General features: G+C 47.4%; 1 pseudogene across 1 annotated transcript; it reads right to left on the reverse strand.

The window, feature by feature from the left end:
* Nucleotides 1-25,140: 25,140 nt before the first annotated feature.
* On the reverse strand, nt 25,141-60,627 carry LOC311248341 (dynein regulatory complex protein 11-like; annotated as a pseudogene). Its single transcript has 12 exons — nt 60,430-60,627; nt 55,129-55,456; nt 47,738-47,860; nt 47,016-47,204; nt 46,691-46,762; nt 39,601-39,791; nt 31,719-31,803; nt 31,409-31,528; nt 30,642-30,717; nt 28,719-28,825; nt 25,251-25,314; nt 25,141-25,169 (listed from the first exon to the last, which is right to left on the reverse strand). The product of its transcript is annotated as a dynein regulatory complex protein 11-like (transcript).
* Nucleotides 60,628-62,047: the final 1,420 nt, after the last annotated feature.

Here is a 62,047-nt window from a genome sequence, read left to right on the forward strand (position 1 = left end):
ACACGTGAGGTCGCACCACGTCTCTCCGTTGTGGACCGGCAGATACCGTTCCACAGAGGGTCCAGCTGTATTCGTCTGCGGCCCGAGGTTCTGTGGGCACCGTGTCCAAGACTTTGGATTCTCCCAAGACACCGTCGGCCAGATGGGATACCGCCAGCGGCTTCTCTAACCCCCCCCCCTCCTACTGTCTTACAACCAGCGGGAACCCCCCCCCCCCTTAGTGTATCCAGCTATAATCATTTAAGTACCATCGCTATCGTTTCCTAAATATTCCAGGTTGTATACTTACTCCCTGCGCAACCAGAGATTGGACATTCAATGTTGATTTACCTACGAATACTCATTTGCCATAAAAGTGCATATTCCATATTTCAAATCATAAATGTAATTAAGTGATCGTTGTATACACCCTTTGCTGTATTAAACTTTCGATTTGGTACATTTGTGTTGGTTCGTTTCATCAGGTGGGAAAGTGTTCATCATACTTATATCTTGTACTGGGTGGCCAGAAGTTAAAGTACATGAGGTAGTGGTATTAAATATCATATCTAACAATACAGTCAGGGAATTGTACCCCTCAGTTACAGATACCATCTGATGTCAGGTAAGGTATCTATGTTATCAGTGTTAGGATAATCAGACTCGTTTTCATGAAGATATAAGCTTTTTTGTGATATGTGCTCCAGCTGTTTCACTGTAAAATCCACGAGGAAATGAAAGCAGCTATTATCCGTGCGCGCCTCAAACGTGCGTGCGTGCACGTATAGTATTGATCATCTAGCGTTTATTTGAAAATGATTCATAAATAGGCCGACAAATATCAACGTTCTGGAATATTCCAGTAAAAGGCGATTATCACAGAATGGGCTGTTTTTCACCTCAAAACGGGTGCTTTTCAAAATGCTCTCAAACGGAAATTAAGCGATAAAAAACCAATCTGCCTTGACAACACTGACTGGAAAATGATTCTTTGATAAGCGACGGGCAGATTAGACACATAGCCATCATTTAAAACATAGATTAGGCGATATTAACGTTAACATTGGCGCCGATGGTGGCATTCAAGCACTAAGTCGTGCGCCCCCTGGTGGCACTGAAAGTGTTAATTGTGCGGAAAAAAAACGTTGCGCAGTGATTGATTGATTGAAAATTTCAAGTTCTAAATGCATGAAACTGCTCTTGGTCAGTGTGTCAGATCAATATCCAAATCCAGTCCATAGCTTCATGTAAACTGAATAGAAATGGTTACTCTGGACTTTAATAAAATAATAATTAAAAGAGAATGATACAACTAAATAATATATGGTTGTAACTTAAGACTGGATTTTGTTTGCGAATTTGAAATAAGATTTGGTATTTTTCTGAGCAAAACCAAGCTATGTAGTCTACAGTATATATCATCTATCAAATCAAATCAAATGTATTTGTAAAGCCCGAAATCACAAGGCAATGCCCCTATGGGCTGGACAAGTATTCTTCAACTACAACTTGCACCTTACCCTAAGTTGTACCTCATCCCATTTCTGCATTGTACTTTATACTGTATTGTACTGTAAATTCTTTCTACTCTGTATTGTATATTGTATATATCTATATTGATGAACACTTTTGTTTACACTTGTTTACGTACTTTTGACTTTCTATTTTATACTTTATCTATTTTTATCTAGCGCACTCTCAGGAGCAAAACAGAAAAAAGCATTTCATATAAAAGTATTCTGTATTTTTGTATGACAACTAATAAAGAAACTTTAAACTTGAAACTTTAAACAAGTCAAGAAGAAACATCATAATAAGTTGTTATTAATAAAAAATGGGGGACCCTGATGTAAACAAGACGAAAGTCTTTCTCTGGTCTGCATCCACTTAACAATTGTGTGTATTGAGCCATTCTGCAATCTGCTAATACAATTTTCAATCAATCAATCAAACCAGACACCTGCCCAGAGATAAGAGTCAAGGTACTGTAGAGAGAAGGATATAGAGGTTGAATAAACCAGAGGCCTGACAACCCTGTTGTTACTTCCCCCCCCCCCCCCCCTAGAAACTGAGAAGAGACACACCCAAATCATACAGTTTCATATTAAAAATTAAATCAGCTGTGGACCTAAATGGGAAATGTAGTTTCTCACCCTTGGACCCCAGTTCATTAAAAGGTATCTTGCTACTCTCGTTGTTTGACTCCCCATCAGGAAAAGACCAAACCCCCATTGTGGGTCTTGATTGAACTCAGTTTGAGGTTCTCCTTCTCTTCATCCTTTAGGATCCTGGGCTGAAGACCTGCGTCATGGTCATGGCGTCTACACATACTCCAACAGAGACTCATATGAAGACCTGCGTCATGGTCATGGCGTCTACACAGACTCCAACAGAGACTCATATGAAGACCTGCGTCATGGTCATGGCGTCTACACATACTCCAACAGAGACTCATATGAAGACCTGCGTCATGGTCATGGCGTCTACACATACTCCAACAGAGACTCATATGAAGACCTGCGTCATGGTCATGGCGTCTACACATACTCCAACAGAGACTCATATGAAGACCTGCGTCATGGTCATGGCGTCTACACATACTCCAACAGAGACTCATATGAAGACCTGCGTCATGGTCATGGCGTCTACACATACTCCAACAGAGACTCATATGAAGACCTGCGTCATGGTCATGGCGTCTACACATACTCCAACAGAGACTCATATGAAGACCTGCGTCATGGTTGTAACTGAGGGGTACAATTCCCTGACTGTATTGATAAGTATGGTATCATTAAACCACTACCGCTTTATGTACTTTAACTACTGGCCATACAGTACACAATATCTAAATATGATGAACACTTTCCCACATATGAAATCAGGTCCACACAAATGTAACAGTCGAATATTTAATATAGCAAAAGGTATATACAATAGTTACTTATTACATTTATGATTTGAATGCACTTGTAAGGCAAATGAGTATTCGTAGGCAAATCAACACTGAATGTCCAATCTCTGGTTACGCAGGAAGCAAGTATACAACCTGGTTCTTAGGGAATTATAGCGATGGTACTTAATGATTATAGCGGGATATACTAAAGGGGTCCTGCCGGTTGTAAGTCAGTAGGGGGGGGGGGGGGTTAGGAGAGCCGTCAGCTGTATCCCATCTGGCCAACGATTTCTGGGGAGAATTCAGGTACAGAACACAGTGCCCGCAGTATCTTGATCCCTCTTGGGCCCTCTTGTAGACGGTAGCTGTAGGCTGTAGGTCCACAACGAAGGAGAAGCGAGGCGACCTCGGTCTGGGTTGAGCGCCGTCTCACCTGGGCTCCTCTCGGGGGTAATTCCAACACTCACCGGCGTTGGCTGTTATCCGCTCCACAAATCAAAGCACCCAAAGCAAATAGATATTCCATGCCGTATAGGGCTCAGCAGTCGTCCGGGTAGGTAATCCAATGTGCAGGTCCCTTCGGTCCTCGTCTAGAACTCCTCGGATGCAAGCACCACATGTGGTCTGCCCAACCTGGTTAAGCTTCTAGATAACACGAGGAGGCGATGGGGATGCTACTCACTTTAGAACTCGATACCGCACGATGCACCATACATAATAGACTATTATTAACTTAATAGAAATACGTCCCACTCGACGGTACAGTGCCAAACTATGACAATTCAGCTATTAATTTACACGAGGTCTCAATGCCTATTCTGGGGCCAAATAGACCATACTGCACCACACGCTGGTCGTGGGTGAGGCTTCACGTCTGTTACTAGGTTGGAGGGTAAAGGACTAAGGGCTAAGGGTCGTCTACATTTACTTGCGCCATATTTATATGCGCGGTGAACAAATAGTACCATTCGTATTTCGGTAGCCGTATTCCTACGCGGAACCGGGGCTTGTCACGACATGTTCGTCGGCGCTATTGAACTTGACTCAAGGGGCTTGTCTGCTGGCGCCAGGTCCTTGTCCAATGAGAGAATGAACTATTATGGGCTGTAGTAGACTAAAGGGATATTCAGTGTATATGTACAAAGAATATACAAGGGATATCGAACGATATACAAATACTATTAAATATATATCCATAAATAAATATATATATTCGGTTTAATCTGATCCTTCACAACAATGGTCATGGCGTCTACACAGACTCCAACAGAGACTCATATGATGGGGAATGGTTGAACAATGAAAGGTAACTCTGGTCTACATCCATTACATGGAATGGAAGAGTAGTTGTTACTGTGGAATGTGGATCCTAAATAAACTAAACTAAACTAAACTAAACTAAACAAACATCAGGGAATTCTATAAAGGAAGTCATCTTTACCTGTGACTGTATGTCTGTCCTTTACCTGTGACTGTATGTCTGTCCTCATCTTTACCTGTGACTGTATGTCTGTCCTCATCTTTACCTGTGACTGTATGTCTGTACTCATCTTTACCTGTGACTGTATGTCTGTCCTCATCTTTACCTGTGACTGTATGTCTGTCCTCATCTTTACCTGTGACTGTATGTCTGTCCTCATCTTTACCTGTGACTGTATGTCTGTCCTCATCTTTACCTGTGACTGTATGTCTGTCCTCATCTTTACCTGTGACTGTATGTCTGTCCTCATCTTTACCTGTGACTGTATGTCTGTCCTCATCTTTACCTGTGACTGTATGTCTGTCCTCATCTTTACCTGTGACTGTATGTCTGTCCTCATCTTTACCTGTGACTGTATGTCTGTCCTCATCTTTACCTGTGACTGTATGTCTGTCCTCATCTTTACCTGTGACTGTATGTCTGTCCTCATCTTTACCTGTGACTGTATGTCTGTCCTCATCTTTACCTGTGACTGTATGTCTGTCCTCATCTTTACCTGTGACTGTATGTCTGTCCTCATCTTTACCTGTGACTGTATGTCTGTCCTCATCTTTACCTGTGACTGTATGTCTGTCCTCATCTTTACCTGTGACTGTATGTCTGTCCTCATCTTTACCTGTGACTGTATGTCTGACTGTATGTCTGTCCTTTGCATATCCCTCTGGTGACTCTGGATAACAGTTAGCCGATCGTTGGCCTTTGTGTTAGTAAACTTTTCAATCAATCAATCAATCAATCAATCAATCAATCAATCAATCAATCAATCAATCAATCACAGGCAGCCATGCTGGAAGAAGGAGAACTACATAAACATTCGGTGCAGGCCTCTATTGACCATTCATAGATGTTGATTTGAATGGGAAGTTATGTGGTTTCAAACCATCTTCTCACTCAGTAAAGAACATAATGCTCCCACAGTGTACTTTTCCCATATGGAAGTATTTTTTGGATTATTCTTTGACATTTTGTCTATTCTTTCAAGCATAATTGAAGACATGAACTGCTTTGAGGTTCAGGAGTTTCTATATGGACAAGAAAAGACTGCCTATCAGAAACACATGTTTAGGAGGGGGGGGGGGGGGGGGGTTGTGCATACTGTACATTTAAATTGGAGAATTCAATTTGGACATTTTGTCTGCTTTAATTTAAGAAATCTTATGGGTAGGTGCTGTACAAGCATTTTCACAGGAACCGTTCTGTGGAAACGTCCCTGGTTTCCATTATGGAACCTTACTTGTAAACTTGAGTTTGTTTTAATTCATTCATAAATGTTCTAATTAACCTCACATTTACTTTATTCCCTTTATCCTTGGGGTCTGTTACACCCCGCAGTAAGGGGACACAACACAAGGCCACAGACATAGAAGGTGAGGGTGTAGTGACACAAAACCGTGAAACAGTTTTAAAATAGTATTTATTTCACAAAAACTCAACAGAGAACAAGGCACCAAACAGTGGCACCAAATCAATATTCAAAAAGGAAAAGAACAGTGTCCATAACAGGGTCATTTTTACCTCAGCAGTTTAAACCTCCAGCAAATGATCATAATCAAAACTGTACCTGAATGAAAACTTTATTTAACAGATTGCAGAATGGGTACAATACAGTACAGCTCAATACACACACTTGTTAAGGGGATGCAGACCAGAGAAAGACTTTCGTCTTGTTTACATCAGGGTCCCCCATTTTCAATTCATAGTGACATTTATGACATACACAACATACATGACATCATGACATTTATGGCATAGGGACATACATGACATACAGGTATGTCATTAGGACGATATTGATCACCCTTTGCGTCTTTTAGAGCAAAGATAATGAGAGTGCGTTGCAACGGCTGTAGTGGAAAATCTATGATTGTCTCACATAAATATAAATGATATGTATTGCATATATTCAAATGACACTTGTCTTTCATGACATAATTATGTGTATAGTGATTCATCATAATTGTGATTGCTTGTCAGGAGAACGCACACAGAGATGTTCAATGTCCTGGTTTATGTCAAAACCACCTGTTATCTGTGTGATTCAGCTTATTTATGACCACTTTCTAGAAAACACAGCAACCTGACCTTAGCAGCACTAAGATGTCAAATACCCTGCTGCAAATCAAATATGCAGGGGACATAGTCCACCACCAGTAAACACAATCATGACACCAGCCAGCTGTGTATTCAGAATATCACTGTATATAAAGTGATGACGCATTACCTAAAATGATATATATGGCTGCTTTTTTATATAGCGCTTTTATCCAAAGCGCTTTACAATTTGTTACTTACATATTACCCATTCACACACCGACGGCGGAGGCAACCATGCAAGGTGCCAACCTGCTCATCGGGAGCAATTAGGGGTTAAGTGTCTTGCTCAAGGACACATCGACACGCTGCCCAGGAGGAGCGGGAATCGAACCGGGAACCTCCGGATTGCCAGACGACTGCTCTACCTCCTGAGCCACTGTCGCCCCAGATATAGGTAATGCGTCTAAAATATTGAAAAATGTTATTTTTGCTGACGATACAAATGTCTTCTGTGAGGGAGAGAACCTCCAAATGCTTTTAAAGAATGTCACAGCTGAGCTATCCAAGCTGAAAGTGTGGTTTGATGTAAATAAATTATCATTAAATATAAAAAAAAAAAAATCATGATATTTGGTAAATGTGATATACAAGCAAATACACCGGTTGAACTAATGATTGATAGTATTAAACTGGAGAGGGTATTTGAGAATACATTTCTGGGTGTGATAATAGACCACAAACTCAACTGGAAACCTCAAGTCAAATATGTCAGGACTAAATTGGCACGGAGTGTTGGTGTTTTATGCAAGATAAGACACATTCTAAACCAGTGGAGGCTGCTGACCAAATTTTTAGGTGAAGCACAAATTATTATATTATATATTAAATTATATTTTTTAAACATCCCCAACGCTGCAACACCCCCATTCCTCCCAGGTGTCAGGCTCCTCATTCGCTTCCATTCATTTTGGGGACGTACAGTATACAGTGGCTCGGTGGCCCCTGATCAAACCAGACCATGTACAGTATACAGTGGCTCGGTGGCCCCTGATCAAACCAGACCATGTACAGTATACAGTGGCTCGGCGGCCCCTGATCAAACCAACAGACCATGTACAGTATACAGTGGCTCGGCGGCCCCTGATCAAACCAGACCATGTACAGTATACAGTGGCTCGGCGGCCCCTGATCAAACCAACAGACCATGTACAGTATACAGTGGCTCGGTGGCCCCTGATCAAACCAGACCATGTACAGTATACAGTGGCTCGGCGGCCCCTGATCAAACCAACAGACCATGTACAGTATACAGTGGCTCGGCGGCCCCTGATCAAACCAACAGACCATGTACAGTATACAGTGGCTCGGCGGCCCCTGATCAAACCAACAGACCATGTACAGTATACAGTGGCTCGGCGGCCCCTGATCAAACCAACAGACCATGTACAGTATACAGTGGCTCGGCGGCCCCTGATCAAACCAACAGACCATGTACAGTATACAGTGGCTCGGCGGCCCCTGATCAAACCAGACCATGTACAGTATACAGTGGCTCGGCGGCCCCTGATCAAACCAGACCATGTACAGTATACAGTGGCTCGGCGGCCCCTGATCAAACCAACAGACCATGTACAGTATACAGTGGCTCGGCGGCCCCTGATCAAACCAACAGACCATGTACAGTATACAGTGGCTCGGCGGCCCCTGATCAAACCAGACCATGTACAGTATACAGTGGCTCGGCGGCCCGATCAAACCAACAGACCATGTACAGTATACAGTGGCTCGGCGGCCCCTGATCAAACCAACAGACCATGTACAGTATACAGTGGCTCGGCGGCCCGATCAAACCAACAGACCATGTACAGTATACAGTGGCTCGGCGGCCCCTGATCAAACCAGACCATGTACAGTATACAGTGGCTCGGCGGCCCCTGATCAAACCAACAGACCATGTACAGTATACAGTGGCTCGGCGGCCCGATCAAACCAGACCATGTACAGTATACAGTGGCTCGGCGGCCCCTGATCAAACCAGACCATGTACAGTATACAGTGGCTCGGCGGCCCGATCAAACCAACAGACCATGTACAGTATACAGTGGCTCGGCGGCCCGATCAAACCAACAGACCATGTACAGTATACAGTGGCTCGGCGGCCCGATCAAACCAACAGACCATGTACAGTATACAGTGGCTCGGCGGCCCGATCAAACCAGACCATGTACAGTATACAGTGGCTCGGCGGCCCCTGATCAAACCAGACCATGAACAGTATACAGTGGCTCGGCGGCCCCTGATCAAACCAACAGACCATGTACAGTATACAGTGGCTCGGCGGCCCGATCAAACCAGACCATGAACAGTATACAGTGGCTCGGCGGCCCCTGATCAAACCAGACCATGTACAGTATACAGTGGCTCGGCGGCCCCTGATCAAACCAACAGACCATGAACAGTATACAGTGGCTCGGCGGCCCCTGATCAAACCAACAGACCATGAACAGTATACAGTGGCTCGGCGGCCCCTGATCAAACCAGACCATGAACAGTATACAGTGGCTCGGCGGCCCCTGATCAAACCAACAGACCATGTACAGTATACAGTGGCTCGGCGGCCCGATCAAACCAGACCATGAACAGTATACAGTGGCTCGGCGGCCCCTGATCAAACCAAGCAGACCATGTACAGTATACAGTGGCTCGGCGGCCCCTGATCAAACCAGACCATGTACAGTATACAGTGGCTCGGCGGCCCCTGATCAAACCAAGCAGACCATGAACAGTATACAGTGGCTCGGCGGCCCCTGATCAAACCAAGCAGACCATGTACAGTATACAGTGGCTCGGCGGCCCCTGATCAAACCAGACCATGAACAGTATACAGTGGCTCGGCGGCCCCTGATCAAACCAACAGACCATGTACAGTATACAGTGGCTCGGCGGCCCGATCAAACCAGACCATGTACAGTATACAGTGGCTCGGCGGCCCCTGATCAAACCAACAGACCATGTACAGTATACAGTGGCTCGGCGGCCCGATCAAACCAGACCATGAACAGTATACAGTGGCTCGGCGGCCCCTGATCAAACCAAGCAGACCATGTACAGTATACAGTGGCTCGGCGGCCCCTGATCAAACCAGACCATGTACAGTATACAGTGGCTCGGCGGCCCCTGATCAAACCAAGCAGACCATGAACAGTATACAGTGGCTCGGCGGCCCGATCAAACCAAGCAGACCATGTACAGTATACAGTGGCTCGGCGGCCCCTGATCAAACCAAGCAGACCATGTACAGTATACAGTGGCTCGGCGGCCCCTGATCAAACCAAGCAGACCATGTACAGTATACAGTGGCTCGGCGGCCCCTGATCAAACCAACAGACCATGTACAGTATACAGTGGCTCGGCGGCCCCTGATCAAACCAAGCAGACCATGTACAGTATACAGTGGCTCGGCGGCCCCTGATCAAACCAGACCATGAACAGTATACAGTGGCTCGGCGGCCCCTGATCAAACCAAGCAGACCATGTACAGTATACAGTGGCTCGGCGGCCCCTGATCAAACCAAGCAGACCATGTACAGTATACAGTGGCTCGGCGGCCCCTGATCAAACCAACAGACCATGAACAGTATACAGTGGCTCGGCGGCCCCTGATCAAACCAACAGACCATGTACAGTATACAGTGGCTCGGCGGCCCCTGATCAAACCAACAGACCATGTACAGTATACAGTGGCTCGGCGGCCCCTGATCAAACCAAGCAGACCATGTACAGTATACAGTGGCTCGGCGGCCCCTGATCAAACCAAGCAGACCATGTACAGTACACAGTGGCTCGGCGGCCCGATCTAACCAACAGACCATGTACAGTATACAGTGGCTCGGCGGCCCCTGATCAAACCAAGCAGACCATGTACAGTACACAGTGGCTCGGCGGCCCGATCTAACCAACAGACCATGTACAGTATACAGTGGCTCGGCGGCCCGATCTAACCAACAGACCATGTACAGTATGGCTCGGGCCCATCAAAAAATAACACAGTATGCTATGACTGGCCCCTGTAAATGTCCTAACACAACCCCCTCAATGTACAGTAAATGACCAAGTATGGTTGTCAATATTCCAATGTACAGTACAGTTTTGTTTGTACAGTTGTACAGTGTATGTCCCCCACCTCCAATGTACAGTCCCGTCCCGTCCCCCCCTACCCAACCTCCTCCAATGTACAGTTTCTACGTCAAATGTATATACTCCCTTTTCTGGACTATTTTTATATCACAAACAGTACTGTCTGTATGTGCAAGTCTGGTACATGTCATAATGTATAGATGTAGCAGTACTGTCTATCTGTATGTCATGTGTGTCATATATGTTATGATGAATTGAAAATGGGGGACCCTGATGTAAACAAGACGAAAGTCTTTCTCTGGTCTGCATCCCCTTAACAATTGTGTGTATTGAGCTGTACTGTGTACTGTACCCATTCTGCAATCTGTTAATAAAGTTTTCAATCAATCAATCAATCAATTCAATCAAGCGAATTGCAGTTCTGCTCAATGAATGAATCCGAGAGGAATCCGAATGTCCCCTCTAACTAGTGCTATATGCTTCATTGCGTCATTAATAAAGTTTTCAATCAATCAATCAAACAATGCCGTTTGTTTAGACATTCACAAGACTTGCATAACGTTACAACTGCACGGCGGCAGTTTCAACAACATTATGTATTGTCCCTTACCTTAGATGAGCCGCGCCTGCTGCATACATCCCACAACGTCATCTTTTCCATTCATTCATTCCAGATAGGGCATTGTTGTTATTGATATCATCTTCATTCATAAGAAAAAGGGGGACCCTGATGTAAACAAGACGAAAGTCTTTCTCTGGTCTGCATCCCCTTAACAATTGTGTGTATTGAGCTGTACTGTATTGTACCCATTCTGCAATCTGTTAATAAAGTTTTCAATCAATCAATCAATCAATCAATCAATCAATGCCATCAGCCCTGTTTAGACATTCACAAGACTTGCGTAACGTTAGCTAGCAAGCAAGCTAGTCGACAATATCTCGTTCCTCCATGTATGTCTGTCCTCATCTTTACCTGTGACTGTATGTCTGTCCTCATCTTTACCTCTGACTGTATGTCTGTCCTCATCTTTACCTGTGACTGTATGTCTGTCCTCATCTTTACCTGTGACTGTATGTCTGTCCTCATCTTTACCTGTGACTGTATGTCTGTCCTCATCTTTACCTGTGACTGTATGTCTGTCCTCATCTTTACCTCTGACTGTATGTCTGTCCTCATCTTTACCTGTGACTGTATGTCTGTCCTCATCTTTACCTGTGACTGTATGTCTGTCCTCATCTTTACCTGTGACTGTATGTCTGTCCTCATCTTTACCTCTGACTGTATGTCTGTCCTCATCTTTACCTGTGACTGTATGTCTGTCCTCATCTTTACCTGTGACTGTATGTCTGTCCTCATCTTTACCTGTGACTGTATGTCTGTCCTCATCTTTACCTGTGACTGTATGTCTGTCCTCATCTTTACCTGTGACTGTATGTCTGTCCTTTACCTGTGACTGTATGTCTGTCCTCATCTTTACCTGTGACTGTATGTCTGTCCTCATCTTTACCTGTGACTGTATGTCTGTCCTCATCTTTACCTGTGACTGTATGTCTGTCCTCATCTTTACCTGTGACTGTATGTCTGTCCTCATCTTTACCTGTGACTGACAACGCTATCTACACACTACAGTACTAGAGAATTCAAAGTGCCCGCGAGGCGATGACGTTGTTGTTGTGACGTTTATGACGTTTAGCTTTTATCGCAGGTGTATATATATATCATCAAACGATGCACAATAACTTCATGAACAATAACAAAACACTCCACCCTGGGCCTGATAGCTGCGGTGGTAGCCATTTAGCTACATTAGCTCCAACAAGTTATCTTCTTAAACTGAGATAAAAATTATTTTGAAAACAAGCTCGCTGCAGAGCCACAGTACAGCCCAAGAGAAACCATTATCTGATTGGGCCACAAGGCTGTCAATCATGCTAGCTGCAGAGCCACAGAACAGCAAAAGCTGATTGGTGGATTGAATGATTGACAGCCTTGTTATCCATTCAATGGCAAGAGTTTAACTGCACAGACCGTGCTTAGATGAAGTTAATAGCCTATTTTGATTGGCTGTTGAATGAATGAATGAATGAATTTATTCACACACACACACGATACATTTACATGCGAGTATCCTCATGTGATATCAAAGTCACAAATTGTGTGCATGTGCCAGGTCTCCCAAGAAGCTATTTAAAGCTTTTGGAGGGAGCCTGAACACAGATACAAACAGAATATAAACAACAAAACAATAACAAAAAACAAAACAAAACAATACAACGTGGGTAGGTTTACACACCTACCTACTAACTGACATATAACAGAGATACATAATACAGACAATTTTATTCCTAAGTTATAATTTTAATTAGAGATATGATTTTAGCAGTTCCTCTTTCAGTGATTTTTTAAAGGTTTTAAAGGTATTAGTCATTTTTAGATTTTCGTCAAGCTTGTTCCAGATCTGTGGACCCCTGCATGCTATGCTTAGGCTAGCACAATTGAGTCTTCTCCTCTTGCCAGATATAAGATGCTTATTTCTTGTGTTGTGGATGTGCAGTGGTTGGCAGACTGGGACAAGCTCAGACAGTCTGTGATTCATGTTGTTGACAACTTGATACATAATTGATGCGTTTTGATGAATGTTAAATTCAGCGAGCCTCAGGAGACCACAGCGATGGAAAAGAGGCTTTGAGGGCGCTCTATACCCGGACCATGACAGCACTCGTAGTACCCTCTTTTGTAGGCTTTCTAGTTTCTTGAGATGGCTGGGGTATGTGTTGCACCATATGACGTTACAGTAATTGATGAGGGGTTCAAACAGGGTTTTGTATAAAGTGAGAAGGGCAGGCAAGGGAAGAAAATTACGTATTTTGCAGAATAAGCCAACATATTTGGACAGTTTTGTTTGTAGATATTTTATGTGGCATTTGAAGTTGAGTGACTCATCGATGATGACCCCCAGGAATTTTGTGGACACCACTCTTGACAGCTCCTTTCCATTTATTTGTATGCACATGTGATGTGTGCGCATCCAATTTGAGTGGAAGACAATGAAATTTGTTTTGCTGAGATTTAGTGATAATTTGTTGCATTTGAACCAGGTGTCCACTTTTTGTAGTTCTGTATTGAGTAGATCTTGTAGCTCGAGTGGATTTTTATGTGACAGAAACAAATTAGTGTCATCAGCGAATATTACTTTGTGCAGTAGTACAGATGAGTTGACAAAGTCATCGCATACACTGGGGGCCTACAAATACATTCTTTCATGGGGCCCAGAATCTGGAGCTACACCCCTGACTGCGTCACTACGGGAGACTGCAATTCAAAACTGGCCCCTGTAAATGTCATAACCCAACCCTAATGTACAGTAAATTACCAATGTACAGTTTTGCTTGTACAGTGGTACAGTTTCCCCCACTCCGCCTACCCCAACCCCCACCCACCTAACCACCTCCAATGTACAGTCCCCCCCCCCCCACCCCACACCTCCTCCAATGTACAGTTTCTACGTCAAATGTATATACTCTCTTTTTGAAACTCTTTTTGTATCACAAACAGTACTGTATTTGCAAATCTGGTATGTCATAAATATATAGATGTAGTACTGTATCTGTATATTGTGTTGTATGTCATAATATGTTATGATGAATTGAAAATGGGGGACCCTGATGTAAACAAGATGAAAGTCTTTCTCTGGTCTGCAGCGCCTGGCCCTTAACAATTGTGTGTATTGAACTGTACTGTAGTGTACTGTACCCATTCTGCAATCTGTTAATAAAGTTTTCAATCAATCAATCAATCAATCAATCAGTTAACGTAACTTAAAAACGTACAGGTCCAGGACTCAGTGAAAGATATCGTATATCCTGCAGAGTGGGACACAATAATAGTCTTCAACAAATAATATCTCGTTGTCTGTCTGTAGTTCCGATGGTAAAGAAGAGAACAGCCGGCAGCAGGTTGCGTTCATTCACTACTGTCTCGAAATCCCGCGTCCCGTTTTATATGACGAGCGATCAGCTTCTTCAATGTAATACAATCGATTTCGAGTGGGTGGTAATAAAGCAATGTTGACATCTTTAGTTCAATTCATTCTAGTGGCGGACGGTCGCTCCCTGTAGACACGATGATGCTGCGCCCCTCATTGACGCCCAGAAACATCATGGAATAATAATAACAACAACTAAGCAACAGATGGAGCTTTACTTTTTTTTTTTTCAAGAAAAAAAAAGTTTTGCACATCAACCAATCAAGAAATATCCTATTGGAATTGGCCAAAGAAAATGGCGTGGCGTTGTAGAAAACAAACGTATAGTTTTCCAAAGTAGCGCCTTATCGTTGGATGTTGGCCACAGACAGACAGACAGACAGACAGACAGACAGGTGTTTCTCGCGGCCCGGAGGCCAGAAGCTTATAGTTGACCTGTCAGCTCACTGACCACAGTGTCGGTGTCCAGGTCTTATAGTTGACCTGTCAGCTCACTGACCACAGTGTCGGTGTCCAGGTCTTATAGTTGACCTGTCAGCTCACTGACCACAGTGTCGGTGTCCAGGTCTTATAGTTGACCTGTCAGCTCACTGACCACAGTGTCGGTGTCCAGGTCTTATAGTTGACCTGTCAGCTCACTGACCACAGTGTCGGTGTCCAGGTCTTATAGTTGACCTGTCAGCTCACTGACCACAGTGTCGGTGTCCAGGTCTTATAGTTGACCTGTCAGCTCACTGACCACAGTGTCAGTGTCCAGGTCTTATAGTTGACCTGTCAGCTCACTGACCACAGTGTCGGTGTCCAGGTCTTATAGTTGACCTGTCAGCTCACTGACCACAGTGTCGGTGTCCAGGTCTTATAGTTGACCTGTCAGCTCACTGACCACAGTGTCTGTGTCCAGGTCTTATAGTTGACCTGTCAGCTCACTGACCACAGTGTCAGTGTCCAGGTCTTATAGTTGACCTGTCAGCTCACTGACCACAGTGTCGGTGTCCAGGTCTTATAGTTGACCTGTCAGCTCACTGACCACAGTGTCAGTGTCCAGGTCTTATAGTTGACCTGTCAGCTCACTGACCACAGTGTCAGTGTCCAGGTCTTATAGTTGACCTGTCAGCTCACTGACTACAGTGTCTGTGTCCAGGTCTTATAGTTGACCTGTCAGCTCACTGACCACAGTGTCGGTGTCCAGGTCTTATAGTTGACCTGTCAGCTCATTGACCACAGTGTCGGTGTCCAGGTCTTATAGTTGACCTGTCAGCTCACTGACCACAGTGTCGGTGTCCAGGTCTTATAGTTGACCTGTCAGCTCATTGACCACAGTGTCAGTGTCCAGGTCTTATAGTTGACCTGTCAGCTCATTGACCACAGTGTCAGTGTCCAGGTCTTATAGTTGACCTGTCAGCTCACTGACCACAGTGTCAGTGTCCAGGTCTTATAGTTGACCTGTCAGCTCACTGACCACAGTGTCAGTGTCCAGGTCTTATAGTTGACCTGTCAGCTCACTGACCACAGTGTCAGTGTCCAGGTCTTATAGTTGACCTGTCAGCTCACTGACCACAGTGTCGGTGTCCAGGTCTTATAGTTGACCTGTCAGCTCACTGACCACAGTGTCGGTGTCCAGGTCTTATAGTTGACCTGTCAGCTCACTGACCACAGTGTCAGTGTCCAGGTCTTATAGTTGACCTGTCAGCTCATTGACCACAGTGTCTGTGTCCAGGTCTTATAGTTGACCTGTCAGCTCACTGACCACAGTGTCAGTGTCCAGGTCTTATAGTTGACCTGTCAGCTCATTGACCACAGTGTCAGTGTCCAGGTCTTATAGTTGACCTGTCAGCTCACTGACCACAGTGTCAGTGTCCAGGTCTTATAGTTGACCTGTCAGCTCACTGACCACAGTGTCGGTGTCCAGGTCTTATAGTTGACCTGTCAGCTCACTGACCACAGTGTCTGTGTCCAGGTCTTATAGTTGACCTGTCAGCTCACTGACCACAGTGTCGGTGTCCAGGTCTTATAGTTGACCTGTCAGCTCACTGACCACAGTGTCGGTGTCCAGGTCTTATAGTTGACCTGTCAGCTCACTGACCACAGTGTCTGTGTCCAGGTCTTATAGTTGACCTGTCAGCTCACTGACCACAGTGTCTGTGTCCAGGTCTTATAGTTGACCTGTCAGCTCACTGACCACAGTGTCGGTGTCCAGGTCTTATAGTTGACCTGTCAGCTCACTGACCACAGTGTCAGTGTCCAGGTCTTATAGTTGACCTGTCAGCTCACTGACCACAGTGTCTGTGTCCAGGTCTTATAGTTGACCTGTCAGCTCACTGACCACAGTGTCTGTGTCCAGGTCTTATAGTTGACCTGTCAGCTCACTGACCACAGTGTCAGTGTCCAGGTCTTATAGTTGACCTGTCAGCTCATTGACCACAGTGTCGGTGTCCAGGTCTTATAGTTGACCTGTCAGCTCACTGATCACAGTGTCGGTGTCCAGGTCTTATAGTTGACCTGTCAGCTCACTGACCACAGTGTCTGTGTCCAGGTCTTATAGTTGACCTGTCAGCTCACTGACCACAGTGTCAGTGTCCAGGTCTTATAGTTGACCTGTCAGCTCATTGACCACAGTGTCTGTGTCCAGGTCTTATAGTTGACCTGTCAGCTCACTGACCACAGTGTCAGTGTCCAGGTCTTATAGTTGACCTGTCAGCTCACTGACCACAGTGTCTGTGTCCAGGTCTTATAGTTGACCTGTCAGCTTACTGACCACAGTGTCAGTGTCCAGGTCTTATAGTTGACCTGTCAGCTCACTGACCACAGTGTCTGTGTCCAGGTCTTATAGTTGACCTGTCAGCTCACTGACCACAGTGTCTGTGTCCAGGTCTTATAGTTGACCTGTCAGCTCATTGACCACAGTGTCAGTGTCCAGGTCTTATAGTTGACCTGTCAGCTCACTGACCACAGTGTCAGTGTCCAGGTCTTATAGTTGACCTGTCAGCTCACTGACCACAGTGTCAGTGTCCAGGTCTTATAGTTGACCTGTCAGCTTACTGACCACAGTGTCGGTGTCCAGGTCTTATAGTTGACCTGTCAGCTCATTGACCACAGTGTCAGTGTCCAGGTCTTATAGTTGACCTGTCAGCTCACTGACCACAGTGTCAGTGTCCAGGTCTTATAGTTGACCTGTCAGCTCATTGACCACAGTGTCAGTGTCCAGGTCTTATAGTTGACCTGTCAGCTCACTGACCACAGTGTCAGTGTCCAGGTCTTATAGTTGACCTGTCAGCTCACTGACCACAGTGTCAGTGTCCAGGTCTTATAGTTGACCTGTCAGCTCACTGACCACAGTGTCGGTGTCCAGGTCTTATAGTTGACCTGTCAGCTCACTGACCAGTGTCTGTGTCCAGGTCTTATAGTTGACCTGTCAGCTCACTGACCACAGTGTCGATGTCCAGGTCTTATAGTTGACCTGTCAGCTCACTGACCACAGTGTCTGTGTCCAGGTCTTATAGTTGACCTGTCAGCTCACTGACCACAGTGTCAGTGTCCAGGTCTTATAGTTGACCTGTCAGCTCACTGACCACAGTGTCAGTGTCCAGGTCTTATAGTTGACCTGTCAGCTCACTGACCACAGTGTCGGTGTCCAGGTCTTATAGTTGACCTGTCAGCTCACTGACCACAGTGTCGGTGTCCAGGTCTTATAGTTGACCTGTCAGCTCACTGACCACAGTGTCAGTGTCCAGGTCTTATAGTTGACCTGTCAGCTCATTGACCACAGTGTCTGTGTCCAGGTCTTATAGTTGACCTGTCAGCTCACTGACCACAGTGTCAGTGTCCAGGTCTTATAGTTGACCTGTCAGCTCATTGACCACAGTGTCAGTGTCCAGGTCTTATAGTTGACCTGTCAGCTCACTGACCACAGTGTCAGTGTCCAGGTCTTATAGTTGACCTGTCAGCTCACTGACCACAGTGTCGGTGTCCAGGTCTTATAGTTGACCTGTCAGCTCACTGACCACAGTGTCTGTGTCCAGGTCTTATAGTTGACCTGTCAGCTCACTGACCACAGTGTCGGTGTCCAGGTCTTATAGTTGACCTGTCAGCTCACTGACCACAGTGTCGGTGTCCAGGTCTTATAGTTGACCTGTCAGCTCACTGACCACAGTGTCTGTGTCCAGGTCTTATAGTTGACCTGTCAGCTCACTGACCACAGTGTCTGTGTCCAGGTCTTATAGTTGACCTGTCAGCTCACTGACCACAGTGTCGGTGTCCAGGTCTTATAGTTGACCTGTCAGCTCACTGACCACAGTGTCAGTGTCCAGGTCTTATAGTTGACCTGTCAGCTCACTGACCACAGTGTCTGTGTCCAGGTCTTATAGTTGACCTGTCAGCTCACTGACCACAGTGTCTGTGTCCAGGTCTTATAGTTGACCTGTCAGCTCACTGACCACAGTGTCAGTGTCCAGGTCTTATAGTTGACCTGTCAGCTCATTGACCACAGTGTCGGTGTCCAGGTCTTATAGTTGACCTGTCAGCTCACTGATCACAGTGTCGGTGTCCAGGTCTTATAGTTGACCTGTCAGCTCACTGACCACAGTGTCTGTGTCCAGGTCTTATAGTTGACCTGTCAGCTCACTGACCACAGTGTCAGTGTCCAGGTCTTATAGTTGACCTGTCAGCTCATTGACCACAGTGTCTGTGTCCAGGTCTTATAGTTGACCTGTCAGCTCACTGACCACAGTGTCAGTGTCCAGGTCTTATAGTTGACCTGTCAGCTCACTGACCACAGTGTCTGTGTCCAGGTCTTATAGTTGACCTGTCAGCTTACTGACCACAGTGTCAGTGTCCAGGTCTTATAGTTGACCTGTCAGCTCACTGACCACAGTGTCTGTGTCCAGGTCTTATAGTTGACCTGTCAGCTCACTGACCACAGTGTCTGTGTCCAGGTCTTATAGTTGACCTGTCAGCTCATTGACCACAGTGTCAGTGTCCAGGTCTTATAGTTGACCTGTCAGCTCACTGACCACAGTGTCAGTGTCCAGGTCTTATAGTTGACCTGTCAGCTCACTGACCACAGTGTCAGTGTCCAGGTCTTATAGTTGACCTGTCAGCTTACTGACCACAGTGTCGGTGTCCAGGTCTTATAGTTGACCTGTCAGCTCATTGACCACAGTGTCAGTGTCCAGGTCTTATAGTTGACCTGTCAGCTCACTGACCACAGTGTCAGTGTCCAGGTCTTATAGTTGACCTGTCAGCTCATTGACCACAGTGTCAGTGTCCAGGTCTTATAGTTGACCTGTCAGCTCACTGACCACAGTGTCAGTGTCCAGGTCTTATAGTTGACCTGTCAGCTCACTGACCACAGTGTCAGTGTCCAGGTCTTATAGTTGACCTGTCAGCTCACTGACCACAGTGTCGGTGTCCAGGTCTTATAGTTGACCTGTCAGCTCACTGACCAGTGTCTGTGTCCAGGTCTTATAGTTGACCTGTCAGCTCACTGACCACAGTGTCGATGTCCAGGTCTTATAGTTGACCTGTCAGCTCACTGACCACAGTGTCTGTGTCCAGGTCTTATAGTTGACCTGTCAGCTCACTGACCACAGTGTCAGTGTCCAGGTCTTATAGTTGACCTGTCAGCTCACTGACCACAGTGTCAGTGTCCAGGTCTTATAGTTGACCTGTCAGCTCACTGACCACAGTGTCAGTGTCCAGGTCTTATAGTTGACCTGTCAGCTCACTGACCACAGTGTCAGTGTCCAGGTCTTATAGTTGACCTGTCAGCTCACTGACCACAGTGTCGGTGTCCAGGTCTTATAGTTGACCATCAGCTCACTGACCACAGTGTCGGTGTCCAGGTCTTATAGTTGACCATCAGCTCACTGACCACAGTGTCGGTGTCCAGGTCTTGTGACCGCGGTCTGAGCGCTGCAGAGAATGCGCACCAAGAACAGCCGTCATCATCATCATCATCATCATCATCATCATCATCATCATCATCAGACTGTTCTCCAGCCGCAGGGGGAATTGAAATGGAATAATACATATTGTAGTAGGGATTGATTGATTGATTGATTGAAAATGTTATTAACAGATTGCAGAATGGGTACAATACAGTACAGCTCAATATACACACAATTGTTAAGGGGATGCAGACCAGAGAAAGAAAGTAGTGTATTCTAAACTTCTAAAGGACTTGGAGAATATGGTAGTCCAATGTGATTACCCTTTAAAAATCATCTAGGATCCTATAATGGTGAGTGTGTACAATTAACTTTCTTTAGTTGTATTTTCCCTCACCGAATAGAAATATATAACAATTATAGTCTACTTTGCATGCATTTCTCAGTAATTTCAAGGACTCATTATTGGAAATGATTGACCATAATTCAAGATGAAGGCGGCAATATCATTCTAAAGAAAGGACGCCACCTAGTGGCGTGTCACTATATTAGTAGACTCTATGGATATATTTTAGTCTTCGTTCTATGACCGCGTCTCATTCATTCTTTCTCACTTTAGTCATAAATCAAATAAACAGACAAAGAGAAACATAAAGTAAGTTTCATATCGTTACTTTGCACAGTGTTTCCAGGATTTGACGTCGTGTACCCAACCCCCCCCCCCCCCACCCAACCTCCTCCAATGTACAGTTTCTACGTCAAATGTATATGCTCCCTTTTCCTGACTCCTTCTGTATCACAAACAGTACTGTATTTGCAAATCTGGTATGTCATAAATGTATAGATGTAGCAGTACTGACTATCTGTATGTCATGTATGTCATATATGTCCAGATGAATTGAAAATGGGGGACCCTGATGTAAACAAGACGAAAGTCTTTCTCTGGTCTGCATCCCCTTAACAATTGTGTGTATTGAGCTGTACTGTATTGTACCCATTCTGCAATCTGTTAATAACGTTTTCAATCAATCAATCAATCAATCAATCAATCAATCAATCAATCAATCTGTTTTTTCTTTGACCGCATCATACAAAGTCATCTAGATCTCATAGCCGGAAGGACGTTTCGATGGGAATATTTTTTTTTACCAAGCTGTAAAGCCGTAATTTATCATATGTTATAAACCCACCCTTTACCATAACTCTAACAACCGCCCCCACCACATACAAAATAAAAATACATGTACAAACGTCCTTCCCGAATATGGGATCTAGTCACTACCGGTCTGATCGCTAATCACTGTTACTATGGAGACGGACCAAACTCATGAGTAACGTCAGAGACGTTGGAGCATAATTTAATAAACCAACGCTAATAAACCAGTCAGTTAGTTTAGCTAACATTAGTTATGAAACTCTGAAAGCAAATGACCGGTATTTGCTTCCTATGGTTGCAGGGATATGTCGCACAGGTAACGTTACCGTCAACATAGTGTGTATATCATGTTGGTTGATTGATTGATTGATTGATTGAAAAGTTTATTAACAGATTGCAGAATGGGTACAGTACAGTACAGCTCGATACACACAATTGTTAAGGGGATGCAGACCAGAGAAAGACTTTCGTCTTGTTTCCATCAGGGTCCCCCATTTTCAATTCATCATAATTGGTTAGGGTATACCTTGTGTATACTGCACCTGTGTATACTGTATACTGTATACTGTACTTACTCATAGTATATATTTAGATTCTAGTGTTTATTGTAACCATATTTATTGTAATGTATAATATAACTGATATTCAGGTCATATTACAGACCCTCATCTGCACCTTTGATCACACTGCCTACTTGCTCATATGCTTATATTCAGAGTTAATTATATTGTTTACACTGCCTATTTGTACCTTTCTACTGTACTACAATATTTATTGCCTGTATTTATGTCTTACTATTACCATGCCGGGCAGCGTGTCTTTTACCAACAAACTTGCAGTTCCGTGTTCGGGTTCTGCGATCTGATTGGCCACTGACGTACGCTCTCTCTACGCCCAAACAGCGCGTTACGCTAGTTCTGCCTCTAACCTCTAACAGCCTGCAGCCTGCTAGCATTATCGATTTCATATCAATCGAAATAACGTATTGTTTTCATCTCTCTATATTAACATGATTCCATCAACACAACATAAATGTTCAAAACACGACAAGACAGTTTGCATCACTTCCCACGGTTCTCTGCACTTATTCTACCGGTAGTGCGGTAGTTGTTGCCACGGTATTGGGTCTTTGGGTGAATACTTCATTGGCGGGGAAGAAGAACACTGATAGCGGTGTGTGGACCGTCCTGCGAGCCCCAGACCACCGTCCTGCGAGCCCCAGACCACCGTCCTGCGAGCCCCAGGCCACCGTCCAGCGAGCCCCAGACCACCGTCCTGCGAGCCCCAGACCACCGTCCCGCGAGCCCCAGACCACCGTCCTGCGAGCCCCAGACCACCGTCCTGCGAGCCCCAGACCACCGTCCTGCGAGCCCCAGACCACCGTCCTGCGAGCCCCAGACCACCGCCCCACGAGCCCCAGACCACCGCCGCGTGAGCCCCAGACCACCGTCCCGCGAGCCCCAGACCACCGTCCTGCGAGCCCCAGACCACCGTCCTGCGAGCCCCAGACCACCGTCCTGCGAGCCCCAGGCCACCGTCCTGCGAGCCCCAGACCACCGTCCTGCGAGCCCCAGACCACCGTCCTGCGAGCCCCAGACCACCGTCCCATGAGCCCCAGACCACCGTCCTGCGAGCCCCAGACCACCGTCCTGCGAGCCCCAGACCACCGTCCTGCGAGCCCCAGACCACCGCCCTGCGAGCCCCAGGCCACCGTCCCGCGAGCCCCAGGCCACCGTCCCGCGAGCCCCAGACCACCGTCCCGCGAGCCCCAGGCCACCGTCCTGCGAGCCCCAGACCACCGTCCTGCGAGCCCCAGACCACCGTCCCGCGAGCCTCAGACCACCGTCCTGCGAGCCCCAGACCACCGCCCTGCCAGCCCCAGACCACCGTCCTGCGAGCCCCAGGCCACCGTCCTGCGAGCCCCAGACCACCGTCCTGCGAGCCCCAGGCCACCGTCCTGCGAGCCCCAGGCCACCGTCCTGCGAGCCCCAGACCACCGTCCTGCGAGCCCCAGACCACCGTCCGCGAGCCCCAGACCACCGTCCCACGAGCCCCAGACCACCGTCCCACGAGCCCCAGGCCACCGTCCAGCGAGCCCCAGGCCACCGTCCAGCGAGCCCCAGACCACCGCCCTGCCAGCCCCAGACCACCGTCCCGCGAGCCCCAGACCACCGTCCCGCGAGCCCCAGACCACCGTCCCGCGAGCCCCAGACCACCGTCCTGCGAGCCCCAGACCACCGTCCTGCGAGCCCCAGACCACCGTCCTGCGAGCCCCAGACCACCGTCCTGCGAGCCCCAGGCCACCGTCCTGCGAGCCCCAGACCACCGTCCTGCGAGCCCCAGGCCACCGTCCTGCGAGCCCCAGACCACCGTCCTGCGAGCCCCAGGCCACCGTCCTGTGAGCCCCAGACCACCGTCCTGCGAGCCCCAGGCCACCGTCCTGCGAGCCCCAGACCACCGTCCTGCGAGCCCCAGACCACCGCCCTGCGAGCCCCAGACCACCGTCCTGCGAGCCCCAGGCCACGTCCTGCGAGCCCCAGACCACCGTCCTGCCAGCCCCAGACCACCGTCCTGCGAGCCCCAGACCACCGTCCTGCGAGCCCCAGACCACCGTCCTGCGAGCCCCAGACCACCGTCCTGCGAGCCCCAGACCACCGTCCTGCGAGCCCCAGGCCACCGTCCTGCGAGCCCCAGACCACCGTCCCGCGAGCCCCAGACCACCGTCCTGCGAGCCCCAGACCACCGTCCTGCGAGCCCCAGACCACCGTCCTGCCAGCCCCAGGCCACCGTCCTGCCAGCCCCAGACCACCATCCCGCGGTAAAAGACTACACGCTGTTGGGCATGCCCATACCTGTACCCCCCCCCCTGCCCCCATACTGCTATAATGCCTAAATTCCCCCAAGGGGATCAGTAAAGGAATATCTGATCTCATCTTATCTCTTTCCAGTGCGTACAACAAGCAATGGGCAGAAGCCCAAGTGGAGCTGAGCAGTCTGCTGACTCAGGAGCTCCCTGTCGAGCCCCCTCGTCCAGAAAAGGACCGGGTGGTGTTCGTCCAGCGCGTGGCCACCCTCTACGTACGTTACATTCAAATCTTCCGGCAGCTGGAGGAGGCCTACGACCAGGTGGTCCACCCCCAGAAGAGACGCGTGATCCGGGGGGTCCTGGAGGGCGTGATGGGGAGAGTGCTGGAGCTCAAGCACGAGATGGTGGAGAAAGAGTTCTCGGAGTACCACTACCTGGATGATGTGGTCCAGGATCTGAAACTCACACCTGTGAGTCTCAGCAGTCAATAATAATAATAATACACTTTATTTGTATAGCACCTTTCATACAAGAAGTGCTTCACAGCAGTAAAACAAAGACATAGGCAAAAATGTGCACAAAATTGGCAGATCAAGAGCAATGCATGTGTGACCCGTGTGATCTCGCTCTGCATTGTGTTTCGATTCGACCCCTGTTAAGGGATCGCCCTGAGTGGGAGTTGAACCCCGGCCTCGCGCGCCGCGGGCGGCATCACAGACCACCGTACCAAGAGGTGAATTCACTTCTAAGTACTGGGTCTGGAATACATCATTACTATACATCACAAAATAAACCAACAGGAATAAAGATCTGGAGCGTTATATATATATATATAAGACGTCAAACCTCTAATGTGTTCATAATAATATACCTTGCTTCCTTTGGGTTTGCCAGACGTGACTTTATCCACAACTAGCTTCAGGTTAGCGAGCTCCTGTCTCATCAACTCATCCACCTGATGGAAACAGAGCGAACCAGTGAACACCACTGCCTGATGTTCTAATTACTCTATTTGATATCATTCTAACAACTGCTTATTCTCTCGGTTTTAAACCGCTGTTTCATTAAACCAGAATAAAGCGAAGTAAATCACGCTTTACTTGACAGTAGCAATTCTTATTCCCAAGTCTTCAATGTACAAATACAAAATGTAATCACAGGAGTTGGTGATTACATGCATAAAGCCCAGAATTTTTTATGATTAAATGGTAAAGTGCATTTATACTGTATATCTATTTTCTCCAAAGCACTTTACAATTTTGTTCCTCACATTCACCCATTCACTGACACATTCACACACCAACGGCAGAGGCGACCATGCAAGGTGCCAACCTGCTCATCGGGAGCAATTAGGGGTTAAGGGTCTTGCTCAAGGCCACTTCGACACGCTGCCCGGGAGGAGCGGGAATCGAACCGGGAACCTTCAGATTACCAGACGACCGCTCTACCTCCCGAGACACTGTCTCTAGACCACTCTACCTCCTGAGCCACTGTCTCTAGACCGCTCTACCTCCTGAGCCACTGTCTCTAGACCAGCTCTACCTCCTGAGACACTGTCTCTAGACCAGCTCTACCTCCTGAGCCACTGTCTCTAGACCAGCTCTACCTCCTGAGACACTGTCTCTAGACCAGCTCTACCTCCTGAGACACTGTCTCTAGACCGCTCTACCTCCTGAGCCACTGTCTCTAGACCGCTCTACCTCCTGAGACACTGTCTCTAGACCGCTCTACCTCCTGAGACACTGTCTCTAGACCAGCTCTACCTCCTGAGCCACTGTCTCTAGACCAGCTCTACCTCCTGAGCCACTGTCTCTAGACCAGCTCTACCTCCTGAGCCACTGTCTCTAGACCAGCTCTACCTCCTGAGACACTGTCTCTAGACCGCTCTACCTCCTGAGCCACTGTCTCTAGACCACTCTACCTCCTGAGCCACTGTCTCTAGACCGCTCTACCTCCTGAGCCACTGTCTCTAGACCGCTCTACCTCCTGAGCCACTGTCTCTAGACCGCTCTACCTCCTGAGCCACTGTCTCTAGACCGCTCTACCTCCTGAGACACTGTCTCTAGACCGCTCTACCTCCTGAGCCACTGTATCTAGACCGCTCTACCTCCTGAGACACTGTCTCTAGACCGCTCTACCTCCTGAGACACTGTCTCTAGACCGCTCTACCTCCTGAGACACTGTCTCTAGACCGCTCTACCTCCTGAGCCACTGTCTCTAGACCGCTCTACCTCCTGAGCCACTGTCTCTAGACCGCTCTACCTCCTGAGACACTGTCTCTAGACCGCTCTACCTCCTGAGCCACTGTCTCTAGACCGCTCTACCTCCTGAGACACTGTATCTAGACCGCTCTACCTCCTGAGACACTGTATCTAGACCAGCTCTACCTCCTGAGCCACTGTCTCTAGACCGCTCTACCTCCTGAGCCACTGTCTCTAGACCAGCTCTACCTCCTGAGCCACTGTCTCTAGACCAGCTCTACCTCCTGAGCCACTGTCTCTAGACCAGCTCTACCTCCTGAGCCACTGTCTCTAGACCGCTCTACCTCCTGAGCCACTGTCTCTAGACCGCTCTACCTCCTGAGCCACTGTCTCTAGACCAGCTCTACCTCCTGAGACACTGTCTCTAGACCACTCTACATCCTGAGCCACTGTCTCTAGACCAGCTCTACCTCCTGAGCCACTGTCTCTAGACCAGCTCTACCTCCTGAGCCACTGTCTCTAGACCGCTCTACCTCCTGAGCCACTGTCTCTAGACCAGCTCTACCTCCTGAGACACTGTCTCTAGACCGCTCTACCTCCTGAGCCACTGTATCTAGACCACTCTACCTCCTGAGCCACTGTCTCTAGACCAGCTCTACCTCCTGAGCCACTGTCTCTAGACCAGCTCTACCTCCTGAGCCACTGTCTCTAGACCAGCTCTACCTCCTGAGACACTGTCTCTAGACCAGCTCTACCTCCTGAGCCACTGTCTCTAGACCACTCTACCTCCTGAGCCACTGTCTCTAGACCGCTCTACCTCCTGAGCCACTGTCTCTAGACCAGCTCTACCTCCTGAGCCACTGTCTCTAGACCGCTCTACCTCCTGAGCCACTGTCTCTAGACCGCTCTACCTCCTGAGCCACTGTCTCTAGACCGCTCTACCTCCTGAGACACTGTCTCTAGACCGCTCTACCTCCTGAGCCACTGTCTCTAGACCGCTCTACCTCCTGAGCCACTGTCTCTAGACCAGCTCTACCTCTTGAGCCACTGTCTCTAGACCAGCTCTACCTCCTGAGACACTGTCTCTAGACCGCTCTACATCCTGAGCCACTGTCTCTAGACCAGCTCTACCTCCTGAGACACTGTCTCTAGACCAGCTCTATCTCCTGAGACACTGTCTCTAGACCAGCTCTACCTCCTGAGCCACTGTCTCTAGACCGCTCTACCTCCTGAGCCACTGTCTCTAGACCAGCTCTACCTCCTGAGCCACTGTCTCTAGACCGCTCTACCTCCTGAGCCACTGTATCTAGACCAGCTCTACCTCCTGAGCCACTGTCTCTAGACCGCTCTACCTCCTGAGCCACTGTCTCTAGACCGCTCTACCTCCTGAGCCACTGTCTCTAGACCGCTCTACCTCCTGAGCCACTGTCTCTAGACCGCTCTACCTCCTGAGCCACTGTCTCTAGACCACTCTACCTCCTGAGCCACTGTCTCTAGACCGCTCTACCTCCTGAGCCACTGTCTCTAGACCGCTCTACCTCCTGAGACACTGTCTCTAGACCAGCTCTACCTCCTGAGCCACTGTCTCTAGACCGCTCTACCTCCTGAGCCACTGTCTCTAGACCGCTCTACCTCCTGAGCCACTGTCTCTAGACCGCTCTACCTCCTGAGCCACTGTATCTAGACCGCTCTACCTCCTGAGCCACTGTATCTAGACCGCTCTACCTCCTGAGCCACTGTCTCTAGACCGCTCTACCTCCTGAGCCACTGTCTCTAGACCAGCTCTACCTCCTGAGCCACTGTCTCTAGACCAGCTCTACCTCCTGAGACACTGTCTCTAGACCGCTCTACCTCCTGAGACACTGTCTCTAGACCGCTCTACCTCCTGAGCCACTGTCTCTAGACCGCTCTACCTCCTGAGACACTGTCTCTAGACCGCTCTACCTCCTGAGCCACTGTCTCTAGACCGCTCTACCTCCTGAGCCACTGTATCTAGACCAGCTCTACCTCCTGAGCCACTGTCTCTAGACCGCTCTACCTCCTGAGCCACTGTCTCTAGACCAGCTCTACCTCCTGAGCCACTGTCTCTAGACCGCTCTACCTCCTGAGCCACTGTGCTGTTATCCTGTAGTCCGTGTATCCACAGGGGCAGCATTACCTGCACGCGGATCTCTGCCTCAATCTCTTTCCTTTTTTCCTCCTTGACCAGCTCGGCTTCATGCCTCTGGCTGTAGTTGCTCGACTCCTCACGGTTCTGCCACACATCTGATGATAAAAGACACGTTCAGTTGAGGTCAGGGAGGCAGCGACACAAACTCTTCACTGCCGATGCCCATTCTAACCCTAACCCTAACCTTTAAGCACCGTCAGATAGGGGGAACCATTCTACGGTAAATCCTAACCTTTGTCGTATATTCTATACATTTCTAAGGTTATTTACAGTGCATTGAGGTTGCCAACTAGAGGGAGAGAAGGAGAATGGTTCCTCTCATCTGACTTCAAATATAGCCAGTAGAGAAATAAACTGTGCAGCCAGACAATAGAGCTATAGTTAAAACTCATGATTTATTTGCCTCTGGGCTCAGAGTGAAATTAAATGTTGTTGTTTACATACAGGGATCATTTCATAGTACATCAAAACATGTTGTACAAAATTATTGATAAGGTTTGCACATCAAACCCAGTCTGTACATAAAACAGTAGTCATGTTTATCAAATGAAGAGAGAATCTACTGAGCATTTCACATGAGTAAACCTGGTCAACAGATAGGGATCTGTACATGTTACACTAAACTAAACAACAGTGGTTTTTCCATGATTTACTCACATGCAAGACAACAGCATTCTCTGGATGCTTAACAATGAGTTTTCCTTTTTATACTAAAAATGATGTCACAAGTTGACTTGATTCATAGCCAATCAGTTATATTATATATATATATATATATATATATATATATATATATGGCGTTCTGTTCCAATTGGTTCTTGATTCTAAAAACAGGCTTTCTTCTGTTTCTTGGGTTCCAATCAGGTTTGTCTTCTGGGGGCCGTCCGCCCCCTCCTTTGGGCTGTGGTCTTCTCAGTTGGACAGAGGGGTAATTCCCATAAACTTTTACAAAGTATTTCCAGTGTATATGAATTACACTCTTCCAGTATTATCACAGTTTTACTCTTTTGTTTACCTTTTGATACCAAATTGCATACTCAGGTGACATTCTAAATGACATTTAAATCCTTTTATCAAATAAGTCAGTTTAATTAATATAATCTTGTTTGTGCTGGTCTGCCCTCGTTCAGACCAGCTGTCCTCTTGACTCCTACGGGGGGTGTGAGGTACATTAACATAAAGTCAACTTGAGGTTCCCACTCTGTGCGTGGGAAGATCTAATCATTCTAGTCATATGTACTTAAGGCATTATTTGTATTTAACCATTATTACAGATATTTGCAGTTTTCAGTGATGATGTAACAGTGCGTTTTGTCTCTAATCTATAATTGTTTCATTTAGCCTGTTGCTTTTTGGTGCAACTGTCCCTGTGGAAAGGTGTTGTTTGTTCTATAGATTAGCCATTGCTTGAGTGGGGGTTGAGTGACTGTTCCTTCTGTTCTAAGTAGTTAAGTACATCTGTTTGTGTGGGGGTTTGTTGACTGTCTCCTGAATACAGTTCAACACAGCAGGGGTTTCATAGGGGCTCAAACAGTTTTACCTGTTTCCTGTCACGCTAGTATCACTCCTTATGGCACACCAGACTTTTGCATTGTGGTTTTCTAATTATACACACATATGGATTATGAAATACACAGTCAATGTTACCACACCTTTAAGCATTGTGAGATACGGGGAACCATTCTACTGTAACTCCTAACCTTTAAGCATCGTCAGATAGGGGGGACCATTCTAACTCCTAACCTTTAAGCATCGTCAGATAGGGGGAACCATTCTACTGTAACTCTTAACCTTTAACACATTGGGCGCCAGCCATTAGACGGGTCCCGTTGTAGCAATGTCACGCTTTAAAAGATAGGAGTGCGTACCTTGTTTGTAGAGCTATAGTATGAGGTTTTTTATGGAGCTTACCCACAAAGGTCTTGTGTCCCACTTCCAAATCAGACAGGAGAGCAGAGGGCAGCATCTTCAACCCTGCCTCCTCCTCCCCCTGTGGTTCAGTAGAAGGTTACGCCGATCCATCTAAACACGCACTGCATTGCAATCTCTACCTGATCACATTATGGTTGATTCGATTGAGCTAAATCCTCTTATTTAGTAATAGTAGTATTAGTCGTTTTTGTATTCAGTCATCACACACAATACAATATGCAATATGCAGACTGTCAACAGTCTTTGATTTTGGCAGTGACAGAAAAGGTACAGGCTGAAGCATAACACTTATACATGCCTGTCCTGTATTCTTAAGCCTCCAAAACGGAAACCAAAAAATTTACAAAATACAACTTGTTCAGATTTGTAACCTTCAATAATATCTATACAAACCATTTTTTGGATAAGCAAAAGCAAATGACTAATTCTTAAATGTATATCAGCATTGTTCCACAAGTTAACCTCAACAATAGAAATACATCTCCTTGTAATCCCTTTCTTAGCTTTTTGAACAGTAAACTTACAAACGTCTCTCAAATCATATTTGCTTTCCTGTATTGGGAAAAAAATTAAATGTATAATAAACCAAATCATTACATTTCATAACTTTATAAACAGTGGATTTGTGTGGTCATAGTAATCAGCCTTATAAATGCTTTAGATCTTTATATTGTTCAGAATTCATAATACAACATAATACATAATACAAACATGATTGAAAACAACACAATTCCAGAACAACCCACCTCTTCTCCTCCCTTCCCTTTGTCCTTTCCTTTCTTTCCTTGTTCCTTCTTCTCTTCTTTGCCCTTTGGTTTGTTGTTGACGTCCTCCTCCTCCTCCTTTGCAGCTAATTCCTCCATTAACTGAAACAAAGCATAGTTGCATCACTGTCATTTAATGATCACCTGTCGATTTGATTGACTGATTATTTTTTATACATCTTTGCCTACCAAGATGTCTGCGATGATAATGTAATACAGATTTGAACTACTGTACAAGCAGGCTGTGAACTATAGTTTGACTGTGTGATGGGAGATAGATGCTGTACTGTACCTCCTGGGGGGTTTTCTCTGCGAAGAGAAGAGTGGAGCCTCCGGCCTCTTGCTCTGGGTAGTCTGGAAAAGATCCTGTTGCATCACTAGAAGTCAAACGTGCAGGAAAGAATGATACATTATATAACCATCAACGTATCAGCACTTTGTGCCCCTGTGGCTGTTAAAGCGCTTTATAAATTAAGTTGGATTGGATGGATTGGATTGGACCATCAACATATTTTAATCAAAATCACCCTGATTGGGGAAATGCTCTGTGTAAAAAGAGGACTAGCAGACTACAGACTACAGAGAGTGGCACGTTCAGCCGAACGCACAATTGGAGGGGGGCTCCCCACTCTCCAGAACATTTACAACAAGCGGTGCAGGGGTAAGGCTAAGAGAATTATCAAGGACTCCAGCCACCCAAACAACTGCCTTTTTGAACTGCTGCGGTCAGGCAAGCGATACCGGAGTCTCATGGCAAGCACAGAAAGACTCAGAAGAAGCTTCTATCCCCAGGCCATCAGGTTGCTCAACGAACAATAACACTATGCAACAACCATCAAATGCACTCACAACACACACATCTGTGAGGTTTTGTCCGCTGCTCACCTACTCGCTCTGTTCCTTTAAGCCTACTCGCTCTGTTCCTTTAAGTTTTCAGTTAATTAATTGCATTCTCCTCTTCACACGCTTCTTCCTGTAGACGCCGTTTGATTGGTGCTTCCCCAACCACACGCTTGTCAATCTCATCCCGCAGCTGTCACAGCTTGTCATTAAGCATTCCTTTTGATTATATATACCCCGATTCCCCATCAAGTGTTGTTGGATCGTTTTGATATATTATCAGCATTTGCCGTTCCTTCCTTGCCTGCTGTTTTCCCTGTGCTTTGCCTCCCAGGACACTCAAGAAGTATTCCGCTTGGACAACCCGTTCCCCGTAACGACGCGCTCGCCCTGTTTGATCCTGCTCTCTTTACGCACAGCGCCTGGGTGAGTTTTGCAAGACAGTCTTTTGTCCCTATCGTTTTTCGTGTGTGTAGACACTGAAGAGATCCTGCTTTTTGTTCGGTCTGTCACTCACCCTGTGCCTGCTTTTTGGATTGTTCATTTGGGATAATATTTGCTTGAACTTTGCTCACTGTGTGTATTCACACCGAAGATATTATCACTTGGATTATTATTGGGACATCGCTCACTGTGTGTATTCGCACCGAAGATTCTATCACTTGGATTGTTGTTGGGACATTGCTCACAGTGTGTATTTACACCGAAGATTCAGTCACTTGGATTACCTGTTTTGGGACAAGTCACTTCTCCTGTCACCTGTTCTGTTCCCAACTGTACTCTGAGCTAACCCGCTCTCTCTCTCTCTCTCTCTGTCCCGTTACCACCTCGGAGAGCTGCCGAGAGGATTCTGCAGAGCGGCTCTGACGTCACTGTCAGATTCCTCAGACGAACCTTCCCGGGAGAAGCTGCAGAGCAGCAACATTCTTCTAATGCTTGTATCCCAGTCTTTGTTTGTTTTCAACCAAGTTCTTGCTGCTATTTTGTGAAATAAAACAAGCCCTAGTTTTTGGCAACTCTGAAACAACTCTCTTTGTGTCGTTAGCGTTTGGGGTCGGTGTCAAACCATAACATTACGATCCAACCAATATGACGACCCCAGCCGACACAGAGAGAGTCAGAACAGCACTAGCTGGTCAGATCGAGTTGACCAAGGATCACAGTCACCAACTAGAGAGGGCTGCGGCTGCGGTGCATGAACTCAGGGAACAGGTCCAGCCTATTCAAGGGTCCCTGGCCGCTCTGGCAGGACAACAGTCAAGTATACTCCTTCATCTTCACACGCTGAGCGACACCGTTAACGCTTTACTTGTACCCCCACTTCCTTCAGGAGCATTGGCAGGAGCATCCCCCGCAGCCCCAGCAGGCCCTGCGCTTCCCGATCCCGCACCTCGGGAACCCCGTCTCTCCGTCCCACGGCTGTTCGACGGCAATCCCGAGGAGTGTGCCACATTCATCATGCAATGTGAGTTGGTTTTCCGTCATCAACCCAGTCGATTCACTTCAGAAGGAGCCCGAGTGGCCTATATGACAAACTTGCTCTCAGGCCGGGCAGCCCAGTGGGTCACTTCCTCCTGGGCAATGGATGCAGATTTTTGTTTCTCCTATCCAGACTTCGTGGCTGAGCTCCGCAGGGTGTTCCACCATCCAGCCCGTGGTCTGGACCCTGGAGCCCGGTTGGGTACCTTCCGACAGGGGAGCGGCGGGGTAACATACTACGTCCTGGAGTTTCGACTGGCGCCGGTGGAGAGTGGTTGGAACGACCCAGCACTTCGCCTAACCTTCATGAGGGGGCTCAGTGACGCAGTCAGGGACCAGCTCGCGACCCGGGAGGAGCCTGACTCCCTCGAGGACCTGTTCAGCCTCGCCATTCGCATCGACGGACACCTCCAGGAGAGAAGGCGTGAGAGGACCCGACAGGTACCTCCTGAGGGACTCCGGACCCCCCGTACTCATGACGTTACTGCTGGTCGCCCTGCCCTCAACACGACTGGTGGTAGCTTACCCTCCCGTTCGGTTCGCGAGGAGGAACCCATGCAGCTGGGACGCTCTCATCTGAGCCAGGCTGAACGTGAGGCGAGGTACAGGTCCGGTCTCTGCCTCTACTGCGGTCGGGAGGGACACCGAATCGCCAACTGCCCCACCCGGCCAAAAGACCAGGCTCGCCGAGACCCCGGGAAATCCTGGTGAGCCGTTTTTCTCATTCCCAGAGCCGCGCACCACCTGGCCATCTGATGAGCGTCACCCTGGCCTGGGCGGACCAACGGGCCACGGTGGAGGCACTCATCGACTCTGGGGCAGACGAGAGTTTCCTCGACTTCGAGTTTGCTACCCGGGCCAACATTCCACTTGAGGACCTAGTGAGGCCTTTGGAGATCTTCGCATTGGACCAACACCGCCTGGCCGACATCTCTCAACGCACCTGCCCAGTCGTGCTGACCATCGCTGGGAACCACGTTGAGAGAATCCAGTTCCTTATCACCCGATCCCCTCTTGTCCCGGTGGTCCTGGGTAGGCCCTGGCTCGCGCTGCACGAGCCCCACATCGCCTGGTCCTCCGGTACCATCAAGGGCTGGAGCTCCTCCTGTCACGCCCAGTGTCTACAGGCGGCGTCCTGTCCCCCGCCCCGGAGGCCCGCTGGTGAGTCGCCTCCGGACTCTTCATCCATACCCCCCGAGTACCACGACCTCTTGGAGGTTTTCAGTAAGTCCAGGGCTCAGGCCCTTCCACCCCACCGTCCTTACGACTGCGCCATCGACCTCCGCCAAGGGGCTCCCCTTCCCGGCAGCCGCCTCTACAGTCTGACCGTTCCGGAGAAGAAGGCGATGGATCAGTACATCTCTGAGTCCTTGGAAGCAGGACTCATTCGGCCTTCCTCCTCCCCGGTGGCGGCCGGTTTCTTCTTTGTTGGGAAGAAGGACGGGGACCTTCGACCCTGCATCGACTATCGCCAGCTCAACGAGATCACCATCAAGAACAAGTACCCTCTTCCTCTCATGAACTCCACCTTCGAACCTCTCACCCAGGCTACCGTCTTTACCAAGCTGGACCTCCGGAGTGCCTACCATCTTGTCCGTATCCGTGAGGGCGATGAATGGAAGACCGCCTTCAAGACCCCCAGGGGCCACTACGAGTACCTGGTGATGCCGTTCGGCCTCACCAACGCCCCGGCGGTATTCCAGGCGCTCATGAACGACGTCCTTCGTGACATGCTGGAGGTGTTTGTGGTGGTGTACCTGGACGACATCCTCATCTTCTCCAAGACCCTCGAGGAGCACATCCAGCATGTCCGCCGTGTGCTGGAGCGCCTCCTCCACAATCGGCTCTTCGTCAAGGCGGAGAAGTGCCGTTTCCACTCCGACTCCGTCGACTACCTGGGCTTCATCGTGGAGAAGGGCTTGACCCGAGCGGATCCTCGCAAGATCCAAGCTGTGGAGGAATGGCCTGAACCCACCACTCGGAAGGAGTTACAGAGTTTCCTCGGGTTCGCCAACTTCTACCGAAGGTTCATCCGGAACTACAGTCAAGTGGCGGAGCCACTTACCAGACTGACCTATCCCGCCCTGCCGTTCGACTGGTCCCCAGCGGCATGTGCTGCGTTCCGCTCCCTCAAGAAGAGGTTCACTTCCGCCCCGATCTTGCTCCACCCTGACCCCAAGAGACAGTTCATCGTTGAGGTGGACGCCTCGGATACTGGACTGGGGGCTGTCTTATCCCAGCGTTCGGCAACGGACCAGAAGGTACATCCTTGCGCCTTCTACTCGCGTCGGTTCCTCCCTGCCGAGAGGAACTACAACACCGGCAATCGGGAGCTGCTGGCGGTCGTGGCTGCTTTGGAGGAGTGGCGTCATTGGCTTGAGGGGGCCGAGGAGCCATTTACCATCTGGACGGACCACAAGAACCTGACGTTCATCCGCGCTTCCAAGCGCCTCAACGGTCGGCAGGCGAGATGGGCCAGCTTCCTCAGTCGGTTCGACTTCTCGCTGACTTTTCGTCCTGGTTCCCGCAACACGAAGGCCGACTCCCTGTCCCGGTTACACTCCAAGGGGGCTCCACCCTCTGAGGACCCGACTCCCATCCTCCCGGAGGCCAGGGTGGTTGGAGCCATCACCTTGGGCATCGAGGGGGTGGTTAGACGTGCCCTACGCTTCCAGCGTGCTCCAAGCAACGTTCCGATTCATCGTCTCTTCGTCCCCGACTCTGTCCGGTCCCGGGTGCTGCTGTGGGGCCATACCAGCCGGTTCGCCTGCCACCTGGGCGTTCATCGCACGTTCTCCTTCCTGGCTCGTCGTTTCTGGTGGCCCACCATGCGGAACGACGTCAAGGAGTTCGTATTGGCCTGCGCGGTCTGTGCCCGCAGCAAGGCCTCGCACCAGGCACCCTCCGGGCTGTTACAGCCACTTCCCGTTCCGAGCCGTCCTTGGTCACATGTGGCGCTAGACTTCGTCACAGGTCTTGCCTCCTCCCAGGGAAACACTTGCCTTCTGACCGTGGTGGATCGATTCAGCAAGGGGGTTCACCTCGTGGCCCTTTCCAAGCTTCCCTCGGCGGCCGAGACGGCGGACCTCCTGACTCACCACGTGTTCCGCCTTCATGGTTTTCCCCAGGACATCGTCTCTGACCGGGGGCCCCAGTTCACCTCCCAGGTATGGCAGGCTTTTTGCAAGGAATTGGGGGCGACGGTCAGTCTTTCCTCTGGTTATCATCCCCAGACTAACGGACAAACGGAGAGGATGAACCAGAGCGTGGAGTCTGCTCTTCGGTGTGTGTGGCAGCCGAGAGACCAGCTTCCTGGAGCCGTTTCCTTCCCTGGGTCGAGTACTCCATCAACTCCATGGTCAGTTCCGCCACTGGCCTCTCACCATTTGAGGTTTCCCTGGGCTACCAACCCCCTCTTTTCCCCGCACAGGAGACGGAGGTGGCAGTTCCCTCCGTGCAGGTCCACCTCGACCGCTGCCGACGGGTCTGGGAGATCACCAGGACCGCGCTGCTCCGGACATCTGAGCGCGCCTGTCGTGGGGCCGACCGGCGCCGGGTTCCTGCGCCGACTTACCACCCTGGGCAGAGGGTGTGGCTTTCCGCGAAGGACCTCCCGCTTCGGTCCTCGGCCAAGAAGCTTAACCCCCGTTTCGTCGGACCTTTCGAGGTTCTGAAGGTACTCAGTCCGGCGGCTCTGCGTCTGAAACATCCTGCGTCCATGCACATTCACCCCGTTTTCCATGTCTCCCGGGTTAAGCCTGTCTCCCTCAGTCCCCTGATGCCTCCAGCTCCTGATCCTCCGCCTCCCGAGATGGTGGATGGTCACCCCCAGTGGCAGGTCCGCCGGTTGATGGGCGTTCGACGGCGGGGTCGGGGGTTCCAGTACCTGGTGGACTGGGAGGGTTACGGCCCGGAGGAGCGGAGCTGGGTCTCCCGACAGCTCATCGTGGATCCCGGCCTGATCACGGACTTCCATCGTGCCCATCCGGACGAGCCAGGTCGGCCTGGTCGCCGGGTGGCTCCCGTGGAGGGGGGGGTACTGTGAGGTTTTGTCCGCTGCTCACCTACTCGCTCTGTTCCTTTAAGCCTACTCGCTCTGTTCCTTTAAGTTTTCAGTTAATTAATTGCATTCTCCTCTTCACACGCTTCTTCCTGTAGACGCCGTTTGATTGGTGCTTCCCCAACCACACGCTTGTCAATCTCATCCCGCAGCTGTCACAGCTTGTCATTAAGCATTCCTTTTGATTATATATACCCCGATTCCCCATCAAGTGTTGTTGGATCGTTTTGATATATTATCAGCATTTGCCGTTCCTTCCTTGCCTGCTGTTTTCCCTGTGCTTTGCCTCCCAGGACACTCAAGAAGTATTCCGCTTGGACAACCCGTTCCCCGTAACGACGCGCTCGCCCTGTTTGATCCTGCTCTCTTTACGCACAGCGCCTGGGTGAGTTTTGCAAGACAGTCTTTTGTCCCTATCGTTTTTCGTGTGTGTAGACACTGAAGAGATCCTGCTTTTTGTTCGGTCTGTCACTCACCCTGTGCCTGCTTTTTGGATTGTTCATTTGGGATAATATTTGCTTGAACTTTGCTCACTGTGTGTATTCACACCGAAGATATTATCACTTGGATTATTATTGGGACATCGCTCACTGTGTGTATTCGCACCGAAGATTCTATCACTTGGATTGTTGTTGGGACATTGCTCACAGTGTGTATTTACACCGAAGATTCAGTCACTTGGATTACCTGTTTTGGGACAAGTCACTTCTCCTGTCACCTGTTCTGTTCCCAACTGTACTCTGAGCTAACCCGCTCTCTCTCTCTCTCTCTCTCTGTCCCGTTACCACCTCGGAGAGCTGCCGAGAGGATTCTGCAGAGCGGCTCTGACGTCACTGTCAGATTCCTCAGACTAACCTTCCCGGGAGAAGCTGCAGAGCAGCAACATTCTTCTAATGCTTGTATCCCAGTCTTTGTTTGTTTTCAACCAAGTTATTGCTGCTATTTTGTGAAATAAAACAAGCCCTAGTTTTTGGCAACTCTGAAACAACTCTCTTTGTGTCGTTAGCGTTTGGGGTCGGTGTCAAACCATAACAACATCCACACGCACACACTCACTTTAAACAAACAACACACTGCAGCACCCACTCTCCACACTTTAGAACACCTAAACACACTTTATATTTATTGGTAAAGGTTTTGCACTACAACCCATACCTCAGTACACCTTACTGTAAATTGTACCTAAATTGTACCTCATCCCATTTCTGCTTTGCACTATATAGTATATTGTATATTAGTATATTGCATAGTATATTGTATATTGTATGGTAACTCAGTTACTTCTATTCTGCATGTATATACTGAACACTGTGTCTACGTACGTGACTTCTATTTTTTACTTCTATTTTTACATGCTATACTATTTTATTTCATACTTATCTTTTGTCTAGCACAGTCTCTGGAGCGTAACAGAAAGAAGCATTTTGTATAAAAGTATTCTGTATGACAACTATTAAAGAAACTTGAACTTGAACTTGGACTACATTTTTTTTTTATTGTCAATGTCCATAAGGCAATTGCAGTGTATTTATTCTGCATATATCCCTCCTAGATACACATGGTAACTTACACTTGTGTATTTCACGAGATGTCAGAGCACACAGGGGGTCGCCCCACAGTTGCAGTTCCCCTGGAGCCTTTTGCTCAAGGGCACGTAGGCAGACTGTGGTCACCAGCCACCCTTCAGTCACTGACTCATCATTCTGCCAGTGCCTGGGATTCAAACCAGAAACCTTTCGGTCACTGGTCGGCCTCTGTTAACCTCTCTGTACGATCTTACCGACATGCAAAGAACCACTACCGGATCTGCTCTTGCATGGTCTCCTTCATGTCCGGCCCCTCCACATCTCGCAGGTTTCTGGTGATGGCCACCATGGACTCCTGGTATTCCTCCTCGTTCTCTCCCTGTTTACTCCGTCTGCGAGCTTTGGTAGCCTGGGCGGAGGTGGTGGCAGGGGCGGGCTGCTGCTGCTTTGGGTCCAAAGCCTGAGAGAAGACATTCATACAGCGTCTCTAGGATACAGTGTCTGTCTAACAATGTATACAAATGATGGAGAGTGCAAGACTGCGTGTTGATGGAACTTCAAGAGATTTATTTAAGAGATTTATTCGTCACATACATACACGAGACATGTAGTGAAATGAAGGTGGCCATGCCCGCCTTGATTGTGCAAAGAAATACAAATAAAATAGATAATAAATAGACATGATAAAAGGTACTAATATAAAATACTATACAATGCTAAGCTTACGAATGAAAGGTAATGAGTCCTATATACACTACTATACAATATGCTATACAATATACATTTATGCTATATGTAACTATACTATGCAAAAACATACATTTATGTTTTTTAAAGAACTTTGTGAGTCTACGTTGACCACGCCCAGAGACAACCAGTGTCGTGTCTGTTTAACTCACCAGACACAACCAGTGTCACGTCTGTTTAACTCACCAGACACAACCAGTGTCACGTCTGTTTAACTCACCAGAGACAACCAGTGTCATGTCTGTTTAACTCACCAGAGACAACCAGTGTCACGTCTGTTTAACTCACCAGACACAACCAGCGTCATGTCTGTTTAACTCACCAGACACAACCAGTGTCACGTCTGTTTAACTCACCAGACACAACCAGTGTCACGTCTGTTTAACTCACCAGAGACAACCAGTGTCACGTCTGTTTAACTCACCAGAGACAACCAGTGTCACGTCTGTTTAACTCACCAGACACAACCAGTGTCATGTCTGTTTAACTCACCAGAGACAACCAGTGTCATGTCTGTTTAACTCACCAGAGACAACCAGCGGCACGTCTGTTTAACTCACCAGACACAACCAGTGTCACGTCTGTTTAACTCACCAGAGACAACCAGTGTCACGTCTGTTTAACTCACCAGACACAACCAGTGTCATGTCTGTTTAACTCACCAGAGACAACCAGTGTCACGTCTGTTTAACTCACCAGAGACAACCAGTGTCATGTCTGTTTAACTCACCAGAGACAACCAGCGTCACGTCTGTTTAACTCACCAGACACAACCAGTGTCACGTCTGTTTAACTCACCAGAGACAACCAGTGTCATGTCTGTTTAACTCACCAGACACAACCAGCGTCACGTCTGTTTAACTCACCAGAGACAACCAGTGTCACGTCTGTTTAACTCACCAGACACAACCAGTGTCACGTCTGTTTAACTCACCAGACACAACCAGTGTCATGTCTGTTTAACTCACCAGAGACAACCAGTGTCACGTCTGTTTAACTCACCAGACACAACTAGTGTCACGTCTGTTTAACTCACCAGAGACAACCAGTGTCATGTCTGTTTAACTCACCAGAGACAACCAGTGTCACGTCTGTTTAACTCACCAGAGACAACCAGCGTCATGTCTGTTTAACTCACCAGAGACAACCAGCGTCACGTCTGTTTAACTCACCAGACACAACCAGCGTCACGTCTGTTTAACTCACCAGAGACAACCAGTGTCACGTCTGTTTAACTCACCAGACACAACCAGCGTCACGTCTGTTTAACTCACCAGAGACAACCAGTGTCACGTCTGTTTAACTCACCAGAGACAACCAGTGTCACGTCTGTTTAACTCACCAGACACAACCAGTGTCACGTCTATTTAACTCACCAGACACAACCAGCGTCACGTCTGTTTAACTCACCAGACACAACCAGTGTCACGTCTGTTTAACTCACCAGACACAACCAGTGTCACGTCTGTTTAACTCACCAGAGACAACCAGTGTCACGTCTGTTTAACTCACCAGACACAACCAGTGTCATGTCTGTTTAACTCACCAGAGACAACCATTGTCATGTCTGTTTAACTCACCAGAGACAACCAGTGTCACGTCTGTTTAACTCACCAGAGACAACCAGTGTCATGTCTGTTTAACTCACCAGAGACTACCAGTGTCGTGTCTGTTTAACTCACCAGACACAACCAGTGTCATGTCTGTTTAACTCACCAGAGACAACCAGTGTCACGTCTGTTTAACTCACCAGAGACTACCAGTGTCGTGTCTGTTTAACTCACCAGACACAACCAGTGTCATGTCTGTTTAACTCACCAGACACAACCAGTGTCACGTCTGTTTAACTCACCAGACACAACCAGCGTCACGTCTGTTTAACTCACCAGACACAACCAGTGTCATGTCTGTTTAACTCACCAGACACAACCAGTGTCACGTCTGTTTAACTCACCAGAGACAACCAGTGTCATGTCTGTTTAACTCACCAGACACAACCAGTGTCATGTCTGTTTAACTCACCAGAGACAACCAGTGTCACGTCTGTTTAACTCACCAGACACAACCAGCGTCACGTCTGTTTAACTCACCAGACACAACCAGTGTCATGTCTGTTTAACTCACCAGACACAACCAGTGTCACGTCTGTTTAACTCACCAGAGACAACCAGTGTCACGTCTGTTTAACTCACCAGAGACAACCAGTGTCACGTCTGTTTAACTCACCAGAGACAACCAGTGTCACGTCTGTTTAACTCACCAGAGACAACCAGTGTCACGTCTGTTTAACTCACCAGACACAACCAGTGTCACGTCTGTTTAACTCACCAGAGACAACCAGCGTCACGTCTGTTTAACTCACCAGAGACAACCAGTGTCATGTCTGTTTAACTCACCAGACACAACCAGTGTCACGTCTGTTTAACTCACCAGAGACAACCAGTGTCACGTCTGTTTAACTCACCAGACACAACCAGTGTCACGTCTGTTTAACTCACCAGACACAACCAGTGTCACGTCTGTTTAACTCACCAGACACAACCAGTGTCACGTCTGTTTAACTCACCAGACACAACCAGTGTCACGTCTGTTTAACTCACCAGAGACAACCAGTGTCATGTCTGTTTAACTCACCAGAGACAACCAGCGTCACGTCTGTTTAACTCACCAGACACAACCAGTGTCACGTCTGTTTAACTCACCAGAGACAACCAGTGTCACGTCTGTTTAACTCACCAGACACAACCAGTGTCATGTCTGTTTAACTCACCAGAGACAACCAGTGTCACGTCTGTTTAACTCACCAGAGACAACCAGTGTCATGTCTGTTTAACTCACCAGAGACAACCAGCGTCACGTCTGTTTAACTCACCAGACACAACCAGTGTCACGTCTGTTTAACTCACCAGAGACAACCAGTGTCATGTCTGTTTAACTCACCAGACACAACCAGCGTCACGTCTGTTTAACTCACCAGAGACAACCAGTGTCACGTCTGTTTAACTCACCAGACACAACCAGTGTCACGTCTGTTTAACTCACCAGACACAACCAGTGTAATGTCTGTTTAACTCACCAGAGACAACCAGTGTCATGTCTGTTTAACTCACCAGAGACAACCAGTGTCACGTCTGTTTAACTCACCAGACACAACTAGTGTCACGTCTGTTTAACTCACCAGAGACAACCAGTGTCATGTCTGTTTAACTCACCAGAGACAACCAGTGTCACGTCTGTTTAACTCACCAGAGACAACCAGTGTCACGTCTGTTTAACTCACCAGACACAACTAGTGTCACGTCTGTTTAACTCACCAGAGACAACCAGTGTCATGTCTGTTTAACTCACCAGAGACAACCAGTGTCACGTCTGTTTAACTCACCAGAGACAACCAGCGTCATGTCTGTTTAACTCACCAGAGACAACCAGCGTCACGTCTGTTTAACTCACCAGACACAACCAGCGTCACGTCTGTTTAACTCACCAGAGACAACCAGTGTCACGTCTGTTTAACTCACCAGACACAACCAGCGTCACGTCTGTTTAACTCACCAGAGACAACCAGTGTCACGTCTGTTTAACTCACCAGAGACAACCAGTGTCACGTCTGTTTAACTCACCAGAGACAACCAGCGTCATGTCTGTTTAACTCACCAGAGACAACCAGTGTTGTGTCTGTTTAACTCACCAGACACAACCAGTGTCACGTCTGTTTAACTCACCAGAGACAACCAGTGTCACGTCTGTTTAACTCACCAGACACAACCAGTGTCATGTCTGTTTAACTCACCAGACACAACCAGTGTCACGTCTGTTTAACTCACCAGACACAACCAGTGTCACGTCTGTTTAACTCACCAGAGACAACCAGTGTCACGTCTGTTTAACTCACCAGACACAACCAGCGTCACGTCTGTTTAACTCACCAGACACAACCAGTGTCATGTCTGTTTAACTCACCAGACACAACCAGTGTCACGTCTGTTTAACTCACCAGACACAACCAGTGTCACGTCTGTTTAACTCACCAGAGACAACCAGTGTCACGTCTGTTTAACTCACCAGACACAACCAGCGTCACGTCTGTTTAACTCACCAGACACAACCAGTGTCACGTCTGTTTAACTCACCAGACACAACCAGCGTCACGTCTGTTTAACTCACCAGACACAACCAGCGTCACGTCTGTTTAACTCACCAGAGACAACCAGTGTCACGTCTGTTTAACTCACCAGAGACAACCAGTGTCACGTCTGTTTAACTCACCAGACACAACCAGTGTCATGTCTGTTTAACTCACCAGAGACAACCAGTGTCACGTCTGTTTAACTCACCAGACACAACCAGTGTCACGTCTGTTTAACTCACCAGACACAACCAGTGTCATGTCTGTTTAACTCACCAGAGACAACCAGTGTTATGTCTGTTTAACTCACCAGACACAACCAGTGTCACGTCTGTTTAACTCACCAGAGACAACCAGTGTCACGTCTGTTTAACTCACCAGACACAACCAGTGTCACGTCTGTTTAACTCACCAGACACAACCAGTGTCACGTCTGTTTAACTCACCAGACACAACCAGTGTCACGTCTGTTTAACTCACCAGACACAACCAGTGTCACGTCTGTTTAACTCACCAGACACAACCAGTGTCACGTCTGTTTAACTCACCAGAGACAACCAGTGTCACGTCTGTTTAACTCACCAGAGACAACCAGTGTCACGTCTGTTTAACTCACCAGAGACAACCAGTGTCACGTCTGTTTAACTCACCAGACACAACCAGTGTCACGTCTGTTTAACTCACTAGAGACAACCAGTGTCATGTCTGTTTAACTCACCAGAGACAACCAGTGTCACGTCTGTTTAACTCACCAGACACAACCAGTGTCACGTCTGTTTAACTCACCAGAGACAACCAGTGTCACGTCTGTTTAACTCACCAGAGACAACCAGTGTCACGTCTGTTTAACTCACCAGACACAACCAGTGTCACGTCTGTTTAACTCACCAGACACAACCAGTGTCACGTCTGTTTAACTCACCAGACACAACCAGTGTCACGTCTGTTTAACTCACCAGACACAACCAGTGTCACGTCTGTTTAACTCACCAGAGACAACCAGTGTCACGTCTGTTTAACTCACCAGACACAACCAGTGTCACGTCTGTTTAACTCACCAGACACAACCAGTGTCACGTCTGTTTAACTCACCAGAGACAACCAGTGTCACGTCTGTTTAACTCACCAGAGACAACCAGTGTCACGTCTGTTTAACTCACCAGACACAACCAGTGTCACGTCTGTTTAACTCACCAGAGACAACCAGTGTCACGTCTGTTTAACTCACCAGACACAACCAGCGTCACGTCTGTTTAACTCACCAGACACAACCAGCGTCACGTCTGTTTAACTCACCAGAGACAACCAGTGTCATGTCTGTTTAACTCACCAGACACAACCAGCGTCACGTCTGTTTAACTCACCAGAGACAACCAGTGTCACGTCTGTTTAACTCACCAGAGACAACCAGTGTCACGTCTGTTTAACTCACCAGACACAACCAGTGTCATGTCTGTTTAACTCACCAGAGACAACCAGTGTCACGTCTGTTTAACTCACCAGACACAACCAGTGTCACGTCTGTTTAACTCACCAGACACAACCAGTGTCATGTCTGTTTAACTCACCAGAGACAACCAGTGTTATGTCTGTTTAACTCACCAGACACAACCAGTGTCACGTCTGTTTAACTCACCAGAGACAACCAGTGTCACGTCTGTTTAACTCACCAGACACAACCAGTGTCACGTCTGTTTAACTCACCAGACACAACCAGTGTCACGTCTGTTTAACTCACCAGACACAACCAGTGTCACGTCTGTTTAACTCACCAGACACAACCAGTGTCACGTCTGTTTAACTCACCAGAGACAACCAGTGTCACGTCTGTTTAACTCACCAGAGACAACCAGTGTCACGTCTGTTTAACTCACCAGAGACAACCAGTGTCACGTCTGTTTAACTCACCAGACACAACCAGTGTCACGTCTGTTTAACTCACTAGAGACAACCAGTGTCATGTCTGTTTAACTCACCAGAGACAACCAGTGTCACGTCTGTTTAACTCACCAGACACAACCAGTGTCACGTCTGTTTAACTCACCAGAGACAACCAGTGTCACGTCTGTTTAACTCACCAGAGACAACCAGTGTCACGTCTGTTTAACTCACCAGACACAACCAGTGTCACGTCTGTTTAACTCACCAGACACAACCAGTGTCACGTCTGTTTAACTCACCAGACACAACCAGTGTCACGTCTGTTTAACTCACCAGAGACAACCAGTGTCACGTCTGTTTAACTCACCAGACACAACCAGTGTCACGTCTGTTTAACTCACCAGACACAACCAGTGTCACGTCTGTTTAACTCACCAGACACAACCAGTGTCACGTCTGTTTAACTCACCAGACACAACCAGTGTCACGTCTGTTTAACTCACCAGAGACAACCAGTGTCACGTCTGTTTAACTCACCAGAGACAACCAGTGTCACGTCTGTTTAACTCACCAGAGACAACCAGCGTCACGTCTGTTTAACTCACCATGCCCAGAAATATCAGCTCTTCCTCACGTTCCTTTAAGGTCCTCTTCCTCTGTATGTAGCCTTTCCACACCTGAGAATGAAGTCTTCATTTGTCATCATTTGTATCTCGTACAATGAGAAGTTGTACATCTCAGAGCTCATGTCTATGAAACCATGTGATTATCTGTATCTAGCGAGGGAGGGAGGGAGGGAGGGAGGGAGGGAGGGAGGGAGGGAGGGAGGGAGGGAGGGAGGGAGGGAGGGGGGGAGGGGGGGAGGGAGGGGTAATGTACATAGTGATGTAGCTACACTACCCCCCCTGATGAGCACGGTGCACACAGTACCTTCTGGATGCAGACCACAGCCGAGTCAATAGCAGCTGCCCCCAGATCCCTGTCACGGTCCCAGCTCTGCCTCTCCTTTCCCCTGTGGATCTCCTTCATGAACATGGCCCTGGTGCGCCCCTGGCGAGCTCTCTCTGCTACCTGGATGATCCTAACCGCCTCCTCCAGGTCCATTGTTAATGCTACAGACTGACAGGGACAATAGAAGAAGTGGTAAACTGATACTGTAGTAATATGTAGATCAGTGGTTCTCAAACTACGGGTTGCGACCCAAAGTGGGGTCGTGGGTAGGTGACAGCGCATTGGCAAGTAATTTTCTTTAATACAAGAAATACATTTTTTTATATATTTTTGTATGTTCTGGCAACATATTTTGGCTAAATATGCCTCGTTTTATAAATTTGTATTGATAACATAGTGCTGTAATATAATTGTCTAATAAATATGCATGATCAAAGTCAAAAACATGTGCTTTTATTTTGATATTCCTTAATTCCACATTGAAATGACACGATACCTTAAGTGTGGGGTCGCCAAAAAGAATCCTAAATAAAATGGGGGTGTGGTATAAAAAGAAATTTGAGAACCCCTGATGTAGATTATACTGTAAAAATACTGTAATCTTATTTTTGAATGAATGACCAAGTAAATAGTAAATAACATGATCAAGTACAGTATGTTGTTTTTTCCCTCGACTGAACTGTAGCCAGTGTAGAACTCACTTGGGGTCTCTCTGGAGTACCTTCCATCCTGTTGAGGATGTCCTTTAACATCGCCCTTCGCTCCTGTAGCATTTCGCTGCGTTCACTGATGAAATAGCGAGGGATAGGGATCTCTATGTCTGCCTATAAGGGGAAATCAAAGACAACAGCTCTCATGGTTTCGTGGCGATTGAAGAATCTATATAGCATTCCTTCTTTTTTGGGGAAGGGCATTACCATGAGCCAACCTTTACAGTCCCTGCCTGGTTATGAAGTATGTTAAGTGAACGGGGACTGCTGGTCACTTCTGCCCCCAAGACAGCACCTTTATGATATTTAAATCCCTGGACTCTGTATATTATTCTGCCCTCAGATTCATCACTAATTGATTGATTGATTTAAAATTGTATTAACAGATTGCAGAATGGGTACAATACAATTGTTAAGGGGATGCAGACCAGAGAAAGGCTTTCGTCTTGTTTACATCAGGGTCCCCCATTTTCAATTCATCATAACATATATGACATACATGACATACAGATAATGATAGATACAACACTCATCCCTGTGTCCTTTATAAGAAGGTTGGTTGGTCCTCTCTGATGGAGAGGCGCAAAAAAACACTGGTATTTGTTCATTTTTAAGGCCATTTTTGGTAAGCTACCTCCTTATACAAAATCATTATTGGAATGGAATGTTGGTACCTATGGATCCCATTCTAGTGACTGGCTGGTCCTTAAGGTCCAGTTTGCACGTAAACAGGGTAAATATGCATTTTGCTATGATGCCCCTAGCTCATGGAATGAACTCCAACAGTCCTTAAAGCTTGAGATTCTCCCCTCTGGTGCAGAGTTTAAAACCTTGATCTCCAACCTTTGTCAATCAAGTTGTATGTGTTTTAATAGATTTGTTATCCTTACTACTTTTATCCTTACTCGCCGTGTTGTCTTATTGTTATGATTTTATGTGCTGTGTGATTTTATATGCCCTTTTCTTTGCTTATTTCTGTATGTACACTCGACGTGACTGTAAATGAGGGAAACCTCAGTTGCCTTTCGAGTTTAAATAAAGGTTTAAATTAAATTAAATATTTATGTTGATTGTTAAACTGTGTGGGTATCAAACAGGAGACTATCTGGTATCAAACAGGAGGAAAGACTGTCAGGTTTTGGGCTGTGTGGGCAGTGGCGGACTGGCCATCGGGACGTTCGGGACGAATCCCGATGGGCCGGGACCAAAGTGGGCTGGTCAAAAAAAAAAAAAAAAAAAAAAATTATACTTTTTTTTTTTTTTTTTTTTTTTTTTACTTTTTTACTTTTTTTTTGGGGCCAGTGTGTGGGCCAGTGTGTGGGCCACTAATGTGGGCCGATGTGTGGGCCAGTGTGTGGGCCAGTGTGTGGGCCAGTGTGTGAGTCGGTGTGTGGGCCACTAATGTGGGCCAGTGTGTGGGCCGGTGTGTGGGCCAGTGTGTGAGTCGGTGTGTGGGCCACTAATGTGGGCCAGTGTGTGGGCCAGTGTGTGGGCCGGTGTGTGGGCCAGTATGTGGGCCGGTGTGTGGGCCGGTGTGTGGGCCAGTGTGTGAGTCGGTGTGTGGGCCACTAATGTGGGCCAGTGTGTGGGCCGGTGTGTGGGCCAGTATGTGGGCCGGTGTGTGGGCCGGTGTGTGGGCCAGTATGTGGGCCAGTGTGTGGGCCGGTGTGTGGGCCAGTGTGTGGGCCAGTGTGTGGGCCACTAATGTGGGCCGGTGTGTGGGCCGGTGTAGTGTGTGGGCCGGTGTAGTGTGTGGGCCAGTGTGTGGGCCATATGTGGGCCGGTGTGTGGGCCATTATGTGGGCCGGTGTGTGGGCCAGTGTGTGGGCCGGCAATAAAACAATAAACAAGTTGCATAAACTAAATCAGATTAAAAATGATCACAGTTCTGGTTTGCCTTAAGATGCAGTTTAAGATGGGTCTTGAACATGGAATATGTAACGAAAAGGCACCTTACAGTCCCCTCTACTGATGGCCCTGGTGGTAATGCCAGTGTCTGCTTTCTGTTGGATGAACTCATTCAATGGGGGAGGGGCAAGTCCATGCAGAACCTTGTACATGAAGCAAGTATATTTGAAAACTTGGAAATTCTCGAAAATTAGCATGTTATGTTTTTCTAAAACATTACAGTGATGAAATGAAATTGGTTTCCTATCAAATACTTTTATGGCTTTTTTGTAGAGTAATTATATTGGTGTAAGAGTAGTGACATATAAAAGAGACCAGTTGATAAAACAGTAGGCCTACTCGATGTGTGATAAAATCATTGAATGCAGAAACATCCTTGCAGCATTAACTGGCAGGCAGGGCCTGATCTGCCTGAAGTTTTCGATGTTAAACTTGACTGTTTGTCACTTTCTTCACATGACTTTTTGAAGGTCAATGTAGAGTCCAATGTGACCCCAAGATACTTGAATTAATGTACAATGTCCAGCTCCGCCTCTCCCAGAAACACATTAGAGTGAGTGACCTCTACTGGTGACTTTGTGAACATCATACACACTGTTTTCTTGGTGTTAAGGGAAATACATGCTTTTGTTAGCCAGTCTTGAATGAGACATGAGACATCAGTGAATGAGATTCACGTTTCCTCCCAACCGCGAGTAGGCCTAGAAGCGCAGAAATGGAGAATGCAAAAAAAGAAGGGGGGAGCTGAAAAAGCTAGAATTAAAAAACTAAAATTGCTAGTAAAAGACGCAGAACAATGTTCTAAAATTACAGACATGTTTACCCGCTGCTGCTGCTAATGATGATGAAGTTCAAGTGGAAGGAACCAACAGTAACATGACAGGTGCATGCAGTAGCCTAGTGCATATTCTACTGTTGGTGTCTGCCGGTTCATGAGGGCTAGCTAGCCTATACTAGCTCTTGCAGTGATTTCAGTCATTCTATTACAAGACAATGTGCTTTCCGTATTCCTGATTCCTTACAGCACGTGGACGTAAATAGTTGTGACTCGTGACGTTTTTTCTCTGACTAAAAGTTTAGTTAGCAATGTTAGGACTAGTGCCCACCACAGCATCAGAAGCTAAAGTGCTAACCTAGAGAGCCAATCAGAACCTAGGACGGGCTGCAAATTAATCGGCTACTAATATTATAATAGTAAATACTAAAATAAAATACTATTATGTTCCCTTCCAAATTTTCATGTTGATATAATATTGGTAATCTAATTGATTGAATTGATTAGTTGCCATTTTACATGCTTAAATAAGATGTACCTTAGAATTCCCAACTGTTAGCCATGTTCTCGATCTGTATATGATTAGTCTCATCTACATGTTTGTAAATAACCACAGCTAACTAGCTTAAGCTAACAACTAGGTCAACTACTACCCCGTAGTTAAACTGTGATTGCATATAACAGCTAACTGCTACAGCTAAGTTGGTAGTTAGCCTATTCCATTAATGTTGAATGTATTTATGAAGGTTGTTGATGGTGGTTGGCGCTGATTAGCAGACATGATTCCGTCAGTCTGCCACAGGGCAGCTGTGTTTGCTGATGCTGCTCACAACCACCAGTAGTGTATGACTGTGTGAGTGTGAGTGCTTGATGGTTTCTGTGAAGCGCTTTGTGGAACAATGCTGATATACAGTTAAGAATGAGTAATTCGCTTTTGGTTTTTAAGAAAAATTTGTAAAGCTATTTTTGAAAACTACAGGGGTGAATAATACTGTTTTCTTTTGCTATTTTCTTTTAGAATACTGTTTTGGAGTCTTAATTTTTTAAATGTTTGTTTTTTTTTATCCACTTTTTCTCCCATTTTCTACATTTTCTCCCATCCCAATTTCGTATCATCCAATTCAACCCTCACCTGTCACGAACGCTGTTTCTTGCCTCCCACAAGCCGGCTGCAATGTGGACTAAGTCATACATAGCACAAGTCCCCTCCGGTACTTGAGGTAACAGCAGTCGCATCTTTTCACCTGCGCAGCTCGATCTCTCAGTGGCGAGGAGTAACGCGTGGGAGGCTCACGCTGCCCCCGACACTTCCTGATTCTACTGCGCAGGCACACCAACCGACCTGTAGGAGTCGCTGTCCACAACGCCCAATCCCCACCCATCAGTTTCCCACCCCCTAATACGGCCAATGTGTATTAGTATGAACGACCAGCTAAACTGAAAGCAATGTGGAGCGCTGGGCTCGAACAGGCGAGCCCAGCGTCTCCAGTATTTGTGGCGAGCGCCTTGCCCACTACGCCACGTAGCCGCCAATTTTTTAAATATTTGTTAAGAATATAGGACAGGCATATATAAGCATTATGCTTCAGTCTGTACCTTTTCAGTCACTGTAAAATCAAATATTGTTAAATGATGGGGTATATTGTATTGTGTGAGATGATGACTGAATAAACTACTACTACTACTACTACTACTACTACTACTACTACTTTGGGTGTTTTCAAAAGGCTGAAAAACGCTGTATGAATTCAAGCCATTATTATTGATTGCTGATGTTCTTCTTATGCAGTTGACTCTGAGGAAAGAGAGAGCGCCCAATCCAGCACAGCTGACCCTGAGGGGAGAGAGAGCGCCCAGTCCAGCACAGCTGACCCTGAGGGGAGAGAGAGAGCCCAGTCCAGACAGACAGACAGACAGACAGACACAGAGAGAGAGAGACAGAGAGAGAGAGACACAGAGAGAGAGACACACAGAGAGAGGGAGAGACAGAGAGAGAGAGACACACACACACAGAGAGACACATACATAGAGAGAGAGAGAGAGAGAGAGAGAGAGAGAGAGAGAGAGAGAGAGAGAGAGAGAGAGAGAGAGAGAGAGAGAGAGAGAGAGAGAGAGAGAGAGAGAGAGAGAGAGAGATAAAACAGGCTCTTGGAATGGGTGTCTGGGAGGAAGTGGGGGGTCTTTCAATGTTGATTAAACGGCAAGCAACTAATGTCATGAGTGCCAAATTAAAGGACAATAAATCCAATCTAACTGAAATTGTGTAGCACAGACCTTTCTATTAGGGATGCTCGATATTGGCTTTTTTACCGATACCGATATACCGATATTGTCCAACTCTTAATTTCCGATACCGATATCAACCGATACCGATATATGCAGGGTTTCCCGCCCCAAGAAATGGAATAATTTCAGGTAATTAACATTACATATCTCTTGTTGTGGAATTAACACAACATTATGCATACTTTTGACAATAAATAAAATATGAATTGGTTCTTACTTGCTTGCCTGGGTAAATAAAGGTTATAGAAATGTAAATAAAATATTATTTCTTTAAAACCGATACCGATATTTTTCGATATCACATTTTAATGCCGATATCGGCCGATAATATCAGTAGGCCGATAATATCGGACATCCCTACTTTCTATGGATCAAACCTCAATATTATTATGGTGTAGTTAATACTTCATGTATCCTTAATCCCTAGGCTAATGAGGCACTAAGATGTTAGTAAAAAAAAAACATATGCCAATGACGGGAAGTAACGGTATATGTATGTGTGTGTCTGTGTGTGTGTGTGTGTGCACTGTGCATGAGTGCACATCTAGGGGCGGTGTGTAGATTTGGTCTCCCTGATGTTGACTCCTTAGCCACAGCCTTGGGTTGTTTAATACTGGACAAGTGTTTCATAACGCCCGTTGTGTGGGCCGGTTTCGGGGCCGGTGCGTGGGCAGGTGCGTGGGCCGGTGTGTGGGCTGGTGCGTCTGAATGTCCCGGGCTGAATTTGTGTCCCAGTCCGCCACTGTGTGTGGGTATCAAGCAAGAAAGACTGTCAGGTTTTAAACTGTGTGGGTATCAAACAGGAGGAAATACTGTAAGTAGATCAGGTTTTAAACTATGAAAGACTGGGTTTTAAACTGTTTAAACAGTAATTGTAATTGTTTAAACTGTTCTGTAAAGCGTGGGCACTGCACTATTGCATTATTTTATTCTGTCTATTCTATTTTACTAACTATTTTATTGCACTGCACTATTTTACTCTTGTCTATTATATTTTACTCTTTTATTAAAAATGTTAATTGTTGTGCACCCAAGTGGCGACCCATGTAACGCACTGCATCGCAAAGCGGCTGACTGGGGTTCAAATCCCGGACCCGGCGTCCTTTGCCGAATGTCTTCCCCCCGCTCTGTCTCCCGTTCTTCCTCTCTCTCTCCCTCTACCGGACTGCCCGGTAGTACAAACAAATAAAAATCTACCAAAAACATAATTAAATTTTTTTTTAATGTAATTGTCTATATTATGAGTAGGCCTATCAGTGATAATTAAACCATAAACAAAGAGGCCTATTAAGATGTTAGATCCTAATGTGAAAAACTATGTGATTTAATGTTCTATGCCTTACCTTGAATTTGTCTATTTTGCTGCTGTCTATTTTATGCTCATTGTATACTTGTTTTATGTCTGCACTTCATGTGTAACGGAGGTACCGCATGTCTATCCACAGTCACGAGGGACTTGTATAGTGAAGTGGCTGTGGACGTTAAGCGGTACTGCAAGTAAACTCACTCCCCAGAGGCATCCAGACCCAGTACTTAGAAGTGAATTCACCTCAGGCGGTTAGGTGGCCGAGCGGAGATTGTAGGAGTCGCTGTTTACAACGACCCGGACCCACCCCGCCAGCTTCTCCCACCCTCTAATACAGCCAATTGTATTAGTGCAGACGGCCAGCCAAGCTGGTGACAACCCCGGAGCTGTGAGCTGGATTCGCCTGTTCGAATCCAGCTCACAGCTCCGGGGTTGTCACCAGCTTGGCTGGCCGTCTGCACCAATACAATTGGCTGTATTAGAGGGTGGGAGAAGCTGGCGGGGTGGGTCCGGGTCGTTGTAAACAGCGACTCCTACAGTTCGGTCGGGGCGCCTGCTAAGCGCGGATTGGACTTGAGGGGGATAGTGTGGTCCTCCCACACGCTATGCCCTCTCAATGAGAATCCGCGCTGCCAGGTGAAAAGAAGCGGTGATTGGCTGGACGTGTGTCGGAGGAAGCACGTGGTAGCCTCCACTCTCCCAGATGATCTGACTGTGGGGGGTAAGTGCGCAGCGACCAGGAAGGGACTGGGAATTGGCATACGACTAACATTGGGATGGGAGAAAATCGGAGGAAAATGGAGGGGGAAAAGACAAAAAAAAAAAAAAAAAAAAGTGAATTCACCTCTTGGTACGGTGGTCTGTGATGCCGCCCGCGGCGCGCGAGGCCGGGGTTCAACTCCCACTCAGGGCGATCCCTTAACAGGGGTCGAATCGAAACACAATGCAGAGCGAGATCACACGGGTCACACATGCATTGCTCTTGATCTGCCAATTTTGTGCACATTTTTGCCTATGTCTTTTTTTTACTGCTGTGAAGCACTTCTTGTATGAAAGGTGCTATACAAATAAAGTGTATTATTATTATTATTGACTGCTGAGACTCACAGGTGTGAGTTTCAGATCCTGGACCACATCATCCAGGTAGTGGTACTCCGAGAACTCTTTCTCCACCATCTCGTGCTTGAGCTCCAGCACTCTCCCCATCACGCCCTCCAGGACCCCCCGGATCACGCGTCTCTTCTGGGGGTGGACCACCTGGTCGTAGGCCTCCTCCAGCTGCCGGAAGATTTGAATGTAACGTACGTAGAGGGTGGCCACGCGCTGGACGAACACCACCCGGTCCTTTTCTGGACGAGGGGGCTCGACAGGGAGCTCCTGAGTCAGCAGACTGCTCAGCTCCACTTGGGCTTCTGCCCATTGCTTGTTGTACGCACTGGAAAGAGATAAGATGAGATCAGATATTCCTTTACTGATCCCCTTGGGGGAATTTAGGCATTATAGCAGTATGGGGGCGGGGGGGGGGGTACAGGTATGGGCAACAAACTTGCAGTTCCGCGCTCGGGTTCTGCGATCTGATTGGCCACTGACGTACGCTCTCTCTACGCCCAAACAGCGCGTTACGCTAGTTCTGCCTCTAACCTCTAACAGCCTGCAGCCTGCTAGCATTATCGATTTCATAACATAAATGTTCAAAACACGACAAGACAGTTTGCATCACTTCCCACGGTTCTCTGCACTTATTCTACCGGTAGTGCGGTAGTTGTTGCCACGGTATTGGGTCTTTGGGTGAATACTTCATTGGCGGGGAAGAAGAACACTGATAGCGGTGTGTGGACCGTCCTGCGAGCCCCAGACCACCGCCCCGCGAGCCCCAGACCACGTCCCGCGAGCCCCAGACCACCGTCCTGCGAGCCCCATGGGACGAGACCAGGTAGAATTTTAGGCGCACAGGAAATAAGTCTTGCGGGGCGGTGGTCTGGTCACCCAAAGACCCAATACCGTGGCAACAACTACCGCACTACCGGTAGAATAAGTGCAGAGAACCGTGGGAAGTGATGCAAACTGTCTTGTCGTGTTTTGAACATTTATGTTGTGTTGATGGAATCATGTTAATATAGAGAGATGAAAACAATACGTTATTTCGATTGATATGAAATCGATAATGCTAGCAGGCTGCAGGCTGTTAGAGGTTAGAGGCAGAACTAGCGTAACGCGCTGTTTGGGCGTAGAGAGAGCGTACGTCAGTGGCCAATCAGATCGCAGAACCCGAACACGGAACTGCAAGTTTGTTGGTAAAAGACACGCTGCCCGGCATGGTAATAGTAAGACATAAATACAGGCAATAAATATTATAGTACAGTAGAAAGGTAAAAATAGGCAGTGTAAACAATATAATTAACTCTGAATATAAGCATATGAGCAAGTAGGCAGTGTGATCAAAGGTGCAGATGAGGGTCTGTAATATGACCTGAATATCAGTTATATTATACATTACAATAAATATGGTTACAATAAACACTAGAATCTAAATATATATGTTACACCCGCTAAGTTCTTAGCTTTAAGAAAGACACAAGAGTGTAGGTTAATTTAACCATAATATTTATTACATAAAAGGAGTGGACAACATTATTATAAGCCCACTTCAACCTCATGCTCAGGAACCCCAATCAGTCTTGACCGGGCAGGGTTTTATTCACAGCAACCTGGTGACACTTCACACAATGAAGGAGAGTAATATCAATTGTCAATAAATAGCATGTCATACGATCAATTGTCAATAAATAGCACTTCATACGATATCGATTGTTAATAAATAGCACTTCACAAAATGAAGGAAACTTTATCACACATCAATAAATACCACGTCAAGAACTGTATAAAAAGGGATGTCAAACTTCTCACAATGAAGTAAACAGATATCCTACCATCCTGATTCAACTTGTGCAAACTGTGCATAATCACGGCATCCATATGATAATGGCACACTAAGCCTGCCCGTGTTCACGTCTGAGAGAGGTACCTTGTACATGGGTTGGTGTTATGGTGGGGGGGAAACGGACACACAAATAAACAAACAAACATACATGTAAAGAAAACTAATCTGGCCCAAGGGCAAGACCCAATTCTTTTTGCCCATCTACCGGCCCATTGGCCCGGGCGGATTAGACATTATATTAAACTACCAAACAATATATACTAAAAGTGTTTCACGGCAAGAGCAGCTGGACCACTGGTGCTCTGGTTCGTCGGTGGTCCTATAATCCTACCGACTACTTTCAATCCCGCTGGGAACCAGGCAAGTGATCTTAGCGTGTAATGCTTGTTCCTGCATTCCGGAGTGAGGTGTGCACCTACCTCACTGCACCGGCCGCAACAAACAATTCCAACTAACGTTCCTCCCGCAGGTAGCCCCCTATAACGGAACCTGGCTCATTGAGGCCCCTCCTCCTTTCTCATTAATGCCACCCGTCACATACACCCCCTCCAAATGTATCGGCGTCCCGACGATATACCAATACAATCTACTACTTGGGGAAAACCTTAAACTGCAGATTTAGGGAGTCTAAACGGATTATCGTGTTTGCCTGCAGTACTCCTATTAGACTTCCTGAGGCCTTCCACCACCACTGGGAAATCTGTCTCCAAGTCACCATCCCCTCCTTCCAACACATCATCCTCTGGACCAAGCTCGGATTCTGACATTGACCCCTCACTATATGACTCCAACGGCCGTCCTTCGGTCAATGTAACATCTGTATCCTCCACCCCATTGTCTCCTCCATCCCCCTGCTCCTCCTGCTCTTCCCCCAAATCATGGCCTGTATCAGGCCTCAACCCACCTATGGGCATACCTCTCATCTCAGTCCGGTGGACATGCCGTACCGGACCATCCTGAACTGCAGGGGTGATGGAGTAGACTACACCACGTTCTGCGGGGCACTGTACCACCCGGTAAGGGGTCGGTTCCCAGACATCCTGAATCTTGTTACGACCCTTCACCCCATGGTTACGGACATATACAAGGTCTCCCTCCCCTATAAATGGATCTCTCACTTGCTCTTCCTGTTTCTTATCTCTGTACTCTCTCCTTGTAGCCAGGCGCTGTCGTACATGGCTATACGCTCCCTCCAGTGACTCCTGGTGCTCCTTTACCCAGTCCTCTAGACCCTGCTCTGCCTCCTCTAACCCCTCCCCTAGCAAAAAATCCACAGGGAGTCGGGGCTCCCGGCCAAACATTAAAAAGTAGGGAGTCATGCCAGTGGACTGATGCACGGTGGTGTTCTAGGCATAGGTTAACTGAGGAAGGTGCCGCGGCCAATATCTCTTCTGGTCTGGGGGCAGTGTGCGCAACAAATCATGTAATGTGCGATTATATCTTTCACACTGACCATTTCCCTGAGGGTGGTAAGGGGTAGTACGAGACTTGCGAATCTTGTAGACCTTGCATAACTGCCTGACCAACCCACTCTCAAAGTTTCTTCCTTGATCTGAATGGATACGTTCAGGAGGACCAAACAAATTAAACCACTGTTTAACCTGAACATCAGCTACGGTACTGGCCCGCTGATCTTTAGTGGGAATGGCCTGGGTGTATTTGGAAAACACATCTGTTAAGACCAGCACATTTTCTCTTCCATTTGAAGCTAGTTCCAACATGGTGAAATCTATAGCCAGGATTTCATGTGGCCTAGAGCAGTGTTTCCCAACCGGTGGTACGCGTACCACTAGTGGTACGTGGGTGGTCCCCAGGTGGTACGTGAAAAGATTTTGAAAAGTAAAAAAAAAAAAAAAAAATTATTAGAAATTGTACAGGAAAACTGTACCCACATAATGAATAATGCATAATCTGTAATAATGTAACCAAAATTGGGGGCATTCAAATTAAGTAATCATTTGCTGGCTATAATTATATTATTATTGGCGCTGAGTTCAGCTTCCCGCCCGCCGGCGCCGGACTGTCTGTCAGCTGTCAGGTATTCATTGAAGCGCTGGTGTTTATTGAGATAAAAATCATTATGGATCAATGGCTGAGTCGAGATGGTTCATCCAGAAACAATGTAAAGCATATAAATTATGTTCGCTTTGCAGTTGGATGAATAGACGGATGTCAGTGGGGAAGCACAACTGATTGCGTTTGTGCGTTACAAAGACACTTTGGAGATGAACGAGCACATTCTGTTTTGCAAGAAACTCACGGGGAGAACTACTGGACTGGACGTTTTTAACGTTATTGACAATTTTTTCTCTCAACACAAGCTGGATTGGAAATACTGCTCATGTGTGCACAGACGGCGTCCAGAGTTAAATTATGTTTTGAATGATGCCGTAAAAGTGATCAACTTCATACAGTCCAGGCCTTTGAATCATAGACTGTTTCAGTCACTTTGTGAAGACGGTGGGTCAGACTCAGAACATAAACAGCTCCTGCTTCACACCGACGGTTATCCCGAGGGAAGACGTTACAGCGAGCAGCTGTTCGAGCTGCGCAATGAAGTGAGGGCATTTCTGTCTGAGCACACACACCCCCTTGTGGCGATGTTCGACGACACAGACTGGGTAGCTCGGCTGGGAAACCTCTCTGACATTTTCAGCAAACTCAACCAGCTGAATCTCTCTCTTCAAGGTAAAGACACAACTGTTCTTAGCTTGTATGACAGGCTCAAGTGTCACATTAATTGGTGAGTTACTAACTTTTTTTTAGTCTTTAAACAATGGCTATTATAATTTATATGATTAGTTATGATTGAATATATGATTTAAGTGTCACATTAATTGTCGCATTGGGTCACAAAGACAAAAATCTCCTCTTCTCTATCTCTCCTCATCACTTCTCTCCTTCTTCCACTCCCAGGTTTCACCTTAGCTACACACACACACACACGCACACACACACACACACACACACACACACACACACACAGCCGGTCTGCCACAATATATAGACTATTAATTTATTAATTATACATCCTGGGCATCACCACGATTGATTGCGTAGTAGGTGGTACTTTTGGTTGGCTTGAAATGCTTTGGTGGTACAGTACTCAAAAAAGGTTGGGAACCACTGGCCTAGAGGCCTGTAGACTGCCCATAACTGGTTTAATTTTTGGCTGTACAGCTTTAGCCAACACACATCTCCCACACTGCAGACACCATTTCTCGACATCCCTGTACATATTTGGCCAGTAACACCGCGAACGCGCAAGCTGCAACGTCCGCTCCACCCCCTGATGCCCATGATTATCATGCAGCTGAGTGAGCACATCTTTATGTAAACACTGTGGTAGTACAAGCTGATAGATCTCCTTACCACCATCAGGAGATTTACACTGTCGATACAGCACTGTCCCTTCCTCTCTCAGGCGCCCCCATTGGCGTGCAAGCTCCTTGGTACCCTGGCCAAACCTCTCCCTCTCCTTTGCATCGGGTGGCCTGGCTTTTCTCCAACAGGCCAACAGTGGTCCAATAACTGGATCTTGTTCTTGCAACACGGCTAGGCTCTCCTTGGAACAACCTGGAAGCACAGAAATGTCAGACTGGATGCCAAAGAGCCCTTCCTCCCAGACATCTTCCTCCTCCGAGGCCTCAGTCGTACTGGGCTCCCTGTACCGGCGAGACAAGGCATCCGCATTACCATTCCTAGTCCCAGGACGATATTTTAAAGTAAGGTTAAATGGAGCCAGCTCGCCTGCCCATCGTTGCTCTACTGCACCAAGTTTAGCTGTGTCTAGGTGGGTAAGTGGGTTGTTATCTGTATATACAGTGCAGGAACCCCCTAACAGATACCCTCTGAATTTCTCCGACACTGCCCACTTAAGAGCAAGAAACTCTAGTTTCATAGAGCTATAGTTCTGCATGTTCTTTTCTGTAGGTTTAAGTGCCCTACTAGCATAAGCGACAGGCCTGAGCTTCCCTCCATGTTCCTGGCAAAGTACTGCCCCCAACCCCGCATGACTAGCATCAATCTGTAACACAAATGGCCTATGAAAATCTGCATAGGCCAACACTGGTGCAGAGATCAGCGCCGTCTTTATCTGGCCAAAATTCTCTTCACACTCTGGTGTCCAGACCGGGGTCAGTGGCTTCCTGGGAGTCTTACCCTTTTTTATGCCTGGGGACAATTGTGCTGCTGCATGATTTAAAGGAGCAGCCATCTTTGCAAACCCAGCTATAAAGCGCCGATAGTAACTAGCAAACCCCAGGAAAGATTTGAGCTCGGCCAGATTAGTGGGGGTCCGCCACTCCTTCACAATTGCTACCTTGTCCGGGTCTGTTGCCACTCCCTCAGCCGAAACTACATGGCCCAGATATTTCACTTGCCTCTGAAAGAAATGGCATTTAGAACCCTTTACCTTGAGCCCCTGCTTCTGTAGCCGAGAGAAAACTTCCTCCAGCCTCTCTATGTGCTGCTGAACAGAGGAAGAGAACACAATCACATCATCAAGGTACAGTAAAACAGACTGATAACGGCAATCTCCGAACATGCGCTCCATAAGGCGTTGAAAAGTGCTAGGAGCATTGCACAATCCAAATGACATCCTATTAAATTCGAATAGACCGAATGGAGTACAGAATGCCGTCTTTGCCCTATCCTTTTCCACAACCTCCACTTGGTTGTAGCCACTGGCTAAGTCCAGAGTTGAAAACCATTTAGCTCCCACCAGTCCATCTAATGACTCCTCAATCCGTGGCAAAGGGAACGCATCTTTCCTAGTCTTAGCATTGAGGCGACGATAGTCTACACACATTCGGTTTCCGCCGTCTTTCTTCTGTACCATGACAATGGGTGATGCATAAGGGCTACAACTCTCTCTGATGATCTGGCTGTCCAGCAGTTGTTTTATGTGGGCCCTCACCATATCATATTGAGACGGGATGATGCGACGGTACGGCTGCCGTACAGGAGCATCATCTAGCAGGGGGATCTCATGCTGAATCAGATTGGTACAGCCCAAATCAGCTTCACTTTTTGCAAACAGACTGTTATATTTATTAATCAAAGCTGCCGCTTGTTGTTGCTCAG

This window comes from Notolepis coatsorum, assembly GCF_963971535.1.
Source record: "Notolepis coatsorum genome assembly, contig: SCAFFOLD_1031, whole genome shotgun sequence".
NCBI lineage: Eukaryota > Metazoa > Chordata > Actinopteri > Aulopiformes > Paralepididae > Notolepis > Notolepis coatsorum.